Below are 72089 nucleotides of genomic sequence, written 5' to 3' on the forward strand. Positions count from 1 at the left end.
CATCTCTGTATTTCCAGGGAACAAATCGAAGAAATAGATTTGGCGTCTCTGTAGTAGACGGGGGGCAGATCAAAGATAGCAGATATCGCCTTCCTGAGTTACAGTGAAGTAGATCAAAGATTTCAGCATGGCATCCATGTGCTTATAGGGAACAGATCGAAGATAGCAGATCTGACATTCCTGTACTTAGAGTGAAGCAGATCGAAGATTTCGCATAGCATCCCCGTGCTTATAGGGAACAAGTTGAAAACAGCAGATTTGGCATCCCTGTGCTTATAGGGAACAGATCGAAGATAGCAGATCTGACATTCCTGTGCTTACAGTAAAGCAGATCGAAGATTTCAGCATGGCATCCCTGTGCTTATAGGGAACAAGTTGAAAAACAGTAGATTTGGCATCCCTGTGCTTATAGGGAACAGATCGAAGATAGCAGATCTGACATTCCTGTGCCTACAGTGAAGCAGATCGAAGATTTCAGCATGGCATCCCTATGTTTATAGGGAACAAGTTGAGGATAGCAGATTTGGCATCCCTGTGTTTATAGGGAACAAGTTGAAAACAACAGATTTGGCATCCCTGTGTTTATAGGGAACAGATCAAATAAGCAGATCGAAGAACTCAAAACTCGACAAGCTCGAGCAAAATTGGGTCTTTTTAGTCTTTGCTCTATTCCTGTTAACACAACAATGAGCAAAGAGGGGCAGCTGTAGAACCCATATTTTGCCCGGGCCTTAAAATAAATAAACCAAATTTTGAAAAAAAAATAAAAAAAAAAAATCAAAATGCCCATTAAAAGTTCATTTACAAACAAAGCTACCAACCCAATTACAACCCAAAAATTAAAACCTAAAAGAAGCCCAAAAGCTTAGAAACCCTAGCCCACAACCTATTTTCGGAAATTAGAAACTCTAGCCGCAAGCCTCAACCACCCACTTCCAACCACTACCAAGTGGCACATGCCTCCACCACCGTTTGCCTGCCATACAAGTAGAAGAAAAGATAAAAAATATATATAATAAAGTTTGTAAATGGCTATAAAGGCCATACTAGAATCGATTGTAAGTGGGGGGATCGATGGTATTTTGAGGAAGAATCGATTGTATTTTGGGGATAGAAGAGATTGTATTAGAGGGGGTTGTATTATAGAGACTTTTGAGAGAAATCAAAAGGAGAAAACAAGTTCAAAAGGTGTTTGTCCTTATTTTTATTTTTTGATCTTCTTTCTATTCGTTCGTTTTATCTATTTTACAAATATTTTTAACAAAGAAAAAAACTTGTAAAAAATATAAAAAAAAAAGGGAAAGAGGGAAGGATCTTACTGGTGTTCAGTTTTCCAACATCGTGGACGATCGAGGAAGCCACCGTCGAGGATCGGTGGCCGGAAACCGAATGGATTCTTGAGTTCTAGGGTGCTTTTCATTAATTTTTGAAGGTTTTTGGGTCATTTTAACCCTAAATCCGGGCTCTACTCGAGAAGAGAAGCGAAAAAGGGCCTCGGAAGATTTTCCGGTCACCGTGGACGGCGACGCCGCCGTCGGTGGCCGGTGACCGGCGTGACGGTTGATGGCCGATCCGATGACCGGATGAGGGGAAGGGTTGAGAGAGTTGAGAGCCTCCTCTCTATTTTGAAAAATGAATGTAGGGTGGTAAGGTGGTGTTTTAACTCTTTTTTTTGTTGTTTTTTCTTAAAAAAAAGTTTTTTTTATGATAAAAAAAAAGAGAAAATAAAGTATGGTTTTAATTAATAATAAAAACAAAATAGTATGGGGGAATGGTTTTAATTAATAATAAAAACAAAATAGTATGGGGGAATAGTTTTAATTAATAATAAAACAAAATAGTATGGGGAGTAGTTTTAATTAATAATAAAACAAAGTAGCATTGGGGGAGTGGAATCAACTTCTTTGCTTGGGACCATGCATGTTACCTTTAATTGGGTAATTTACGCAATTGGTCCCCTCCTTTGTGCTAGCCTTCAATCGGGCCATATTTAAGTTTTATATTATTTTAAATTGGCCCTGCAGTCTGTGTGCTATTTCAATTTGCCCCCTTTGCGCGGTATTTTAAGATTTGGGGCATTTTTAATTTTAGATCTCGGACATTTATACGCAATTAATTTTAGCCCAAAATTCTGTTTCAATAATTTGTTTTACTTGTAAGTTATCTCTTGGATTTTGTTTCTTCTCTCAATTAAGTTTCAGTTATTCTTTTTAGAATAAACATGTTTCTACATATTATTTTGATTTTATACTTTTGTAATTATTATTTTTCTCTTTTCTTTTTTTTTCACGTGTATACCTGTTTATATGAAATACCTTTATATTATTATTACTACTATATGTATATATTTATAATATTACTAATAGTTTATTTTTTACATTATTATGTATATACCATGTAAATATTTTAATATTATATTATGTATACATTATATATATATATCTTTTAATATTGTATTTTTATTGTTTTGCATATGCCCTAATATTATATCGTTTATATATTTTTTTTATTTCCCATATTATCTTTATATATTTTTAACTATATCATGTATATGCTACTACTATATATCTATTTATGTAGTATTATTAATAGTTGTTTCTAATAGTATGATTATTTCTAATATGTATATATTATGTATTTACCTTCAATATTATATATCGTATATTTCTAATACTATTTCGTTATTACTACTATTACACTATTATTATATTTTTACCAATTACTCTTTAAATACACTTGTTTTACCTTTTACTCTTCACTCACTATATATATTGTTTACTTATCTATATATTCACATACATATATATAATTTCACACATCATTCCAAAATTTTTATTTGTATTATTACTATTAATATTATTATTATCTTCACTATACTATCATTCTTTAGTCTTACATAATGATTGTTTATTTATTACTAGTTTTTTTTAATCTCGAATATTTCCTAGCTTATTTGTTATTATCTTTTTATTCGTTTTATTGATTTATTTGTTACCTCGAAATAAGATTTTTTGCAAATAAGGCAATGCTTGGTGTTTGGAAATTTCGAGAAAGCAGTGCCCTAACTTATTGGGTTGCCACTTTTCTTGTTGAATTCGAATAATTAAGTACCCTTCTAAGTTTTTAGAGGTTTTCTAAATGCAAGCCACTATCTTGGAATTTCAAAGCAATATGTCCTAACTTATTGGATATAGCGTTTTGCTGTTTCGAGATAGGAATTTCAAAAAAGGGATAACTTAATGTCAATACTTTGACGCTAGTGAATCCCAATTTTCAAAGTTAAAATATTTTAAAGAGGACTACATCTTAATTTTTTTTTCTTTCGACATTTAAGACATTTGATAATCAATTAGGTACCAATTTTTGGGCGTTACGAGGGTGCTAATCCTTCCTCGTACGTAACCGACTCCCGAACCCGTTCTTTTATTTCGTGGACCAAAACTAATGATTTTAAAACAAAATGTTTTAAAGGTGATCCAATCACACCCAAAAAGATTGGTGGCGACTCCCGTTTTCGTTTTTAAAATCGATTCCTATTTTTAAAACTCGATCTAATAATGGTTTCGACAATTCCTATTTTATATTTATGGACTTGGTTTACAAAAATGGGGTTTTGAAACTGCATTTTCTAGTACCACTAAAAATCCGATCATTGTAATGACAACACCCAAGACTCAATTCTTGACTCAACAAAGTTTGTATAGTTTTTGAAATATTTTGTAGCAAGTGGCGTGTACCTAGCATCATAGTTTGCTTTGATTTCATGTTGAATATTTTGGTCACTTAATGTGTTAATAGTATGAAATATGAACATGCCTATATATGCTTGTGTATATATATGTGTTGGATATAGGGATATGTGGTTATTCTTGTCTAATATGTTATGTTTAGATCATATTTGATATGATGTTTGCTTTCCAAAAAAGTTAAATTGATGCTTGATGGTAGTAATGATGTGATCACACTTGTGAATAGGTGATTTAAGGTATTAAACATGCTTAAAATGGTGTTTAGAACTTGATAAACATATATTATAATGTTTGGATATGATATGGTATTGTTTTAGGTCAAAATAGGTGTGTTTTGGGGTCATTTTTTAGTCCTAACAAACTTCTATAGTTATAAGTGGTCAGATGTATCAGTACAAGTAAGTAGCCAAAATAAGAATAGTAGTAGGGACTTCAACTGATAGAAGTTTACCAATACAAGCATGTCAGTACATGGTTCCTCCCCTGATTTGACTTGTTTTAACCCTCAAAGACCCGATTAGGTTTGGATCATCTCTGAACACCTAGAACTTAAATTAAAATGATTTAAAAGTGTTTTAAATGACTTGAAGTCAACTCTAATCAATATGAATGTTTTGTAAAGTGTGATAAAAGTATGATATTGCGTTGATGTTGAATGAGAAGCAGATCTAGTTGTTTTAATTAATATCCTTAAACTTGTTTATGATTGAAATGAATAGTTTCTATAATATGTTAAATGTATGATGTTTTGAATTGATTATAAAAGAAAAGCTATTCCATGTTGCTTTGGTAATGAATGTGGTGCTTCACATTCAGACTCGATGATTGAGTCGGGTGAAGGATGCTACAGAAGGAGTACAAGGTTACTAGGTCTCAATGATCTTAAGTGGTCCCCTCATGGTGAGCGCACATTTTTTAGGTCGGTTGGAAGGAGCGAAGCTAGAGTCACCTGTGGGTATTTTTTGGGTTGTTCCGCATGTATCCACATGTTCAAGCCAAAATAAAGGTATAACAATACTAAAAATAACTTTAAAATAATAAACACAAATAAAATAAAAACTAAAAAACTAAAATAAGTCAAAATTAAAAGAAAAAATTGAAATTAAAACCAAGCCCTAAAATCTGAAATAAGATTCAACTTTAATTTTTTTTTTATAAAAAATGAACCTATGAGAAATCAAAATAATCACAATATAAACTCTGAACTAGAGCTCAGCCCGAAGAAAAATGAATTAAACACTACTTGTAGGAAATAAAAAAGTAATGAATTTTTATTGCAAACAAACTAGCTATCAAAAGAGAGAATTACATTAACTTGTGTATGACAGTTATAACTAGTCATTGTTGTTCATAAGAGCTTGATGATGTGCATGAATCTTTTAACAAACATTCACATGTCCAAAGCTCATAAAGCGGCTCAACTCATATGATTGAAACTCATTTCTGTACTTTGTATGTTTTTTTGTTAGAGTCATTTTGTTTTGATAGTCTTGTTTTTATGAGGAAGAACTGGGCTTTGTTGACATGCCTTGTAATTAGGCCAACCTTTTGACATGTAACTGACTAAGCTCTCTAACTTATCTTAGACGATAAGTTTACCAGTTCCTAAACTTTCTGGAATAGAAGTTTCAACAACATCTTGAAAACTAAATGAAGGATCAAATGGACTGATGTTGAATTCTTGATTTTTTAAGAGGCTTTCACTAGTTTTCTGTTGTTGATCAATCATCATCTTAAGTTGCCTTCCTTGCTCTTCTATTCGAAGTTGTAGATTTCGTTGAATCTGACCATGAAAATGAAACAAAAGCTTAATTGTAAGGTTATGACACGAAGCCACCAAATAGTTTATAGAATTAAAGTGCAATTTCACTAGGTATTAACTTATAGTTTTATAAAAAAAATTTATAACTAAACATGCAATTTTCTATTTTAAGGGGGTTAGGCCCACTGTTAGCCTCCGGGCGCCACCCCTGGTTATACAATGCTTAATCTTTGGACAAACATAGACCTAACTTGAATATAAAATCGACAAACAATATAAAATTTAACCAAGGTGGGAATGGGTTAACTCACTATTTAATCAGTATAAGTAAACACTACTTTAAGTTATGCTAGTTTGCTATCCCCACTTTGCTTTGGCTAAATATATAATCACTTACCAATTAAATTAAAAATAAGTTTTTTTCGAATATCAATTTTTTTTATTAAATCAAATGACAAATGATTGTGGTAGTGAGGGAGTGTTTTAGATCAAATTTTACATAATCCCTCTATTATGTTTAAATTTAGGATTTAATATTTATACCTTAATTTTACATAATACCATTAGTTAATTGAAATAGTTGATACTCTTGATTACTCCAGTTAAAATGTTTAGGTCAAATTTTTTCTTAAAAATACTCATTCCAACTTCATGCAAAAATATATATTATTTGTATTATAAATGTGTTTTTTTTACGAAAATCTACATCATCATTTAATCAGAATAATTAAGAATGTTAATTATTTTGATTAACTAATGCCATTGTAAAAGTATATGATCAAATTATGTAGAATTAAAATATAAAAACTAAATCTCAAATGTAAACATAGTAGCTACAATCTTATTAATATCTTATAATGACTAAATAAAAGGAGGGGAAATGAGTTGTGACCATATTCCTATAATGTATATAAAAGAAAAAGAATAAGGGCACACGTCAAATTATAAAGTAAAATTTTGATGGTTGAAATATGCTCTAAATCCCTATACCTTTTATACATTTAGAATTTAATCCCCTATTTTTATCTTCAAGAATTTAGTCGCTCTACTTTTTTGGATTTAAAAATTTAAGTCCAATTGTTACCATAGTTAAAATTCTTCTATTGACTTCACTAGTGTGACATTTTGAAATTAATAAAATATTCACTTGATAGTTATATAACAATAAAAATAATATTGAAAATAATTATATGAATTTTTAAGAAACACTCATTCAAACTCGCCATGATAAAATAATTTTTTGTGATAATAATGTTCTTAAGAAAAATTGGCTTTGGCATATTAATTGAAATAGTTAATAATATTAATTAATTACACTGAGAGCCAAAATTGAAATTTTACTATTGTTAAAAGAATAAGGTAAGACAAAACAAAAAAAAAATGAGAAGCTATGCCACCAAGACCCTTGGAGTATTAAAATATATATCATCATGTAATATTTTAATTGAAAAGTTAAGGATATTAACTATTTGGATTAATTAATAACATTATAAAAAAATATAGAAACCAAATTACGTTAAAAATATCAAATTTAAGCATAACAGAGGGACCAAAGTTGAAATTTAACCAAAAGAGATATAGTATAAAAATTGAGATAAAATAAAAAGAACAATTGCTATTACCTCTAATTGTTCATGAAGACGTCTTTGAACATCCAACTGAAGCTGCAATGCCTCTGTGAGGTGCAAACCACTGCCATATACATCACAATCTGTGATTAAATTGCAGCATCTAATAACATAATAGCACTACACTAAGAATAGAAGTTTACGTTTTGACATCAATCTGAGTTAAATCGTTTCTTTTCTCTGATTTTCCTGCAACAATAAAAGGATATGAACTTTTGGTCTTTGCAGAAGCATATATAATCAGTATGTATTTATGCAAATTATACCTTGAGCAGAGTCTGGCATGTATTTTGCAATTCGATATTTCTGTAAGAAAACCATAGGGAAACGTCTGATATTAGAATTTTAGCAAGGAGATCTTCATATCTTCACCAACATAATATAATCAACACAACATCAAATACCTGCAAATGGCTTTTCACATGGAAGATGGTCAATCCTTCAGTATCCATTAGTTTCAGAATTGCCTTTGGAGTTGCTTCTGTTAGGTCCAAAGCAATAAATCATTTGAGAAAAAAAAGTTGAAAATCATGGTGTTGCAGTATTGACTTACTCTCAGCACCCCCAAGGCGTTTAACACAGTCCACGAACTTGTCATGGAGATCTTGTGTCCACCTTATTCGAGTTTTACTAGTGAGCACCGTGCCGGTTGAACTAGGAGAAACCGAAAAGCTCCCGGAACTTGACTGCTTCTCTTGTAGAAAGAAACTTAGCTTTGCAGGCGAAGAACCATGTGAATTACAATAAGCCTGCAGAGGAAAACAGCTAAGAACAAACTTGTTTCATTTCACCTATGAGATTAACTAGAATTCATAGTAATGAAAAAGAAATTTACCCCTTGATCTTGATTTCCTCGGAAAGGAACTGAAAAGTGATTGGGAAGGGTGGCAGCATTGGTTCCAAGCAAGTTACTTAGATCATGTGAGGGATCTTCTGTGGTTGTGCAGGACTTATCCGAAGATTTCTGGTATTGATTGCAAAAAATCTGGGATTTCATTAGTGATTGGAGGGAAAAGTTGTCCCCGGAGGCATGGAATGAAGGAAGCTGAGAATTGCACAGCTTGTTGTATTGAGAACAAAAAGAAGTGGCAGCTCCTTGAGACGATGACCCGTACTGTGGAAACCCCATACATCTTTCAGTTGCATAAAAGGCAGCACCTGGTGTCTGGAAACCACCCATAATTGTACTGGAAGATGATGATTTTGGGTGATGCGAAACAGTTCCATCAACCATGGGAGTAGCCATGTTCCATGGCTGTTGAAAACCAACATATTCAAAATTGCAGTCCCTATTGAACCCAAGGTTCTGTCCTACATTTTCTTGGCAATCAAGCTTCTGAGTGTTCATTTACAAATCAAAAGTAATCAAAGATGGCACCAGCAAGTGAGTGTAGTATTGAATGAATTATAAGATGAAAACGCCACGCAGAATACGCGCAAAAACCAAAGAAAAGGAGATGCAGATAAGATGAAGGAGAACCATGGCAGTGTGATGAAGAATTCAGATTTATGGTAGAAAAATTCTGATTTATATTCCTCAATGACTTGAAGTTTAAGATATGATGAATACAACAAAAAATATATATAATATTTATTACTATATTTATTATTATACATTTAATGGATTGGAATGAACATTCATCTATTGCCAATTTGACACGACCGAAGCCATTACATTTATATATTCCAGATAATAATAAATTAAAATAAAGGTATTGTCCTTGTTTGAGAAAACTGATTCACAATATAAAATTTACGTTTCCAACTTTTCAATAATCAAAAGAAGAAATAAGACAAAAAAGCCAAGTCTATAAAACATCAAAACCAAAGGATTTATGGGGGTTTCCTCCTGGGCATCTTATAGCCTTCATAATTCAAAAAAGATACCAGCATAAATTCCAATTTTAGCAGAGACACCTCAACAAATATGTGTATAAATTAAATAGCATTATTCTTTTGTTTTATCATTTTTCCCATATCAAATGGGGTATCTGAAATTACCAGAGAAAAAGGGAAAGTTGATGGAGTACTATTATACCAATATATCTTAAAAGTGGGAGTGGATTCTCAACTGTAAGATTCGAAAACATGTTGAAAATCCCATCTCCATTTAAGATAATCCAATTACTTTGGATGATACCAACTTCATTAATTAACCTCTTCATTTTTTTTTATTTTTTTTTTCATCTCTAAAGTTAAAACTATGGAATCTTGCCGATGTATTATCGTATATATACTTACATAGAATCTTTCTCTAAATGTGTATACAATCAACTTCATGCCAATGAATGTTTGGCTATAATTGTTAAATAAATTTACCTCTCAGGTTGGATTAAGGCTTCCTTTCCATTCTCACTGCCTTTCAGTGTAGTGAGTTTCCGCAAATTTATCATTTTGTTGATTTTGGATAAGAATGGGTTAGTTCGATAATCAAATCAATTTGATCTGTTCAAATAATTTATCGGTTTTAATTGAATAAATTAAAAAAAATTGATTCAATTAATCTAGACACATGGTTGAATCGATCAATTTCTGATCCGATTAGTGTTTGAAGCCCTTTTGACTACACTGGAGTAGGGATGTTCAAACTTCGGTTAAAACCGAATTAATTAATCGAATTGATCTAATTCGATTAATTGATCTAATTCGGTCGGAGGTTAACTAATTTTTTTTATAAGTTCGGTTATCAGTTAATTTAGTTTGAAATTAGATAATAAACTGAATTAATCAAACTTAATAATTAATAATACAAATTATACGTAGTTTTAAATCGGTCAAATAATACAAATATTTCGGTTCAGTTAAATTTTTTTTGAAAAAAGATTTAGTTCAGTTAACGGTTAAATAAATAAAAATTCGATTAATTCAGTTAATACTAGTTCAGTTCAGTTAACCGTTTATTTGGATTGAACTATTGGTGAATAAATTACTCTCCCATTAAAACAATTAATAATTGTAAAAATTATAAAAATAATAAATTAGTGAATAATTTTTACACCCAATCAATAAATAAATAACATAGTGAAATGATTTTAAATTTATATGATTAATAATTTTATTACATTATAATTCAATAAAAATATAGTCTGTTATTATAATTAATATGATCAATTAAAATACAATAATCTTAAAAAATATAAATTAAAATAATAATCTCATAAATAATAAAAAATACAAAATAATGTTTCATTTGTTTTAATTTTTATGTTATTAATTTATAATTGGGTGAACTCTACAAATTGTCACTCAACTATGCTCACGTTCTTTTTTTGGTCACCCATCTTTAAAAGTTTTCAATTTATGTACTAACGTTTGTATTTATTATTGTTTTAGTCACCCGCGGTTAAATTGATAACAGAACTAATGAGGTGACCTTTTTCTAACTAGTATAATAACACATTTAGTCCTCAATACTTATATATTCTATTAATTTGATCCTAATTCTAAATAATTCAATAAATTTAACCCTTCACATTTAAATTTTTTATCAATTTGATCCTCAAACTTCCTAACCGAAGCTTTCAACTTTTAAAATAGATGCATTCCACGTCTATAAATTTGTAAAACCCTAAACAAATTTTTTTTTATCTATGGTTCTATATGTTTTCTTGGATACTTGCACCAGTAGCTCAAAATTAAGAAATCTAGTTAATTGTATCTACTTACCAAATGTTTAAAACGATGAAATCAATCCACTTTTTGCTTTGGTTTTTATATTTCAATTGACTATAGGTACAATATTTCTAAGGTTTTAATTAATATTGCTCTATTATGTTATAAATCCCACTTCGAGGTTTACTCCTTTCAAAGGAGTACTTTTGCTAGCATCTCATTTAGTAAAATGATAGGTCCATAAGTATTTTAGTTTTTAAAAATTAGTGTTTGCCTCTACTTGTCAAGGATCAATAAGTGAATCTGCAAAAGATAATACAGTTCTATAACTCCACCCTCGAACAAAGAACACTCTCACAACTTTGTCTAGCCAACAGGAATGGGTTATTCATCATCAAATTCCCCGGATCACCGCCTAATGTAATGTAACAGCCCGCCCGGCGAAGTCTTTGTACCTAATTACTTTTGGCATATAGTTTGTAAAATAAAGGTAGATAAGAATAAGTAAGTGATTGTTTTGGTTAAGTATAGAGTTGTGAGTGTTACGCCAATTGGCGAACTCTTAGTTTTGGTGAGATATCTAGTTTGGCAGACTCTTCTGTTAAGTATACACTATCTCAGATACTTTTGCGAACTAGTCAAGTTCGCAATTGATTAGATTTATTTATATTTTAGTAAGGTAACCAGTTAGTTAAGTTGAAATTTAGTTAGAATGAAATTAAGCTACTATAGATGAAAAGAATTAGATTATGATAAGTGTACTTAATCACGAGAATCAAGAGTGTTAGTGGAATTATCTGATTCTTCCATTAAACCTTGTCACCGTACTTACGTATATAAGAATAGCGGTGACTTCTCTGAAAATCTTTGCGTCTTTTTTTCTTCTTCTTTCTTCTTGATTTTCTTTGAACTCTCTAAAAGCTTAAGTCCAAAAAACTTCTCCAAAATTGGGTTTGTTGTATTCAACTAAGTTATATGTTTGTACCATTTCACTAGTAATTATTGATGAACCCTAGGTTATCTTCAAAGTTATTTACGTATTTTTAGTTCTGCGTGCATAAATGTTAGAATGGTGTGTAATGAAGGAAACATTCTGATTTTGGATTAAGTGTTGATTATTCTTTCATGCATGTTTAGATTTGATAGATCAGTGATCTGATATGTATAATTATCCTCATTTTTAGCTCAAGAAGCTACTAAAGGTCCAAGTGGTAAAGGCAAAGGATCTGTTTTATAAACTTTGCTATTATTTCTGGTGAGTTCCTTCTTATTTCCATGTTTTGTGGCCTTTTTTGTTTTATAATTGTATAAGGTAAGTATCCTTTCTTTGTAAAGGATGAAAAGTGTATGTGTGTGAATAATGGTTGTCTAGAGTCATGAGTTCAATATGTCTGTGATATGAAGTACAAGTCATTTTTCATGTTTAACCCACTACGAACTACTTCTGATATATGGAGATGGAGATGAGGAGATATGTTTGTGTAGCCTCCAGTAGGGTAGGTATATTGTAAACCGGATTGATAAAACACCATAAAACATCCTATACTGAGTGAAAATGATATAAGGAGTTATGGTGAAGAATGTATATGAATGAGATTGTAAGTTATATATTTGACTCTAAAATCTGGGTACGTGGCTGGCATGAGAAAGAATTGTCTAAGTTATGTTAAGTTGGCATATAGAATTCACCTATGTGATACACCATTGGCGTATTGATTCTATCTGAGTTCTGTATACGTCGTTGGGCATCCTCTATGTTAATGTGTGAATTCCTTTTTAAAGATGTAGTTATGCAGTTAACTTTCTTACTTAAGATCTCTTTAGAACTCACTAAGTTCATATGAACTTACTCGATAACTTTTTCCTTCTCAAGCTTACTGACCGAAAGAAACCTTATCTGAAGGACTAGGCCAAAGCGCTGCTGCTATGTGAGGTAGATGCTTTGTTTTTATTATCCATGAAGCGTGGGGGTGACATCTAAATGTATATTTTAGAAGAACTTGTATAACAAACTTTTGTTTGTTAAAACTTTGTTTCTATGAAATCTTAGTGAAATTTCATGCTTTGGATTTTAAGTATTATATGTTGTTTAACAATGTTACTATAATGTACTTGAGTTTACATGCCATTAGATTTAAACATTATATTTAATCCAATAATGGTTTAATTCAAACATTGAAGTTTTACAAAGATTTTTCCAGAACTGGTTTCAAATTTAAGATTATTTCTAAGTAATGACACGTCATACTCGAATTCTTTTAAAGGATCGGGTTTGGCATGTTACATGCAATCTTGCCAATCTTACGACTCAACCGTTCTTGCATCAACACCCAAACTCTCCAGCATTAATGGAGCCAAGACTGATAACAATCTCAAAAAACAACTCGTTAGTAATTTTATATATGTGGAATGTCTCTATTTTAAAAATGAAAAACTTTGATTAGGAAATTTGAGGATCAAATTGATAAAATTTATAAATGTGAAGGGTTAAATTTATTGAATTATTTAGAATTAGGATCAAATTGATAGAATATATAAGTATTGAGAACTGAATGTATTATTATACCAATTAGAAAAAAAAGCCATCTCATTATTTCCATTATCAATTTAACGACATGTGATCAAAACAGAAACATATATAAATGTTAGTGCCTAAATTGAAAATTTTTAAAGTTAGATGACCATTTGTATAGTTTACCCTTTATAATTTAATATAAATATAATATTATTTATCTATGATATATAAATATTTCATTTCTAGTCCAACTTCACCATTGTAGCTACGCATGAACCCAAACACACATCTCAACCACTAATTTTAATCTCATAGCTACATTATTAATCTTACCATCACAACAATTAATCTCACCACCAATACTATTTTTAAATTGATTGAAACTTCAATTTATCTTTTTGAAAAACCCTTTGTTAAAGATTGTGTGACCTGAATTCCGCACTTATTGAAGAAATAAATACAGTAGCAAAATAAGAGAATTTGTAGGGCGAAAGGCCGAGGGCATTACAACACAAGTTGAATCCGTATAGAATTGTTCTTCTTCTATTTGACTTTGATTAGAACAGGATTTTTTAACCCTTAAATAAAAGTAGGCGAAATTGCTATTGTATCATTCATTTTTCGACATTAGTGAATTTCTTCTCCTCTACCCGTATTTTTTTTTTCGAAAGAATTTCCATACAAATCTATGTGTTCTTTTTTTTTTCTTATTATTTTACAATTGTTCTACCGCCATTATCAATGTTTATTATAACACCCTTATCTAAAAACTTATCTAGATGAATAAGTTCGACATTGGAGATATTTTAGGCATCATATAATCATGTCATATAGCTTAAAGATTGATTATATACCAAAAAAATAAAAAATAAAAAAGAGATTTTTAAGTTATATAATTTAGTCGTTACACATAATGCCATCTCATAATTGATGTTGAAATTTTGTTGGATTTCACATATTTAATTAGGGTTTGAATTTTGGAATAGTAAGTGACAAAATAATACAACTAATTCCTAATCAAAGTTGTGATAAATTCACAAATCACATATGAATAAAGAAGAAAGAAACAAAAAGTGAAAACAAGAAAAAGGTGAGGTGGCATTTTCAATGGGGTGCATCCAAAGCAGCAATGCACTATAAACGATGATAATTTTATAATTAATTAATTTCTGCATGGGAAGCTCCGGAAAACTCATTTGGCTTTTTTCTGGATTAGGATACTGAATTATTAATAAATCACAATCATCTCATATTTATTACTTATACAAAAAGGTGTTCAGGTTTAACTTCTGACGGCAAATAAATCTACATTCTTTACTGTTTAAATACTAATTGATTGAGTTTTAGTTTGATTGATATGAATATTGTTATTAATATAAGAATATGTAGATTTGAGTAAGTTGAAGTGCATTATTCTCTTTATTAATGGGTTGGAGAGAAGCTATAGATAATTTTAGTACGGTGATTTCTGCCTCCATAATATACACTTTTTTTTTACATTTTTACCCTCATACCATTTTACAAATCCCTTCCCTTGAAGATATTGAAGCATATCACACTAGGGGCGAAACTAGAAATTTTTTTTAGGATAATCAAAATTAAGTTGTAATTTCTTTTTATAATAAAAATATAATTTTATTGTTTTAATAGTCTACATTTTTATAATTTTTAAAAGATTAAATAAAAATTTATAATTTTCAGAAGAGTTAAAGTACATTTTTACTTTTAGTTAAATAGAAAATTTTCTATTTTAGGTATATAGTTATCCCTGTATCACACATAAAGCATCCAAAATATAAATTCATAAAAGAGAGAATAAATGGTTTTTTTTCTTGTAAGGAGAGAAAAGAGAGTTTGGAGTCTTTGTAAAGGGTTTTGAGATTTCAATTTCATGAGGAAGAACTTGTCCGAAAATACTTATAAAAAAATTGTGCTCTCCGGAACAGTAGATAATAAAGAAAACAAGAGTAAAAGTACTAAATTGTAAAAAAAGGAAAAAAAAACCTTAAATATCAAATTTAAAAAAAATAAATGTCAAGTTCAAATACGACTTTGTAATAAGTTAGTCTCAACAATTTGTTATATTGCTTTATTATGAATGGTTGTAAAGAGGGATGGGCATCTATCCTATTCCTATTTGTGTTATGCGGGGAGTAAATTTTATATGTGAATGTAAAATTTTAGATATGTTTTTAAGTTTAGGTTCGATTCGAAAAATAGTTCTAAAATTTTATCTAAATTTAATTCATAATAAAAATATTAAACTCGAGTTTAACTTAGTCCATTCGTATTAATTTTTTTAAATTATTTTTTAAATAAAAATAAATTTAAAAATATAATACATCAAATATATTAAAACATTAGAATAAATGTCTCCTAACAAATTCAAAATACAATAAAAAAGTCTTTATACTTAAATATAATAAGATAATTGCAACTTAACAAACAAATGCTTCTAAAATTATATTAAAATTAACAAAAAAAATAAAAAATAAAAATTATACAACATCCAAACAATAACAATTAAATAGTAATAATATAATAATAAAATGATAGTAAAATAGCAGCAAACCAACAAAATAGCTTCTTCGAGCTCAGACTAAAAAATCCTACTCGAGCCCTAATCTATTTAGAAAATGAGCCTTACTTTTATTTAACTCTATTTTTCTTCAGACCTATATTTTTATTCAAAACTCCTTATTTTTCGAATAGACTTTTTAGTTGGGTGTCTAAGCTAGCATGCAAGTCCATGTCTTAACTGAGTTAGGATTACTGTCCATGTCTTAATCTTTTTGAATTTGAAGAGTACCTTCATTCAATTCATCAACGTGTAAACATTGACAATGAAAATCATTATCTTTCAAAAAAAAAAATCTAAAACTTTTACACATTAATCATTTATTTTGAGATTATCTAGGAAGTTACTCCCTTACTCTGTGAACTCACGCCATCTCATCAAGATTAATTTAGGTGTCTTCATCATCTTGAATCATTTTTGGGATGTTCCACTTTTACTCATCGGCTTCTCTCTGCTCTTGAGCACCATTGCTTTTAGTGTTGTGGTTCGAAAACATTTCCATCATTAATAGTTTTAAACCTAATTTCATAATAATGTTGGTAAAATATGGATATCATATATATAATAAGCATAATTATATATTATTATTTATTATTATAAAATATTAGTCTAAATTAAAAGTGATTTAATTTGACTTCAATTAATAAATAAAATATAGGTCAAATATGTATAGATACTCTCGTAATTAATTTCTAATTAATGATAGACTGATTAGAAATTAAGGTTAATGTGCAAAAATTATATATTAGGGCTATGGTCTTCACATGATATATACGTAACTTTTTTAATATATCATATTTAGAAAAATGAGTCACTTTCTCTAAGTTACTTGTATGTTAATTTAGAAGATCAAAACTGTAAGACTCGAAGATTTCAAGATATCAATGGATTCAAGTATGCTTTTGCATTTAATTTTGTTCTTGATGATTTAACATGACAGATCCTAATTTATTAAGGTTTATATCCAATTTTTTTACTCTAACAAATAAATCATGACAATAACAAAAATTGTTGATGATTAAATTGTAAAAAGTTCAAAGCTAAATGTCTAAAATAAAAATTCTAAAAAAATAATAAATTTATTCGTCTAATAAAAAGATTAGCATTAGAAAAAAAAAAGCATTGTAATGGATAAAACCAAAAGAGGTTTCTTTATTTTAGCTTATTTTATTTTATTTTTAAATGCACATTAGCTACTAAAGATGGAAAATTGCCCCTTAAAGCTTCGGAGGGACGCTGTACCGATTTAGCGACCCTCTCCCCATTGGCTCCTTTTCCATTTTCCTTCTGTCAATTTCCTTAATTCACATCTGGTTATGGATACGACCTTTCCCACCCCTTTCAAAAATTTTGGCCAAAGATTCTTTGTCCAAATTGTTCACTCATTCATGTGTCTACAACATTTTCTTATATTTATTTATTTTTAATATTAAATTTTCAAAATTCTAAACAAATCGAATTTAACTTTTATTTAATTGGTATTATTGTTGTTGTAGTAATTTCGAGAATACAAGTTTAAGTGCATTTAAACATATTCTTTTTACGTTTTAAAAATTAAAAAAAGGCTATAGATAAACGTAGAGATTATATAAATTTTTTTTAAAGAAAACATGCATAATTAAAATAAAATGAAATTTAAATATATAATTTTTTTTTAAATAATCTTGGCATTAAATGAAAACCTCATTGGCATGATAATTTTTTGTTTTTATAAACTGGAAAATTTAACTCATGCATTCACACAAACACCCATTTAATCAATCATATAGACAAAACCTGCAAATCAATCCCATTAACCTTAAAAATATCATGTTGATTTTTTACTTCTTATCGAACATTGATTGCTTTTTGGAATAGTGCTTAATGCAAATAATAACATAAGACCTAATTTTTAAAAAATAAAAAAAATTACATAGGACTTATAGATAAATATTAATAATTTTATTTAAATACAATTAAAGATTAATTAATTAAGGTTTAAGATTTTAAGTTCATATATTAATATTTTTATATTTATTTATAATTAATATGTTTTAATAAATTTATTTATAAGTCCATTTTTTTTGTTTATTCAATGATTATATGTAAATTATTATTTGCTCATAATAATTGAAATCATGAAATACATCAAATATTATTCTTGATTTTAGGAGTAATAATTTTTATTGCTTTTTCTAATTGAAGTAATATAATGTAGTAACAAATCAACAATAAAAATAAGTTATCTCTTTTTTTTGGTTCAAAAAGGAATTATATTTATAAATTAGCAAAAGAGTCAAGCTCGATACACAACACAACCATGATTGTTCGCTAATAATAAAGGCTCCAAGCAACTAAGAGTATTACTACATGTATTAAACAACGTAATGGAGAAGTAGATTGGAAGTTACTTCCTAAATGGGCAAAGGTATCAACACATTTGTTTCCTTCTCGAAATACATGAGACAACAGTCTAGGAGTCAAAGATCCTTGAAGCATTCTGCATTCATCAACCAAAGGTTAGAGAATCACATTAGTAGAGATATTGTTAGTCATAAGATAAATAATAGTGGTAACCTCAACTTTAATCTCCAAGCCTTTGATATTTAATGAGGGCCGCTAATTGTAGCCCATATCTAAGAGCCTACAACTCAACTTGAACACTATGTACACAAGGGATATGTCTATAAGATCTGATCACTCAATTGCCTTAGTCATCCTAGATGAGGGCACGCGCTCCTTCCATTCTCGGGTTTCCAAGAGCTGAATCACCCATATGGAGTTAAAACAAGTTCCTACTAAGAGGTTTTCAAGAAACTGGGGTAAATGTGGGGAGGGGAATGTGTCTTACCACATTTGAGGAAGCAACAAATTCCCTAGTTATAGAAATGAATCTATTAACCAAACTTTTGATGGGGCGATGGTTTCCAAAGATAACAACATTTCTAAATAACCATAGTTTTCAAAGGCCAAAGCAAAAACCGCGTACCAATGGAGGCTAAGGGAGGTTGTCCATTTTTTTTTATGACAAATTATTCATGAAACAGTCTATCCATGACGAAAGAGGGTGCGGTCTACACTGAACCTTAGTAGCCAAGGATTCTTAGAGGCCCTAAGAGATAGCACAATAGCAAAGGATATGAAAAACATCTTCAGGGGTCGAGGAACACCAAGGGTGGGGGTCCCTCGAGATGATATATTTTCCTCTAAGCAACGTTCACGTAGCAATAGCATTATGCCCACACTTTCATAAGAAAAAATTGAACTTTGAGGGAAGTTTGGTTTTCTATATGATTTTCCAAAGTGATGCATTAGGACAAGGGGACTTGGAATCGAATTCAGCCGCAAGGGCATACGCATTAGCCAAAAGAAATTTCCATCATTAGAATAACTCCAACATAAAGTGTTTGACTCATTGGGGATATTAGGGACAGGTGTACTAGGGAAGGTATCAATAAAAAACTGAGGTAACCTTAAAAATATGCTAAGAGGCTCTTGAGCCTCCCATCTATCACAAATTTGTTTGAATGACAAGAGCTCTTCACACCTTAATAGGGCTCTTTCAAAGGCCCCAAGCCAGACCAATTATTAAACCAAAACTTGATAGATTAGCCATCCTTTATCACCCATCTAAATCTAGAATCCAAAAGTGAACTAATCTTATGAAAGGAACTCCATGATGAGGAAACATTGACAATCACTAGAGGGTTTCTTAGATCTTGGGCATATTTGGAGAAAAGCAATTTGGCCCATAGATTATCGATCTCATGGATTAACTTCATTCCCACTTCATATGGAGAGATTACTTCTTATGTTTCACGATAGGGATACCTAATCTTCAGGAGGTGATATACCATACCAACTAATTGGGTAGAGTTTCCTTACCCCTTTCATACCAGCCCATAAGAAGTCTTTATTAAGTTTATCCAATTGAATAAGAACACTGACAAGCAAGAGCCTAATCTACATAAATTAACTTGGGATGAAAGAAATTATAGATTGAATGAGGACCAATCTACCAACAGGAGAGAGAAGATTAGTCTTCCAAGCTTTTAATTTGCTACGGATCTTTTCCACAATATAATTAAAATCCCTTCGAAAAGAGCGACTGGTCATAGTCAAAAAGCCAAAGTTCCTTCCTATATCCTGAGTATCTTTTCCACAATCCATGATTTGATACTTTCATGAAAATTAGGGGAAAATGATCTTGGATTTGCTAAAGTTAATACATTGGCTAAATTCCTTCATAAACATCTTCAAAACTTGCCCAATGGAATCCACAATCATAGTATCCATCTTACTAAAGAGAATAATATCATCAACAAATAAAAGGTGCGAGTAGTTAAAACCACTCCTCAAAGCTCGAACCAGTTTCCACTTATTATGCTAAACTGCCAAATAGATATAGAGATTAAGGAATTTTATACATAAGACAAACAGGTAGAGGGCAATGGGTCTCCCTATCTAATTCCTTGAGAAAGGCAAAAAGAATTAAGCTTAGAGTCATTCAACAAGATTGTGGTGGAAATAGAAGAGACACAACTCATGATAAGATTGACCCAATGAGCTAGAAACCCAAAGAAGTATAGTACTTTCCGAATAAAGCTTCATTCCAGATTATCTTATGCTTTTTTTCCAAATCAAGTTTAATAACAATAACCCTTTTTTTTCCTTTCATCTTCTTAAGAGAATGCATGAGTTCTTGGACAAGTATGGCATTATCTATAAAATGTCTACAAGAAACAAAGCTAACTTAAAACGGGGAGATAATTCTGTGCAGTATAGGTATAAGTTTCATGATTAGAACTTTGGTAATGATATTATAAATCGTGTTGCATAGACTTATCGGATGAAATTGGGAAATAGAAGTAGCTTCTTTCAATTTGGGGATAAGGGTGATAAGAGTTTCATTTAGTGATGGAGGGATAGAAGCCTTAGCAAAAACCTCAAATGTAGTTTGAATTGCTTTTTATTCCACATCAAGCCAACAACGTTGGTAGAAAAATAGGTGTAGGTCATCCAGACCCAGAGCCTTTAGAGGTTTAAGAGACTAAATTGCCTTAGTAATGTCCAAGTGGGAAATCTATGCAATAAGAGATTGGATTTTTGGATTGGAAAGATGAGGTCAAACAAGCAAATTGCCCTAAAAAACAAATGACACTACTTTCTCAAAGGTGGTAAAGAGTTGACCAAAATGATTCTGAACCAAATTCTCAATTCTTGTTTGCTCAGTAATCCACCTACCATTATTATCAAAAAGCCCAACAATACGATTGAAGTTTTTGTAAACTAAAGTGGATAAGTGGAAAAACTTGATATTTCATTTTCCATTGATAATCCAATTAACTCTGAATTTAAGAGCCCAAATAAGTTCTTCCCACTACAAGGTCTCATTAAGGTCACTAGACAAAAATTTATGTAGGTTAATTAAGAAGTCATTATGCAACACCCTGAATTTTGGGCCTAGAAGTAATGGGCCTTGAGTTTGGGATCGGTTAGAAGGCGGCTTAAATAACTTAAATATGTTTAAATATTTTATAATTGCATGTTTAGTTTAATTTTTAAGTGATTTAGGAAGGGTTGGTAGTATGGAAAAAGTCCTGGGTTCGAACCAGGGCTTTAGCAAAATTTTGCATTTTTTTTTCTAAAAGACCCTGAGCATTAGGTGGAAGGCTTATTAATAAGGCCTGGTAAAATTTGACACAAGGAAACGATTGGCCTAGTGGAAAAAGGCATTGGTAGCAAGCAAGAAGTTTAAGGTTCAAGTCCTGGCCTTGGCGAAAATTTTATTGCGCATATGATTAGTAGGGAAGCTAGCGTTTAGGCTTTATAAATATGTTTGGTGGAAATATGGCACAAGACCGCTTGAGGGGCAGTGGCGTGAAGCATGCTATGGATCTGAGAGGTTGCAGGTTTGAATCCTAGGCCTGGTAAAGCTTTAAATTTTTATTCTTTAAGGAAACTGAGACTTAGGCATATAAGCCTTATAGTTAATTGTGATCGAATGGTAGCACAAGATAAGTGGCGGTGCAGTGGGCAACAGTGTGTTGGGAAGTTGGAGGGTTGGAGTTCGAGTGGTTTCATGTGCAAAAGGGAATTCAATTTTGCTGTGCAACGCAATGAAGGATTGTCATTTAGTGGAAGCAATTTGAATGCAATTGTTGGATAAAATCAAGGTTATGGTGGAGATAAGGATAATGATTAAGTGTGGATATAATGGTGATAAAATTGAAGAAATTGAAGGGAATTTAACCGGACGAGTTTAAGTCGATTAGAGAGTGTAGGTTTGTATTTTTTTTAAGTATATATATGTGTGTCATATGGGCAAGTAAGGGCATTTGTTGTTTTTGTGTGATTCAGTCGCATATTCTTAGGGGAAATTTCTTCCAACCTCTTGACTCTTTTGTTTTGCAAATACCTGAGTAATCTCAAACCCTTCTCTCCTCTTTTCTTTAAGCCAAACTCTTGATCTTTTCTTTCCTATTTTAATCGAATTAACCTCTTCCCTCTTTAACTTAGCCGGTTGCTTCATTGTTCATTTAAAAGCCGATTTATACACTTTGGGGGTTGATTTCTTGTTGGCAAGTGATCTCGCGATTGGTAAGTGAATTAGATCTTCTTCGGCTTTTGTTAAATATTTCTAAGTTCTTTCGTTTCTACACTCTTAAAAGCCAATTTTTCTTTATCCTTCCCAATACCATTACTTTCGTTAACCTATATTTTCTTCATTTATTTCTCTTTCTCCCTCTCATTCAAGAGTGTGATCGCTGGCTAAGTATTAGTTGATGGAAAAAGAGGGTTTTAGCAAAAAGGTTGGGATAGAAGCTCTCAAGTTTAAGCGACGTAAGGTGTCAGCCGTTAGGGACTTTCTGCCTAGATGCGGAAGGAAGACTACATCATATTTTGAGTTACGTAGGCAGATCGCAGCCGATCAATCTAGTCAAGGCAAGTATAGGTTGTTCTTTGGTAAGTAGTGGATTTATTTTGAATTAATGGGATGTGACTAATGGAGTATAATGTTAAATATAGGTTCGAACGATTATGAATACTTAGTACTCCAGGTGATAAGGTGTGTACTTCTACCCTATGATAGCTTGATATAAAGCCGAAGGTGTGTACATACACTGCACACACGTTAGATCGGCAAATCCCGAAATGTCGAAAAGTCGAAATGCCGAAAAGCCGAAAGTCTGGCTATGATAGTCTTGCGAGTGCACGAACACTCGAATGGGGAAATCAATACGTTATCAGAGGCCCCATCAGAGATTTCATGGATCTGGGCCATACTTAGGCCATCTGGGCCAGAATGGGCTAAATGGGCCCGACGGGCCGTAGGCCCAAAATAAGCGAATTTGTTGATTTGGTAATAAGTGATGAACTAGTCATGTTGGTTACATGGCTTGGAATTGATTCAGGCCGGATGGGCCATATGAATGTGATTTGGGCCTAATGGGCCATATGAATGAGATTGAGCCTAGTGGGCCATATGCATGTAAGTAGACTTGTTTGGGCTTTGTAAGGGGTTTTGGGCCTAGTATCTGATAACTGCTTAAACAGACATAAAACTTAATTAATTAATTAATCGTGACTGTCGACAAGTCATAAGGTTAAAGTGTAGCAATAGGTATATGCATGTCTAGGATTGGATTTAGGAGAGCTTGGTACTTAAGCGGTCTTAATGACTCACCTCCTCTTCGCTAGAATCCTATCTGGCGCATAGTAGCTGTTCACTTTAGCCAACGGGGACTTGTTAACGGGCCGAGATAGGTAATAAACTTATAATAAAGAAAAATTATCAAAATGCCCCTAAGGGTAAAAAAATGACTAAAATACCCCTATGTGTTGAATGTAAGAATTATGGATGTTATATGTATACCTACTGCATTCATATGATATTTTGTTTAGGTTGCATATGGGTTGGGAATTATGGAACGGAGGAAGTATATGAGAATCGCATGGTTACTTGACGACTGTGGATCCACCGATGGCTATTAAGCCCATTATTTGATTAGCAGCTTGCTGCAATGAAGGTAGTACCGCAACCGGGCTACCATTGATGTGTATCGGATGGGTGGGTCGATATTTATATCCCCACATAATGTGTACCGAAGGACGGAGTTGGTGTGTAGCGGTTGGATTGTTAGGGTGGGTTGCACAGCATTGCTTGTATGATATTATTGTGATATTATTACGATGTGGGTTTCGACCAACTGAGGCTAATATGGACTAAGGCCCAAAGGCCACTGTTATTGAATTGGGCTCAGGCCCAGAATGACTGATGATTGCTTTATACTCATTGAGGGTTGTGCACACTGAGTTTTCGAAACTCACCCCCTTCCTTTTAAATTTTTCAAGTGATCCTCAGTAGGCGGTTCGACGGATTGAGGGACTCGGAGGTGGCCAACTAGCAAAAAATTTAGACTTAGTCTTTTATGTAATTTTTAATATTTTGATTTTAAATTATTTTTTATTTGGGGTGTAATAATGCCTTTTTTTCAAATTAGGATTATTACTATTTTTATGCTTTATATTTGTTAGAAGTAGAACATGGTTTTTCCTAAACCATAACTTTTTTTTAAATACACCTCGCTTTGAAAGCAACAAATATAAGCTGGGATTTTACTCAAGGTTTTTATTTTAAAGAAGGGCTTTTAATGAAAACAAGGTTTTTGAAAAACATTTCAATGTGACACCCCAAGTTCGGCCATAACGTCTAGGTCGGGTTTAGGGTGTTACACATTAAGATCATCAGCTAGGGCTCATTCAATTCTCGAAATTCTAGCTAAAAGATATTTCTTGAATCAAAAGGCATTACGAAAAGTAGACATATTCCAACCCGATAAATAAGAAGTAAAATAAAAAATGGTTGACGGGAAAGAGCTATTTGAATCCAACAAAAAATGGTGAAGCATGTATTTAAACTCAAGGTGATCAACCCACATTTTATGGAAACGAAATGGAAATCTTCTAGATTTCTTAAAATCAGTTATCTCTATTGAATATAAAAATGTAAAATTTTCAAATTTGATGTTGTTGTTGGTATGCTATTATTAATAGAATTTCAGTTAAATATCTTATTATGGAATTTAAATCATATAAGAGTATCCACTACCTTCTTTATCAATTATTATTATTATTATGATTTATGTTTAGATTTGTGGTTTTCTCCTTTAACAATATAATTTTCAAAGTTCGAACCTACATTTACTATTGAAAATACACTATGCTTGATCATTGCACTCAACACTTACTAATAAAATTAACCATTATCTTAATTTGATGAACCTTTAAGATGATAAATTTAAAATATTCTCATATATTTTTAATATGTCTAACTTGTTTTAAATTCTACAATAAACAAACAAATATGTTACCTTTACATAGAATTATAATATCAAACTATCAGGCCTATGTTTTGGGCAAAGTTTTCAAAAGGTCAATTAATTTGATTGGCTCGATTTAAAATTAATGTATAACATAATAAGTTCATCCAAGCATAACTTTGTACTCGATTATATTTTAGGAAAATCTTGCATTTTATCGTCTTAATTAGATAACATATTATAGTTATGAATATTAGAAAATTAACTATCTTTTGGCTAATTTTGTCAACTATAGTGTTTACAATAAAATTTGTACAATATATTTTTATGAATTAAATAATATATACACATCTTCAGTCTACTTATCTACAATTGACTATAAGTCATGTAGAAATTCAATTCCGAATATAGTAACACTTGAGATGGAAACTGTTAAAAAATTGAGAAACTTGAAAAATTCATCTGATTTTTCATTCATATATCTTACAAGATGATTTACAAAAATATATACAGTTGTCAAACCATCACCCAAGAAAAAGAAAAAACTATATCATCTGCTCACTAACTCTAACTAATTGAAACTAACAAACTAACTATTTGTTTCAACACTCCTCCTCAAGTTGGTGGTTGAAATACATCTTTAAACCTTAACTTGGATGCTAAATGCTCATGTTATTGTACCCCCAAAGTCTTTGTAAAGATGTATGCCATCTGCTCTGTGGAGGATACATGCTCAGTCTTTATAAGACCATTCTGAATCTTCTCTCTGATGATATGGCAGTCCACTTCTATGTGCTTAGTTTGTTCACGGTAAACTAGATTTGTTGTTATCTGTAAAGCAACCTTACTATCACAGAAAAGGTTTATTGATTGCTTTCTCCTGATTCCAATCTCAGTCAGTAAACCATCTAGCCAAACCACCTCTGCTGCTGTGACTACTGTACTTTTGTACTCTACTTCTACTAAAAACCTGGCTATAGTGGATTGTTTCTTTGATTTCTAATAAATCAGTGACTTGCCAAGTTTCACACAAAAACCTGATATAGACTTTCTTGTCATTGGGCAGAATCCCAGTCAGAGTCACAATTTGCAACCAACTCACACTCACTTAAGGCATCAAGAAATATTCATTGTCTTGGATTTTTCTTGAAGTATCTCACCACTCTTAATCTTATATCCAAGTATGACTTTTGGGTTATTGCATGAATTGGCTCAAATGATGAACTGAGAAGGTTATATCTAGTCTGGTATAAGTTAAGTAAATAAGTCTTTCCTCAAGCCTTTAAAAAATTGAGTTGTCATTCGGCAACTTATCACCATTCCTTTTCACCATTCTCTTGCTGTAGATTTTCATCATATTCTACTGAGGTCAACTTATTATTCAGTTCTAGAGGAGTTGCAGCTGGCTTTACTTCTCTACCCCAATTTCTTCAATCAATTCTATTGTATACTTCCTTTGGTTGATTAAAATTTCTTCCTTTGTCCTTAGTATTTCAAGACCAAGGAAATATTTTAACTCTCTCAAATCCTTTCTTCTGAAGTTCTGATGCAGAATTTCCTTCAGCTCTTCAATCATACTTTTACTACTCCTAGTAATCAGTAAATCATCCATATAAATGAGCATGATTACTATCTTATTCCTTTTTTTCTTGGTAAATAAAGGATAATCATTGCATACTCTATTCATATCCAGCTGCTATAAGAGTCTCTGTCAGTTTTAAATTCCATTAACTTGATGCCTGCTTCAGGCCGCATAATGATTTTTACAGTCTACATACTTTACCCTCCCTCTAGCTACAAAAACCAGTAAGCAAATCCATGTAGACTTCTTCCACCAAATCACCTTGAAGGAAAGCATTGTAAACATCGAACTGAAATAGTGGCCAACTGAAATAAATGCCAATGCAAGTAAAAGTCTCACAGTAACCATTTTGGCAATAAGGGAGAAAGTGTCAACATGATTTAACCCGTCTTTTTTATTGTAACCCTTAGCCACCAGCCAAGCTTTGAATCTCTCAACTCCACTCGATGCTTTGTACTTAATCTTGTAAACCCATTTACAACCAATAGGGACCTTTCCAGTAGGAAGAAAGACAACAGACCAAGTCTTATTGGACTCAAGAGCTTGAAGTTCCTCATTCATAGCATGGATCTAATGAGGATATTGAATAGCTTCATTATACGTGGTAGGGTCAATCAAGGAAGAAGTTAAGGAAATATAGTGTTGAGTATGAGAAGGTAAATAGACATAAGAAATGGCATTTGAAATAGGATACTGAAAAGTAAATGAGGTAGATTAATTGATTACTACAAATGAAAACATTCAACTACTAAGGTGGGTTTGAACATGAGAAGACTTAGGAACTAGAGCTTCTGGACTAAGAGGACTTAAAGATGACTGTACTGGATTACTTGTTTTAACACCCCTCACCCGTATACGATGCTAGGATAGGGTTCGTGGTGCTACCTGACTCAAACTCAACCAACTGTATAAAACTGGGCCGTGAAATTTCAAACAATTTAAAAACTTCTCTTTTCACCAGAAACTATCTCGTATATCGGCTTACGAGGCCCAATCATAAATCCAGGGTTGTTTGCAACCCAACCGAGACCTCATGAAAACTTAGAAAATTTTTATGCATCAAGACTCCACACGCCCGTGTTCCAAGGACACGCTCATGTCCCGAACCCGTGTCTGAAATCATAAGCATCTTGCCAAAACCACACAGCCCACGAACACACCCGTGCCCTATAACCGTGTCCTTCACACGGCCAATACACATAGCCGTGTCTCTTGTCTGTGTGCTACAAGCATGCATACTGACTTTATGACATAGCCTGGGCACACGCCTGTGTGGCCTACCCGTGTGGACAAACTAGGCTATTTCCCAAGCCCTTTTGTCACACATTTTGCACAACCTACACAAGATCATTTCAATATATAAATCTCATCATAATGGGCACTAATTCATCCATAGAAAGAACATTATATGCATTCATCAAAATGAATAATAGCCATTATTCCAGGCTTGATTACAAAATGAAGGGCCTTTGACTTAAGCCAAAATACATGAATCATTCTCTTAATACAACATCCTAGTCTAGCCCTATACATGCTACCATCAAAAAAATATAAATCCAACTATACCGGGTATTGCGGCCGATAGTGTGATCGATATCTCTAACTTTAAGGGATCTTTAAGTTAGCTTGATAACACTGAAAGAAGAGGGAAAGGAAAGAGAGTAAGCATAAAGCTTAGTAAGTTGCATATAAATAATTATACAACAACAATCTCACCATTAGTCATCATACTTATAGCTCGAAGGTAAACATAATTTCACTTACTCATTATCATCTACTCGAGTCACATTCTCTAAATTAAGCTCATTACTCATGCTTACCATATAGGTACCTATACCACTCACAACATGATTATTCTTTCTTTATCAAAATTGATCTATAACTCTCATCATTGAAACGTTTGGAATACTACTGGATATTCTATGAACCTTCAACATAGGATATATTGCCGATAGGATATATTGCCGATGCCATGTCTCAGACATGGTCTTACACTAGCTCTCATATACGCGTACTGGTGCATGTCCCAGACATGTCTTACACTAGCATAACTTTTAGCCGATGCGTGTCCCAGACACGTCTTACACTGGCTATCTCTGTCGAGGCCGATGCATGTCCCAAACATGTCTTACTCTGGCACTCATCTCTGTGCCGATGCCATGTCCCAAACATGGTCTTACGCTGGCTCTCATAATGTGGCCGAAGCATGTCTTAGACATGTCTTACACTGGCGTACAAATCACCCAATGCCTTGGCACGAATATCCAGTTCGTATCCTAATGTTTCAACGAGATATTTCTATTATCTCAAATATTACTAGACATTCTCAATTCATAACTTGAAAACTCATATAATATAAATTCAATGGCGATATGAATACAAGTATTAATAGTGTAGTTGTATCATTTACATACAACTTACCTCGGTTTACAAAAAGTACTTAGTTATTCGGTTTAGTCGGTTTGCTTGGCCTTCCCCCGATCTAGGTTTGGATTTGGTAATTCTTGATATATAATGACAAATGCACTCATTTATTCATTAATTAGGATTAAGCAATCATAAATTTACATCTTTGGTAAAATGACCATTTTGCCCCTAGATTTTGGCAAAATGACCATTTTACCCCTATGCCTGAAAATCGATTTTCATCGAATTTCGTTGTATCTTAGGCCTAACCGAACTATTTTTGCTATTATAGAAACTTCAAATTATCAGTATTTCACATACTTATTAACTATTTTACAACTTATGCAAAATAGCCCCTTTAGGTGTTTTCATGCTAACACCTTTTACAAGAGTTGTTTATAACACAACTAGGACTCATATTCCTCCATAAAAACTCAATAAAACTCACAAATCATTTCATGGCAACACTCTAAACTCTTGACCATTTTGCAAGATATCACCCTCATTTGAAAACTCATGCTTCAAGGGTCTCAAAAATGCAAAAATCATCAACAAAGGGTGTGGGAATCACTTACTTGTGAGGGCTTTTAGTTGCTGAAAATTTTCAGGGGATTTTTACTAAAATAATATGAAAAAAAAAACTAAAATGAGATGTCCTTAACATTATACACGAAAATGGGTCATTGCAACTGATTGAGGGTGGTGCATAGGCGGCACCACCCTCAAATCCAAACATAACTGACAGTTTTGCAGGTAAAAAAAAAGAATAGGATGAAAAATAATAATAAAATAGGGGTGGAGGGTACCCCACAGGCGGCACCGGTTTCTCCTCTGCATCGACGGGACTCCGCACTGCCACGGACGGGACTCCTCACTGCCATTGCTTTTGTTTTTTTATGTGTTGGGGACCTTAAAATGGTCCCCAATTTCTTTGTGTGCGTGAGTGAAGAAGAAGAAAGGGGGAAGGAGAAGAGAAAGAGAAGAGAAGAGAAGAAGAAGAAGAAGGAGGAGGAGGAGGAGGCGGCATTGGTGAGGGAAGAAAAAAGAAAAAGAAAAAGAAAAAGAAAAAGAGAAGGAGAAGAAGAATAAGAGAAAGAGAAGGAAAAAAAAAGGTAATATTTTTTAAGGAAATAATTATTAATTGTTAATTTAAGGGAATAAATGATTTATATTAATTGTTAATGTTATTATTGTTGATTGATTTTTATTTAATTTCTAAATATAATTTTTTGCAAGGTATATTTTGGATAAAAAGAGATATTAAGGTATGTTTGTATTTATTTTATTTTTTTATATATATTCATAATTTATTTTTAATTTTTATTGAAGTAAAAAATCTTATCTATGTTATGTACAAAAAATATTTTATTATTATTTTATTTAATTTATTTGGTAAGTGTGTTTTAGGTTAATTAAATATATTTTTTATTAATTTATTTTGGCATGTTATATTTTGATTTTTTATTTTTTATGTGATGAGTTTTTTTACAAAAATAGTATAAAAAATAGCTTAATAGTATATTTAAAAATATATATTTTAAAAAATCCGAAAATAAAATAAAAAAGGCCAAAATCAGAGGTTTTTTACTAAATTAATATAAATATACTAAAATAATATATATGAAATATTATGTACTAAAATAATAAAAAAATAAAATACGAAAATAGTATATTTTGAAAAATAAAATCCGAAAATCAAATAAAAAACAAACGGCTAAAATTAGAAATTTTTACTAAATTAATATAAAAAAACCAAAATAATACATTTGAAACATTATGTACTAAAATAATATAAAAAATAAAATACGAAAATAGTATATTTTTAAAAAAATCCGAAAACAAAATAAAAAAAAGCCAAAATCACAGATTTTTACTAAATTAATATAAAAACAAAAATAATACATGGAACATTATGTACTAAAATAATATAAAAAAATACGAAAATAATATATCTTAAAAAATAAAATCCAAAAATAAAAATAAAAAGGGCCAAAATCAGGGTTTTTTTCTAAATTAATATAAAAAAACTAAAATAATACATGAAACATTATGTACTAAAATAATATAAAAAATAAAATATAAAAAAATAAATTTTAAAAAATAAAATCCGAAAATAAAAATAAAAAAGGCCAAAATCAGAGTTTTTTTTCTAAATTAATATAAAAAACTAAAATAATACATTTGAAACATTATGTACTAAAATAATATAAAAGAATAAAATACGAAAATAGTATATTTTAAAAAATAAAATCCGAAAACAAAATAAATAAAACGGCCAAAATCACAAATTTTTACTAAATTAATATAAAAAACTAAAATAATACATGAAACATTATGTACTAAAATAATATAAAAATAAAATCTGAAAATAAAAAATAAAAACGGCCAAAATCAGAGTTTTTGTTCTAAATTAATATAAAAAAATAATACATTTGAAACATTATGTACTAAAATAATATAAAAAAATAAAATACGAAAATAGTATATTTTAAAAAATAAAATCTGAAAATAAAATAAAAAATAAACGGCCAAAATTAGAATTTTTTATTAAATTAATATAAAAAACTAAAATAATACATTTGGAACATTATGTACTAAAATAATATAAAAAATAAAATACGAAAATAGTATATTTTAAAAAATAAAATCCAAAAATAAAATAAAAAATAAACGGCCAAAATCAGAGTTTTTTATTAAATTAATAAAAAAAACTAAAATAATACAATTGGAACATTATGTACTAAAATAATATAAAAAATAAAATACGAAAATAGTATATTTTCAAAAATAAAATCCAAAAATAAAATAAAAATAAACGGCCAAAATAAGAGTTTTTCTGTTTTTTATTAAATTAATATAAAAAAACTAAAATAATACATTTGAAACATTATGCGCTAAAATAATATAAAAATAAAATACGAAAATAATATATTTTAAAAATTTAAAATCTGAAAATAAAATAAATACCAAAATATATTGAACTACATGCCGGGTATATTATATATATCATAATTTAAACCAAAATATTTTACTTATTATCATTTTAAAATAATAATAAAAATATTTGTATTTGAATTGGGTATATTTATTTTTTTAATGTAGTATGACAAAAAATATGTTGTCAGAAAAACGGTTTGGTATTTTTTGTAATTAAAAGTAATATATAAAATTTAGTTATTTTGACAAATATTTAAAATCCATCAAACATTGAAATTAATAACAGAAATTTATTTGAAATTGCAGGTATGGCAACGGCTTCATTGATTAAGGAAGATCCTCACATAGCTGACACAGTTAATAAAACGGTAATATATTGTTATTTGTTACTCACAGATTCCATTAAAAAAGATTTATGTAATTTACGAAAATAAATTATGTTATTATAACTTTTTTCTGCAATTTAACATTGTCAGGAATCGTACCGCGTATTAAGGGGCCGGGTGAATGGTTTAGAATATTCCCCGGATGCACGACTGATACCGTACTTAGTGCTAGCTGGATTCGAGTCAGCAGCATTAATCCGGATGTTTGATTTGCGGTACGATTTAATATCCGCATTGGTTGAGCGTTGGCGCCCGGAGACCCACACTTTTCATTTGCCGTGTGGGGAGTGCACTGTCACTCTGGAGGATGTTGCACTGCAACTTGGGCTCCCAATCGACGGGAGTCCGGTAACGGGCGTAAGTGCGATAGCTGAGCCGGTTGCACTTTGTTATAGCCTCCTAGGAGCCTCGCCCGGTGATGATGAGTCCAATTTATCGGGTTTGAAATTTACATGGTTGAAAGCAAATTTTCAGCATTTACCAGATAATGCCACTGAAGAAGAGTTGATGTGCACAGCTCGAGCGTACATTATGCATATTATAGGGGGTGTATTGATGCCCGATGCGAACAACAATATGGTTCATATCATGTATTTACCTCTATTAACTGATTTGCATAATGTTCGCTCGTATAGCTGGGGCTCCGCAGTTCTGGCTATGTTGTATCGTGAGCTTTGTCGGACGACAAAGCCTCATGCCACAGACATAGGCGGATGCCTTATATTGTTGCAGTCATGGGCTCTTTATCGGATGCCATTCTTGGCATCGGTTAGTCACCAGCCATACGTATATCCACTAGTTAACAGGTGATAAAATTTAACTTGTTATTAATTGATAGTTTCTTTATAATGATACTATTCTAACAATACTATATTTATTTGGAATTTGTTTTCGTAGATGCAGTATTTATCCGGGTATCGGGAGGTCGTATACTGTCCCGATATATCGTTTGTTGATTGAACAACATGCCGGAGAAGGGGTAAGTTATTCCAATATTTGCGACATGTAATTACTTTATATATCTTACTCAAACCGTGTGAAATTTTAACCATGGTATTAATCATGCAGTTTATTTGGATGCCATATCGTAGACCAGAAATTGTGGCCGTTATACCATCTTCTGCCTACGTTCATTCTCAATTGTGGTGCACTAACGCACCAATTATCAATTTCAATGTAGTCGAGTGGTACCATGGGGATCGAGTACTACAGCAGTTTGGTTGCATCCAGTATATCCCGGATCCGCCAAAGGAGGTGGGGAAGGTTCACGGCATCAATAAGAGAGGGAAACATGGAATACATTGGGGGTTGTACACCGGAGATATATTGCGGTGTGGGATAATCGGATGGGTCGAAGACCTCGGATGGATATGTCTTCTGATTTGCAACCATCGCCAGAGTACATGCAATGGTACTTTAGTATGGGAAAGCCATATTTACTTGGTGCCCAATCGACTGTAGTCCCCCCGCACGTGCAGCGACATGGGGCATACGAGCCAGTGGCTGATATAGAGCCCGAGCGAGAGGTGGAGCCCGAGGCACAGCCTGAGGCCGAGTCTGAGCAATTGCATTCACATTCTGCTGATACTTCTTATCATCCAGATTTTCCAGACAACGACTATTTCCCGGGCTCGTCAGGGGGTGGATACCATTACGGGTTTGATATCTTTGGGTCGTCTCCATCGCAGCACAGCACTTCTCTCGGCCTGTATCCCCCTCAGTACAGCACTAGCCTCGGCCCATATCCACCGCAGTACTCCACTCCTCTTGGGATGTATCCGCTGCAGCATGGCACTCCTCCCAGCTCAAGTTCATCGATGCCATTCGAGCCATATGATTTTTCTTCCATGTATCAGACACCCTCACCTGCGACTGAAGAGGATGTTGGTTTTCGTGATCACCCACAACGTGAACGTCGACCTCCGAATAGGTATACCCCTAGGACCACACCATCTAACCATCAACTTTAGGGGTTTATTGGGTTTTGATATTAAAAAAGTTTGTATTTCTTTCTATATATTTAATTAGATTAATTGGAACTTTGAAAATTGTAACAAAATTTGACCATAACGTAAATTGGATTAATTCAGACATTTTGAATATTAAAACACTAAAACTTAACAAACTTAGCATTGTAATATAAATTAATTACATTACAACATTAATCTAATTGGAACAAACTTTGCAATATAATTTTTTTTATATAAATTAAATACATTACAACATAGGCTCAATTCCTACCCGATCGTGACAATTGTCCAATATGATAGTTTCGCTGCGGGCATTTACTCCGATTATGTCCAGCTAACCTGCATAATCCACAACGCTTACCATCGGATTTCTCCCTAATGTCCATCTCATTACGAATTATGGATGATTGCGGATGACCTCTCGGATTCCTACGTAGCCCTCTGGATAATGAAGTGTTTGGAACCTCCTGCAATCACACCGTCTATTACGGAGATCAACTCTATAGGACCTAGGTGGTATACCGGGTCGACGACCGATGGTCTCTGTAACACGAAATGTTTCATGGCGTCGTGAATATATTTCTACATTCATCGACCTCGCCATCCGACGGTTTACAACCATTGCATCCCTGACATCTTCGACAAACACGTATCCCGCCTCTATCTGGTTGACTTGTTGCTGACCCATTCTTGGCATCAAGGTTGCCAATCTGTAAAATGTAACCGAAAAGACAGATGAAATTGGAAGATGTCGTGTTTTCAACAACACAGTGTTGACCCCCTCCACTAAGTTTGTGGTCATTTGACCATAACGAAAGCCCTCATCAAAATTTTGAGCCCATTGCCATGACTCCATAGTACCCAACCATTGTTGGAAAGATGTATTTGTTTGACCCTCCATGTCATTTTCAAGTCAAGCCATTCTTTGGCGAAAAATATGTGGCTCCAGCTCGTGCGCTGTATATGTATTAAGGAAAGATAAGTTACAGTATTGGCCTAAATCATTAAAACATATGTTGAAAAGATAAGGTAATTATTTACCCATTTTCACAACTTGTCTCTTCCAGTCTGCATTCTTATAGTCTCGATAAAAGTTAGCCGCGATGTGCCGGATACAGTAAACAGATCTCCATGCTACACCGGAACGCCTAATGGCGACAATTAATCCTTTCCCTCTGTCGGAGATGATGCAAATATTATCGTTGCTAATAACATACCTCCGCAAGTTGGTAAGGAAGAATTCTCACGATTCTATGTTCTCCTTATCTACGATGGCAAATGTTATCGGGAGCACGTTTCTGTTGCCGTCTTGAGCAACCGCAAGAAGTAAGATCTGTGTATATTTTCCATATAGCCACGTCCCATCTACTTGCACAAACGGCTTGCAGTTGGGAAATGCGCGCACACATGGATCAAACGTCCAGAATATCCGATGAAAAATTCTTTTTTCTGGCTGTAATTGGTCATCCGGGCCGTAATAAGGTCGTGTCTGTAACTCAATGATAGTCTCGGGTACGTACTCCCGCATAGCAGCTATCCATCCCTGTAACTCGTTATACGATGCATCGAAATCCCCATACAATTGCTCAATTGCCATTTGTTTAGCTATCCACGCCTTTCGATATGATACTCGATACTGAAACCGTGCCTGCATTTCGGCAATCAGTACTGAAACTTTAATGGACGGCATGTCCTTCACCATTGGCATGATAAACGTACAGATAGTTTTGGAATCAAGTTTTCCATGGTCTTCAGTCATACGTATTGATGTGCACGTGTGAGGCCCAACAAATTTGCGTATCTCCCACATCTGCGATTTTTGAATAAATGCAGCTCGTACACGCCAATTACAGCCTTCCACCGACTTCTAACACTTTCCAATATATAATGTCGGTTTAGACACTGCAACTTTGTAATCCACTGATATATTCATGCTATACCGCTTAATAGCAAATACACACTCTTCTTTGCTTTCGAATCTCTGGCCTACCAATAACTCCTCATGATCAGAATTTACGGCCAATCGGTGAGCAAGAAGTATTTCAGGGTACTCTGGGAACTCAGCTTCATGCGCTGCGTCGGGGTCTATGAGCGACATGTGTGGCCCAGGGTTATTATGTATCACAATACGTCGCATCTGGTTCCCCACTGAAGACGCGTTAATGTTTCCATCCTCATTCACATCTTCATCGTCAATATCATCGGCGACATCGTCCACATCGGGATCACTATTACTATCGACCTCTTCCTCACAATGATCACTATTATCGTATCCATCATCACCAACCACGTCAATATTGGGTGTAACATTAAGATCAATATCGATCCCACGTATAGTCGATTCACTATCAACGTACGATATTGGAGCCACCACGCACGGTTCTTCTGTTGCATGTTCTTCACCATATGCAGTGAGATCTTCATTCTGCTCCATATCGGCTAACTCAGCAAATAAGTGAATCGGTAAATTTTTGTCACTCCCATTCTCACAGTAAAGAGCTATCATTGTCTCCACGTCTTCGTCGTCTACAAGTTCCATTTCGGTGAATTTGATAAGATCTGTCGAAACTGGAAACTTGTAGAAAAGGTTTGAGATCCTTCTCCCACAACGTCTAACAATTTTTGCGTTAATTCTTCCCTTCATATCATCCAATGAGACATTTATATTAAATCTCATTGCTATTTGTTGCCGACATTCAAATATGCATCCAACGGTTGTTGTTAAGATGATTCCATCGAAATAAACGCATACGAAAAACTAATTATCCATCTTCAATACTCAATCTGTTAAAAAAATAAACAAAATTTCTCAAAATAATTTCGAACAATAAATAAATTACTTAAATACAAAATTAATTAATCAATATGCAATTTTTTTCATTCATAAGCCCATACTTTTTCAGTTCTAATTTTGTACATGAACAACATTTATTTTTACATTTAACCACTTATATTGAGTTCTACATTTTCTTCCATCTCCGATCCCATATCTTCATCTGGGAAATTCTCTACAATCCAATTTAGAAATTCTTGATTCTCCTCATATTCATCTTCTACAATCCAATTTGGAAATTCCTCGGGATCTTCTGCCTCTTCAATCTTTATAATTGTTATTGAATATAAAGTTCTCTTGGTAATTTCCTAACAACTAATTTATCCATCCATGGTTTGTCAAACACATTTTGCTTCCCAATTAACTTTCGTGAACCTATACTTTGTCTCGCTATTTTCCTTGCTCCACAAAATATTATAAACTTCACGAAGTTTATAACTAGATTCCAATAGGTTCGTGGTACTGATGCCTTCCAAAGTTCGTGCTAAACTTATTATCTCATCAGGCAATACCAAATATGTTGCCATTTCTAACAATATGTATAACAAAAATATTTTTAGTTGTTATCACTAATTAACAATTACTTTTTAATAGTTTTACTAACATAAAAACTTTCAAATATATTTAAAAAATTTAAAACATAAAATTCATAATAAACACATAATTAATGCTAAACACAAAACTTACTAACATTTCACAATAAACAAAATAAATTTTAAAACAAAACATAAAAGTAACACTAAACAAACTATATAATACTAACAAAATAAATTTTTTCTTATCATAATCTATTTTATTTAAAAAATAACAACAAATAAATTACCTTTTCTTTTTTTTTCTTCTTCTCCTTTCTTTCTTTCTATCTTCTTCTTCTGTAAATTTTTTTTTCCAATCTGGTAGTCGAATGGAGGGGGAGGGTGAATATATACTAGAGGGGGTCAAGGCTGTGAGAAAGGCACCACCGGTGCCGCCTGTGGGGTACCCTTCACCCCTATTTTATTATTTTTTTTTCATCCTATTCTTTTTTTTTACCTGCAAAACTGTCAGTTATATTTAGATTTGAGGGTGGTGCCGCCTATGCACCACCCTCCATCACTTGCAATGACCCATTTTCGTATATAATGTTAAAGACATCCCATTTTGGTTTTTTTTTTCATATTATTTTAGTAAAAATCCCAATTTTCAGCCTTCAAAACTCCATTGTTGCTGATATTTTCGGTGGAGAAAAGAGATGGAGAAGAAAGAAATGATAGCTAGGCTTTTAGGCATTATTTTTCACCAAATCATGACATCATCCACCTAATACTTTGACTATTTGCTTAAAACCCATCACATGGCCGGCCAACACTAATAAAAAGGGTGTAATTGCCCTTTAAAATCCCTCAATCTAAGTTCTTTAGCTATTTAACTCATTTGGGTACTAAAATGTAACTTTTACCTTTTATGCGATTTAGTCCTTTTTCGAAATTGAGATAGAAAACATTAAAATTAGCTCACCAAATTTTTGATGCACTAATAAAATCATACTATAGCCTCATAAAAATAATAAAATAATTTTTTTAACTTCAAATTTGTGGTCCCGAGACCACTATTTCGACTAGGCCCTAAATCGGGCTGTTACAATTGAGGGTGTAGAGCTTGAAATAATAGGTTGTAGTGAAAACATCTGTGGTGAGTGTGGGGTAGAAATAGTAGGCTGTGATGGATTTAAAACATGAAATTCTGAATTAGAGAAGGGAACTGAAGAAGGAAAAGAATGAGAAGATTTAACTAAGGAAAGGTGAAAAGGAAAAGAATGCTCATGAAAGATCACATCCATGTTAACAAAAAATTTATATGTTTCAAGATTGAACAAGATATAACCTTTCTATTAGTAGAGTATCCCATAAGCACATAAGGAACTACTTTTGAGGAAAGCTTATCATGATAATTAGACTGTGTAGCATAACAAAGACATCAAAAAAATCATAAGATGAGCTAGACTATGAGGTTTTTTTATAGAGACACTCATAAAGAGTCTTCCCTTGGCACTCTATTGATGAGGTAACAAGCAGTGGTGACATACTTACCCCAAAATTTAAGAGGTACTTTGGATTGAAAATGAATGGCTCGGGCTATTTCTAGAATGTATCTATGTTTACGTTCAGCCACCACATTTTGTTGAGGTATATGAACACATGAACTTTGATGCACTATACCAAGAGAGGAAAAAAGAGTTGAACATTCCATATTGAAAAATCCAGTTCCATTATCATTATGGATATTCTTATCTAAGACAGAAAACTGGGTTTTAACAAAGGAGAAGAAATGTCTAAGAAACAAAATTGTGTCACTCTTAACCCTCAAGAGATAAATCCAAGTCATGCGTGTACAATCATCTACAATAATAAGAAAGATCCTAGTCCACTATGTGTTGAAACACGATAGAGACCCCAAAGATCAACATGAATGAATTCAAAAGGTATGTCAGACCTTGAATGAATAAGAGGAAAAAGTAATCTATTCTGTTTGGCTAAAGGACATATACTACAATTATGCATAGTATCAGAATCAAATTTGTAAGAATTAAAAACAGGTAACTTTTGCATTATAGTAATAGAAGCATGTCCTAAACAAGCATGCCATACATGAGTATTTTTGTGCAAAACAGTAGATTGCTAATCAGCAGATATTGAATCATCATGAGAAACAACATTAGAAAAAGGAAAAACACTACATTGAACTGAAGATAACAAATTAGAAACTCCTTTAACTGACTCAAAAAGATACAGCCCTCTAGACTCTCTACCAATCCTCTTAATCATGTCATTTGAGAGATCCTGTAAGAGACAAAAGTCAAGATAAAACACGATGGAACAATTAAGTTCTTTGGAAAGTTTAGACACTGAAAGCAGATTGTGAGAAAAATTCAGAACAAGTAAGAAATTCGTAATGAGGTGATCATGGGTCAACCTATAAGAACCTATATAGGTAATAGTATATGTTTTACCATTTTGTAGATGAACATAACAAGGTGTAGCACATGAAACAAGAAATAACAAACTCTCAAAATCAGATAAGATATGACCTATAGCCCTTGTATCCAAAATCCAACAAAGAGATCCATTAGTAGCAGGTAAACATCTAGAAATCGTACTTGCAAGATTCACAATGGAACCCTTCAAAGGAGCCTTGTTGATGAGACTCATAATTTGGTAAAGACAAGGCAATAGAAGTAACCGATGAACCAAGGTCAGAAGTTGACTGATCAGTTACCTCTGAATTGATGGCCATAACTGCTTGTGGAATTTTCTTCTTTGTGAACTTAAAATCTGAGGGGAAACTAATCAGTTTGTAGTAATTATCATGACGATGGCCCTTAATTTTGTAGTAGTCACAAACCCCATTATATCGGTAGTGATCTAAACTTCTAAAGGCATTTGAAAACATTGTAGTCGTCTCCACAATAGGAACTCCAGACAAGTGAACACGTGTGCTTCCTCTTGTACTATCATCGAATATGCTTGATTTACTGAAGGAAGTGGTTGCATAAGCAAAATCTGACTCTACTGAACCAGATGTGCATGATTCAATTGAGAAACCTCACAACCGCATGATGCAAACGGGACCAAAACACTATACTCATCCCATAAAATTTTGAGACGTGTGAAGTAAATAGAAACAGTAGACTTACCTTGGTTAAGAGTTGCAATCGATCGAGAAGGAAGAAAATCCTTGACCCATTAACTTTGTCAAAGCGTTCCTTCAAATCTTGCCACGCTAACGCCACACTGGAAGCAAACACAATCCCAACCGAAAGTTCTTGATTCACGGTGTTGAGTATCTAGGATAACACGATTGCATTGCATCTCTTCCATTGTGGATGCAATGCCAGCTCATAATCGTCTTTGTGATAGTTTCATCAATGAATCCCAGCTTGTTTTTTTACAAGAAGGGCAATCCGCATCGATTTGCTCCATATATATAGTTTTTCAAATGCACAAGCTAATGAGAGACCAGATGCACTCTTGGCGTATCTAAGGGGTGCAGAAACAATGGATGATTGAAATCAACGATGCCTTCCATGCTTCACGCCTGAAACCTTAATTGAACTCAATGAAAAAAAACACAATTGAGGGAATCTGATTAGGAAATCTGAAGGAAAAAACTTGCTCTGATACCATGTTAAAAATTGAGAAACCTAAAAAATTCATTTGATTTTTGATTCATATATCTTACAAAATGATTTACAAAAATATATACAGTTTATCAAACTATCATCCAAGAAAAAGAAAAAATTGTCATCTGCTAACTAACTCTAACTAATTGGAACTAACAAACTAACTATTTGTTTCAACAGAAACTTGATTTATATTATGATTCACGCATGATCTCTTATCTCCTTATTCACTTTGATGTTTGATTTTAAGTATTGGGAAAACTCTCAAATTTGGCTGAGTAGAGAAACGGATCAAAGGCTCTATATATAGTACTTTTATAAGAAACAACTCATTATGGTGTCAATACACATGCCTTATTCTTCCTCCTCTTATATATAAATGTACAATTATATGAATCATTTTAATGTGATACAATTAAATTAGGAAGATTAACGTTAACTATACGTTAATCATTAAGGATACATAATTCGATTAATAGACCTGCAAAATTTTAATATATGTATTTTAATTTTACTTTCAACATAAAAAATACATAACTTTGGTCAATATATTTAAATAAATAATCATGAAAGCCACAAATTCCAACAAGAAAATGATATGAAAAATGTTTTATTTTTGGGAGACTACATTTAGATGGCAATTTATCCATATATAGCATGATTTCCATGCTTCATGGGAGAACAATTCTCATGATAATACTTTTCTATTGTAATGAGTTTTTCCTGTTGATAATCCTAGTGGCAGTGGTTCATAATTAAAGGAAAAAAGAAAAGGAGAAGGAGAAATCAAAGCGGGGTTTAATTATATAATTAAAAGGACGAAGGGAAATACAAGTGATAGGACTGCTTGGATGCCAATTTGGTGGCAATGTTGGACTACCTTACCTATACCTCCAGCAAAGAATGTTTTAACGGAGATTTTAATTTATTTTGTTTCGTAAACTTCACATTCCATCTAAAAATGTGAGAAATATGAGCCAACCTGTTGCTTGGAAGAAAAAGGGTCTAACAACTGGAATTTACATCCTAGATTCCAAAATAAAATAATTATTTTAAACAATGAAAATCTCAAAATCAGAAATAAATAAAATAATAATTTAACCTCTATCCATAGCACTTAATTGATGTTCAACCTATATACTCAAAGAGCTACCCATAAATCATAACTACCATATAGATGAAATTGATTGATGGATTGTATCTAATAAGGCTTATGAAAAACTCTCCGCTAATATAGGTAAAAAGAATTTTGAGAAAGTAAAAGACATAAGGTAGGGTAGTTACTAGACCTGATTATGGGTCGGGTTGATACATAATTTTAAATCCGCTTTTTAGGTTTTAGTCGAAAATTTGGCCTAAAATTTTCTTGAAACCCGACCCATATTAAAAATGTTAAACTTGAGCCTGATCTGACCCGACCTTAATAAATTTTTTATATAAAAATAAATTTAAAAATTATAATTCATCAAATACATTGAAAAATTAAAATTAATGTTTCCCAACAAATTAAAAAATTTTTAAAAATAGTATAGGCATGTAATTTGGACCAAGCTCGGATAAAAAAAATTCCCAAGACTCGGTCCATTTAAAAAATATGATTTTTGTCTAAACTCATTTTTTGAACCTCTATTTTTACCCACTCTCTCACTTTTTGAACAGGTGAGCCAACCTATGATCAAGTCTAGTAACTACCATCAAACTCTCCCTCTCATTGTATTTAATCTCAGTAAAATATGATACTTACCCAAGTCAAAACTTTTACTTAATGGTAATTACTATAAATATATAAAACTATTTAATTTGTATTATAAAATTAAGCATCACTTGTATATGTTAAAATTTTTTATTTAATAAATAAATATTCTAACATTCTTTCACTTTGTCTGAACTTTATAACAATATCTTTAAGAGATAAATATTAAAAAGAGATAAATATTAAAATTATACATTAACTTTGGTATAATATATAATTGTATATATAAATTTTAATTTAGTATAATTATGTACGTGAAACTTTAATTGTGGTTCAAATGTATACTTAATAATTTAATTTTGATTTAATCATATACATTTAAAGAAATAAATCCATTAATTTATTTTTATATTGGATAAATATAATTATTTATATATATAATTACATATTAAACTATAATTAATATATAATTTTAGTATTTATCACTATCTTTATTAATATTTTTATACATCATATATTTAAGTAGCAGAATATATTTAAACTAGTCATGATAGTAAATGTATATAGTTAAAACAGAGGTATCATGATAAGTCCTATCAAAATTTTTACTCAGCCCGAAAAATTAACTTAGATTTTGATTCAAGAAAAACCAATAATATTCAAGAATTAGAATTCTTAAATAACAAAAGCCATAATATGGCTTCATAGAATTGTTGAAGGATGCAACAAACAATACACTCTAGAAAGGAGTTAATCCCAAACAAAAATAAAACAATTTTTCTAGAATTTCATAGGGAAAGATGAAAAAATCCAAGAGATACCCACAAAAGGTAATCAATCCCGAAAATCATAACAACAGAAAGATACATTAAAAGAACTTAATTGTTTTAGAGCATAATAAAATTCAAATCAGAACAACCCATAAACAAATTAGATCTGAAGATAAGATAATACATCTGAAACTCCCACTTAGAAATCGCAACTATAGTGGAGAGAGTATCAGTAGGCACTAAAGGGGAAGCTTAGAGACGAAATCCATGGCTGGTGAATCCATATTTATGGGCAAAAATCAAGGTGAATAGTTTCTATCTCTGTGGGTATATATATCTCAAGCATAAACATTAAACAATTGCAACTAACACAAGATTTCATCTTTTTAGTTCAATTTTTAGGAGGGAAAAGAGAACCCCCTTTTTTTTTTTAGATTCTCCTCCTATAAATCAAAGGCAGAGCTTTAAAAAAAAAATTAAGAGAGTTGAAAGAAAAAAGTTCAAAAATGGTGGAAATGTTTGTGACTGAGAATGGACTTAAAGAGACCTAAGGCTTCAAGCTATATCAATCGCCATAAGGGTTGTTACCTTCGGTTTCTTAGTCAAGAAGCCATAGTGGTGATTGGTGAACGATGATGAACCAGTGGGTGTGTGGTGGATCGGTGGTGATCGGAGTGGTTAACGACGATGGTGGTGGCCGGTGGGTGTTGGAGTGGAGAAGGGATTTAAAGGTGTTAATATTAGGGATTATTGGGAGGGCCGGTTGAGGATATCAGGGAAAGAAAAGGGTAGCCCGTTAAGCCATGCTAGTTTCTCTATTTTTTTGAGGTTATATTTTTACCTAAATTCTCACCTTTTAGAACGAATTTTGAATTTTAAACCAAATTGAGAAAAAAAACTAAATAAAACATTAGTGACAGTTGTAGGGATAGTTTCATTTCAACCACGTAATCCTGAACAAGTTTGATGGCATGTCTTTTTTAGAGGATCAACAATCATCAATTTTGTATATGTGTTTCAATGAGCATTTCGAAGGATAAGTACTTAAAGTTGATGTTTTTACTTGCACTTTCACTTTTGTTGTTCTTGGTAAAGAACATAATTGTCACTGTAATGCCTCAAAATTTTTGACATTTATAATTTTCACCATTTTAGGATATAATTAATTAAATTCCCAAGAACATGCATTTCATTATTCATATTATATTGTCAGATTAAATTAGACACTGATAAATATCGTTAATCGAATTTAAACATGAAATATTGAATCGGGATATAGACTAACTTGTAAAAAGTTTAAAGCATAAGGTATGAATGTGAGATATAGAGAATTTTCATTAAAGTGGAATGAAGAGGACTAATATTAAGATTTTTCCAAGGACTAAAGTTGTAATAAGACCATGGGTAAGCCATTATTGGAGGAACTCCATCTAGACCGTTAATCTCCACCAAATTTAAGCTTGAATGAATCTTGTACATGGTTTATGTTAGTGGAATGTGATGAGAAACCACTAAGGAAATATTTAGAACCTTCCTTAAGACATTTTCTCACCATCTTTATTCGGCTAAGACTAAGGAAATAGAGGAAAAGAAGGGAGAACCTAGCCAAACTAAGTCCATCTCTTCATTCTTATGAATTTCAGTGTTATTTTGATTAAAAGGATGATGCTAAGTTTAAGTAGCTTTATTACCCATGTCAAGAGAGGTTAATTTGGAGTCTTGATTGTCGTCAAGGTGGGGTCTTGGAAGGAGAAAGGTAAGAAGTTGTGCCATTCATACATTCATAAACCTTGAATTGAAAATTTGGAATTTGGAATTTGTCATTGTGTTGTCTTATAGTGATTAAGGTCTTAATGTTGTATATGTGTATATTTTGAAGCTAAGGAAACTCTTGGAGAAGGAGCAAGTAAAGGAAAGACTAAAGTGGTAGATTGATAGCTTGAAAGGTGGGAATTGGTATTTTGGAAGCTTAATCAAGGTTAGCGCTCCATGATTTCTAGTGTGTTTATTATTGATTATTAATGTGGCTAAAATGTGAGGTAATAGTTAACTTTAGGCTTAATGGTAAAATAAGTAGTGGATTTTTTTAAAAATCAAGTATGCTCTTTCAATTGAACCCTTAACTAACTAAACTAGTTAAATAGACCTTTTGATTAACGTTGTCCGCTAATATTTAATGGCAATGTTAACATGGCTGTTAACATACGCCATGTTAACATGGCTGTTAACATACGCCATGTTAACATCGATTTGTTGACGTAACTGTTAACAAATGCCATGTTAGCATTGATTGTTGACTTGACATTATCACATCAACAAAAAATAAAAAGATAAAAAGATTTTAAAAATAAGTACACAATAAATCTATTGTCCAGAAGGTTCATTTGATTAAGACACCCATTTGTCTAGATTCATTCTATAATTATAAAAGAAACATAATTTTTTTATAAAATTATTAAAATTTATAAAATATATTAGATATTGGTTAAAAATTTTAATTTTTTTATAAAATTTATAGAAATAATTTATTAAAAACCATAAAAAATTTGAAAAAAAATAATTTTCTCATTTTGATCAAATTATTTGACTAATATAACTTGCTCAAATTGAAAAATGAGGGGTAAAAATATAACAAAAAAATTATTAATCTTGATTTTATGGTATAAGTTGGTGATGCTTGTTTTCAGATTTAAAATATAAAAAAATAAACTATTTTTATAAATTTTATAAAATATTATTTTTTAATTAATTTATAATAATTTTTATTTTTTTATAATTTCAGATTGTATTTGGATAAAATGGTGTCCAAATTCAAATGAATTTGTACAAAAATTTATTTAGATTCATTGTGTACTTATTTCTAATGGTCAACATTAGTCAAAGGGCTTATCGGCCAGTTTTTTTAGTTCAAAAGTTCAATTGGGTGCAAAAAATTTAAAGGGATTTAATTGATTTTTTTTAAAAAAAAGTTGGAGTACTTACCATTAACCCTTAACTTTAGTATGGAATAAATTGATAAGATGTGATATCTACATGAAGAAGAGAGTACTGTTTAAAGAGCTTAATAGTTGTTCAAAAGAGCTTTTAAAATTATGTGATTGATGAATAAGGATGCGAAAAGAATTATTAAATGATGAACTAAAGAACTTCTGAACTATCTTGAATATAGAATTTATATATATATGTAAAGTGAATTTATATAATGGTGTTATTGTTGTTTGATTGAAGAGATAGCAAACAAGCATGGCTTTATAGTGATCATAAACATGTTAAATAGTGAGTTAAAGGTATGGTTAACTTCATTTTAGCGATGTTAATAGCTTATTATGTGATTATAATTTTGTACGAATAAAGAACATTGATTATAGCCTTTGTAAATTAAGTGTGAAACTAGTTAGGTATAAATGACATGTCATAATATATAGATAATAATACTGCATAATTATGACATATGTATTGTGTATGTTACATTTTACATCTGAGAATATCATTTGCACTTCACGTATTGTATTTTGAATGATTATCGTTATCACTTTGCAACCCGTAAGTACCATTAGCCCTATTATTGATGTAACCGGTTAGATTTTTGTTAGTGTTTATTCTCAATGGAATAAGCATTTCCAAATTAATAAGAGATGTTACTTTAAAAAAATTATTAAAAGAAGTGTCATCTTTCTGGGTATTTTCCCACAAGAATCCGATCGATTTCCCTTTTGTTTAAATTTCAAACATAATTTCAAAGTATATTGATGAAGGTTTAAAGAAATAATTAACTTTTCTGCACCTGTAAAAATGGCATGGGAGCAATCTATTATATATAATAATTTTGGACCCTTTCTTTTTGGGGGGCCAGAATTTTTGTACCCCTTGGATTATATATGTGTAACATGTATGTATATATATATATGTGCATTTGCATGTACATATATTTGTTACAAAAGATGTTTTATTCCGGAAATAGAAAAAAAATATTTCAAAGATTGATATCATATGTATAAATCAATTTAACTAATTTTAGATTTAACTAACATCTATTTTAGACTTATAGTCATCGTTTGCCATCTAATCATGTTACTCGAAAGTGAGTAAACTATAATATTTCGTAATTATATATTCTAAAGAATCAAGCATATGAAATTATTAAGAGTTGAATGGAATTACGAGTAGAAATAAGATTTATATATATATCTATATATATATATAAAGCTTTCTTTAATTTAATGTATGTTATTCCGAAATCATATTAACTTTGCATAAAGAAGTTTCATGTTTTTAATCTTAAGAGGTTAGAATAAAACTTTGCATAAAGAAAAGAACAGAGAAAAGTAAAAGATATTGGCATGATATTCCGGGCCCCATTGGGTCATAGTACAGGAAAAAGTTTTTTTTATTTATTGTTTATGTTCAGATTTCATTACTACTTCTCTTAATGATGTGGTTTCTAAAATTTAAATTCGGATGAAAAACTTGTGGTTTAAAGTACCATTATTGAAACTAAGAAAAGGGCACTAAAATCTCTCATTCAAGCCCAAAACTTAATTAAAATTATTAGAATTTTAATATTTATAACTAGTTTTTTTATTCATAGAAATCGACCTCGTTTGAAATAAAAACAGTTACCAGAAATCCATGGCACTAGTGAAAGTGCAAGTGTCAGAAGACTGATAAAGTGAGGAAGAGATGACAATCACTGCAGGTTGCAGAAGCTGAAAGTTGAGTGCATCTTTGGGAACTGGCAAAGACTTGCTGTTGTTTGAAGCCCCCCACTGATTTTAAAATGTACCAACCAAAAGTGAAAACAAAGGATGAATAGTTTTAAAATCTGTCAATGCTGGAGATTAGCTCTATTGTTTTTTTTTTCTTTTCCAATCTATTTCTGCAATTTTCTTTTCTTTCCTTTGATGTTCTATTGCTTCTGCCTAGATTTTGGCATGTTGGTAGCAAATTTTCCCTACTTTTAATATATGTCCTTGTACCATAGTGTGAAGTGCAGGTTGGTCCTAGATTTTGTAAAAAATGGGAAAAAATCTGTTAATTTTACTAGGTGGAGTAGCATTTTTAAGTGAGGGATATGGCATATTCAGTCAACTAATTATAAGATAACCCGAACCCTTGTAGTTAACCTATACTTATGAAATAAAGTCGAGTTAAATGCAATGATTTTAAGGTACATGAGGTGGAAAGAAGATGACAGACACACATAAAATTAACAAAAATGTAGATGGACCAAAAATGAATTCCGTACTATAGACCTTCTTTACCCATATTTTCATGCTTCTTTTAAAGGCAGTGTTGATCCAAAACCAAACAGAACAGAAAACTGAAAACAGAAGAGGACCAAGACAAGGTAGGGCAGGGGGTGGAAAGTTGAAAGTTGAAATGTTGAATTACAAGGGACATTTTATGGTTACCACAAGTTATTCTGAGGGAATCAAATAAAGAAAAGATGATGCATTGTAATCTTCCAATGTCATTGATTTTATCTTTATCTAACATATTAAAGTTGGTTTGGTTTTTTTTTTTCCCCTCACCTGTCACCAAGCAAAACCCTTTGCTTTATTTCACTGTGTTCCATAGATTCTCTTGAAACATCCCTGGTAATGTCAGGAGAGAAAAAAAAATACAAAATCTTATATTGTAATAACTTTACAATTCATTGACAGATCTTGGTTTAACGAACTTGTGATCGTTTTTTATATGGGTTTAGCTGTTCATGTTTTGTGAGGAGTTTTTATCTTGAAAATCTGTTGTTATTTGAGATACAAATCTTGATTATTTGCCCAAGATTATGTTTGACGTGACAGCTTAGTTGAAATGTTCCAAAGGATGCCTTTCTCATGGCAATGGGCATCTCATTTTGTTATTTGTGGATTAGATTCCTCACATTCAACAATGGATCCTGACATTACAGGATTTGAACTGATGAATTGTTAAAATCCCAGCACCTTCAATGGAAATTAAAGAAAACATGATCTTTTGTCTGTCAGAAAAAATGACTTTTTCAATATTTAACTTTGATACAACCACACCATAATATAGTTTTTCTTTAGATCCAATTAATTTAACTAATCAGCTATTAATACCGTATTTTAGATAAAATTACAAGTTAAGATTTAAGTTCATTTCACTCACTAAATCTAAACCGTTTCTTCTCAAAAATAGTATAAATTGATTGATTCAATTTTATTTAGATACAATTATACAGTAATAAAAAAAGTTCCTATTTAAACAATTAACGTACTCTTCAATCCATTTAAATAACCTAACCGAGTTGTCAATGTATAAGGGTAAAAAGACTTGTTGAATTCACTTATTCCACTAAAATAGTCACTTAAAAAGATTTTCTGATAATCAACACGGTGATAAAGATGTTCTCGATATCAAAACTCTTTGAAGATAAAATTTTCTATTTAAGGGAACTTTGATTATATTAAAAATATTAATTAAGGAACCAAAACAATTTAATTAAAATATGTCAATCAAGTATGGCAAGTTATACCAATTTTTCTCAGTTATATATAGCACTAACAATCTCTTCTTTCGACATTTTTCGACAAAACCTTTAATAGTATATCAAAAAAGATGAGGAATCATCAAGTAATATATTGGCGACATTTCACCACCAAGTACATATCGAAATATTATTAGTATCATTATCAAAAAAATTCTCCAAAAAAAAAAACTTCAAGTTCATCGACATCAAAAAAGAACTTCAATTTTTTTAAAAACAATTCTTTAAAAAGAACCGGCAATCACCTAGCTAGCAACCAAAACTCTCACTATCTTCATTTGGAATTATCTCCTCAAAATCTACTACAACATGTTTTCCTGCCACTTGAAAGAATACTTCAATTTAGGAAGCATAGGCTTCTTCTATGTCAACTCTCTCCGACCTTTGCTTCATAAGAATCTAGAATGTGAGGGAGGAGAAAGGCGATGCCAGCCTTGTATTCTTGGTCTCTACGTGCTTAATAATTTCATTAAATATCATCTGGCCAAGCTCAGCTTGAGCAGAAGAAACAACCTTTCGAAGGAACACAACCAGCTTCTTAATAACGAATTCCTTGTTGCTATGGCTTGGAGTGTTGCATATATAAGCTCAAGCTCAAAAGCTTTAGTTTTCACATTGTTGGTTAACTAGGTTTCAAGATCATCATAGTCTACCTCTGATGGATCATCATCCATTGTTGGTCAAAGAAGGATTTTCCTTGCATCTTTCATCCCTCCTCAAAGGAAATTTCTGTTTATTTTATCGAACTTTGTCAAGATATTTATAAGAAGCAATCGACATGGCATAAAATAGGAAGGAATGACCGTTTTGGTAGATTAGAACACTGTAAGTCTATTAGCTTGAGAGAGGCAATTTCTTTTCCAAGCAATAATAAGCTTGTTTTTATTATACTTGAACAGATATAGAAACTCATTCTTCATTTTTGCATGCACAAACGGCATTAGGTGCATCCTTTTCATACCGTAGAAAGTAGTTTTTCAAAGGTGATCATTGCTTGAAATGTCTTTTTTTTCTTTAATTATTATGTGTACATTAATGTATGTGTTGATACTAACTTTTGAGGTTCTTTGTAAATATTAATGGTTCACTTCAGCTAATAATTTTCATTTACAAGGCATTTACGGATCATAGTAAAAAGAAAAAAATAAATAAGGATTGAGGAAAATAACTTTTCCTATAATTTTTTTATTAATTAATAAATATTACTTTACCAAAATAAATAAATAAAAATTCATTCCATTTATTCATTCATTCATATATAATCAATAATACCATTAAAAAGTATATTTTTAGTCCTAATATATTATTTTATTTAATTCCAAGAGACGAAAACTCATATTTAACAAATCTTAAATATCATTTTAATATCAAGTCATGCACCCTTACAATTAATATATTACAACTCATCACGTTTGATAATCTTAATACTTAGATAAATTAACTTTATTTTATTTTAATTTAACTTGGACCCAACACTAAAATATCGATATCACATTCCAAGTAAATCTTTTAACTTTTTTATTTTATGGTAGAATTCAAGCCCAGTAACATCTGTTTTTAAAATCATTATATTTAACCTTCATTTGCTATAATGGGTCTCAATCAAGCTGTTTTTACCATAATAATAGTAAGTTTGGATGGGCGGTATATTTACATGTAATTAATATAAAAATAACAGTGATGGTGAGATTAGATATTATAATATACTGTAGCGTAAAACAAAAAATAAGCTAAACATACTATATTGCACCCAATTGCCCATCCAAACCCATCCTCTAAGTCTACCAAACTCTCACTATTGCTCTTCTTTTCCTTTTCAAGATCTTGGAAGAAAGTGACAAGTTTGGATTTTGTTTCTCAATTATTAGCAAAGTCAAAACCCCTATCATCTTCAACTGTATATAGTCAATCTAGTTTTTCCCCAAAGTCTACAACAACTCCCCAATATTATACATAATTTACTTCCTATAGCTACAACAATAAGAGCAAGACTGTCCAATATAGCTAAATAAGTGCTCGCAAGTTGGTGAACATGACTAATCTCAAATTGTAAAGTGGATAAGATGCATGTAAGTATGATACTTTCAAGGTTTGAGTGCAAACAAATAACCCAATATGTTATTCCTTGGAGTGGTAATTTTGGCTGATAATAAGCCTTAAACATAGCCGATGTTGAGTTTCTTGTACACTGTTTTTAAAGATTTTTAGATGCTAAAACCTACGATAGATGATAGACCTCGTCCAAGTTACTTTACCAGTCTTGGGTTAATGCCCGAATGGCCCCAGTTACACTTTTTAAACAGTGAAAAAAAGTGACAATTTCAAACTATGTAAGCGGGTCTTGTGAGGGATTAAAAAAGAAAAGCCTTGAGATTTGCTTGCTACCAAAATCCAAAAATTTCCCGGCCATGGCCTAAGATTCCAAGATATATGTGCTTATGAAGCAAATTGATAAAGAAATTACTGAGCTGATTGATGTTAAGCAGCAATTAAACACAATATAATTTAATAGTAGACTGTAACACAGGCTAAGGGTATTCAAGAAAGAGAATATAGGATTACTTATCAATCACATATGGTTGCTGGAACCAAACAATGTCTTATCAAATTCTAAAATCCATAGAAAAAAGGCAAAAGTAGGCAAAGAGTATTCCTAAATCTGCAAAGTCGATGGCAGTGTTTTAAATAACTCAAAAGTTGAGTGTAAATTACTAATCAACACCCTTTATAAACTCCATTTGAGAACATGGTTCTGGATTCCCCTTATACAATAAAAATGGTGGTTGGTCCTTCTTGCCTAAAAACCTTGCACCCCCTTCAAGCCTTTTCATTGAAATCACCATCTTCAACCTTAGGCTCCATGAAAATCAAAACTCTAATTCACACCCTTGTCTATGCTCAGTTTTGTCGTCTAATTCGAGCATTTTCCAAAGCAAAATCTACTTTCATTCTAATTTGTAAACAAAGCAAGCCTATTCAATATTTGATTTCCAACTCAAAGACCACAAGAAAGAAGTACAAGCACAAGAAACTTTTCTTTGGTTCATTCAGGCTACACTATAATTGGTGCTCTTCTCATGTAACACCAGTTCCAGCTCCAGTTCTAGAAGCAACTCATTCAACCTGGAATTCAGTGGTTTCAACTGATCAGCAATGTGATGAGGACACTGTGGAGTCTGAGCTTTCAGGTTACCTTCAATGGCTAGAAGAAAAGAAGGGTAATGGTAATTCTACTGTTGAGATAGATATCAATGAGATTGATAAGCTAGCAGAAATGTTTATAGCTAATTGCCATGAAAAGTTCAGGTTGGAGAAGCAAGAGTCTTATAGGAGATTCCAGGAAATGTTGGCTAGAAGCATGTGAAGGGTTTTCTTAATTATTAGCTAATAATCCTTTTTTTTTTGTTAATTTTATATCCTAGTAAAACTTTTCACCTCTTATATATTTTGTGTTTGGAGAATTGTATACATGATAAGAGTGTGGGGTGCTTACTCCTATTCTTCCCTTAAATTTGTGATGACAATCCCTCCTTTGTTGGAATAGAAGAAAAAAATCCAGTGCAAATTTCCAGAATTGTATGATCACTTTCATTGAGACAGCTGGTAGATGAATGCTTATCCACTTTGATTAATATATTAGGTTAATTTGGGATCAGTAACTTCATCATTTATTAAAGTTATATATAGAGTTGTTACACTTCTACCAATGTAATTAAGCCAACTTTTTCAACCAACTTGTGTAAGAAACATGAACTTCTGAAATTAATTATTAGTTCACTGATTTTGTCATGGGAAGTGTACTAGATTCAATGTCTAAATGACATATAATGTTCCTTGTTCTAATTCCTTTATACCTAATTTTTTACGAAGTCAAAGCAATTGGGGGATCTTCTTATGTAATCAAAACAATGATATGAAGCCCCACAAAGAAAGGCAAACTAAAGGAAAAACATTTTGTTGAACCTACTCCAAATCCTAAAAAAGGAATGATGATCTTGATGAATCTCATATATGATGAAAGGCACATGTATATCGCCATGGCGTGAAGCTCTTGTGACATAAGGTACCCATTGACATAATCAAAGTCACATCCTAGTTAGCTTTAACTTTGATGAATAAATTAGTTCAATTGATTGAATGGTAAAGAGTTTGATATTTTTTAAATAAGGTCTTGATTTTGAATATTGTGAATGGGAAAAATAGATATTAAAAGAATTTTTCTTTGTCCGACTCGATATAATTTTGAAATAGTCAATGCTAATATGACTATACTAAGAGATCTTTAACTAGATACAAAACTTTCGTAAAGTCAATGACGCGTTACACTCACCACTAAAATTTATGAGAAAATTTATATAAATATGAACCCCTATCTGTGATTTATTGATCAAATGTTAACCTTCCTAAAAAAAACTTAAATTCAAATCATTGTTATAAAAATTTATATAAATATTAAAATTGCATTATCATTTATTTTTCATTTTACATTGTGATGATTATTTTTAAACTTGTCAAATTAATTGATTTGTTGTAAATATTAATTTACAAATAAAATGATTATCTCTTAAGAGCATGTGATACATCTATATTGACCATGACAACTTCTTCATGAAAATTCGTTTGGGTCAAAGCAAGGGCATCAAAATTTCAAAGTGTTGTATGTTGATTACCATGAGCATAGATGCTCATTTGAATAGGCCTCAATTGTTGTTAGCTAGTTGATACTCGCATATGTCACTGATAGGGTTGATAGGGCACGGCTCGACTTTTTTAATTGTTGAAACTTCTCTTGCAAAATCTAACATATTTGTTGCAACTTATGCAAGAGCACGTGAGGGCCAAATAAATACTTATACTTGTGTTTAGAACGATGCCCACTAATCGTGCAATACATGAGTTTGAGAACTGTGGAGAATATCCAAATGGTTAAAAACTAATATTGAAGTTATGTTGAAAATTCGAAATAAATCTAGTAAGATTCCATAGTGCCAACTTTGATTGGACTTTCCAAAGTCTTTTTGACAATCTTTTGGTGTGATTCTAGCGTCCAATGAAGTATTATACGTCTTTTAATTTCATTACAAGTTCAAATCATATTTACTCTTTTTGATAGAATGTCTAGCACTATCCATAACCACTCTTTAGCTTATAAATAGGAGGATAATACGCTCCAACGCACTCGAACCCACGTCCTCTTGTATTAGCAACAATATCGTCCTCTTGTATTAGCAACAATGTCCATGCTAATTGATCTAAGATTCAATCGACTTATATAGAAGATTTCTAAAACCAAGTGTAAGATCCAACAATTTCAAAAATTGATAAGATATAAACACATTTGCATAAAACCAAGCATAGTCTAAGATTAATCATTTCACTAGAAAAGCACTTCATATTTATGTTTATATATATAAAAATAAGATTATCATGTATAGGAATTTATAAACAATTTAAAAAATCTTTTGATGCGAAACTTCATGGGTTATATAGACTATACCATTCCCAACATTAACCAAGGAAAAAAAGTATGCAAGTGAGAAAGCTAATGCAAAATGGCATAAACTTTGACATTTACAAAACAAATATAAGGGTGTCATTCGGCATTAAAATTGTTTCAGTTTCATTTGCTAAAACTTGAGATCATATAACTTGACAGGCAGCATGACTAAAGCTGAAATATACCACATCAAAAAATGGAAATCCTACAAAAAGAAAAACATTCTAGTACACAAGTTGTGGTTCAAATTCAGCAAAATCAACAGATCCAGATTCGATCGGCGGCATCAGATACGTAGCTAGGAGCTCTGAAGCCAATGCTGCAATTAATGGAATCCTCTTCAAGTTCTTCACCAATGGAATATCAGAGGTCTCCCCAACAGCAAGCAACTGTTCATTGATCTCAACCATTTTGTCCAACCTTCTCTTGAACTCTGGATTCTCCACATCCAGCACAGCAGGGAAAATCCTGGCTGTTGTGCGGTTTGTCTGTATGCAAGAAATTTCATTATTAACAAGTAAATGATGACCAAAACTCTAGAGTTCATCATATGTTATATGCCAAGGTCTTATAGAATGACAGTGGAACCAGAATCTAACCTCAATGATGACATGCATGTCAAATTCTTTGGTGTCGAGTCCAATGCCCTCATAGAAAGCAGTGCGCTGACAGTCGTTGAGGTACATAGTAACATACACCTGCAGGACAAATTTGTTAAATTTGAAGGCTATGTAGGATTGATATAAGTAACAAAAGAGCTGTACGCGATCAAAGATGATATGGAAACAAATGGATTACCGAGAGGCAGAAAAATCTAGACCATAGCTTAGCCTTCCAATCATTAAGGAATTGAGGCTGTGCCTTGAGCAATGCAGAGAAGAAATCACCGTGACGGTTTTCATCCTGGCACCAGTTCTCAAAATACTTGAAAATAGGATAACATTGGTACTCTGGGTTTTCTTTGAGATGCCTGTAGATTGTAATGTATCTCCAGTACCCAATTTTCTCAGATAAATAAGTGGCATAGAAAATGAACTTTGGCTTGAAAAAAGTGTACTTCCTGGCTTTTGTCAAGAAGCCAAGGTCTAATGCCAAATTGAAATCGGATAAACCCTTGTTCAGAAACCTGTAGTCAATCAAATGGTAAACTTATTTGGGTTTTTTGTTAATGGATTGGCCATAAATAAAGGGAAAAGTATGACTGTGACTGTGCTTACCCGGCATGCCTGGCTTCATCCCTTGACATAAGAGAGAAAATCTCAGCCACAACTGGATTGGTTTTCTGTAGTATCAAATATTAGGGAAACAAATGAATATGAGGGGAGAAAAAGAGGGTTGTGAAAGACTAAAATGAATATTACCTTCAGCCTCCTTCCAAGTTCTTTGTAGAGGAGAAAACCAGAGAACTCAGCAGTACAAGACCTCTCCAAGAACTCAACGAAGATTTGTCTCAAAGGACCATCAATCTTATCAGCAGCTTCTTTGAACTCCTTGTTCCTTACAAAGTGAGTCTGATTGTAATCAGTCTTGAACTCTTGCAGCAGTGCCTCAAATTCGGACTGGTTAAGGTTCTTGTTAATCTCAGTGTTGAAAAGCGCCTCCATTTCATCAAAGTCGGTTGTGTAAAACCTTGGTGTCAAAAGGGTCTCTTTGATGGCGGTTTTGGCAGCTTTCTTGCCACCCTTCGCGGCGGCCTTTGTTGTTGACTGGGAAGTAGATGACATTCTGACGGTGGTGAACTTCCCATATCGGGAGTTGCTAAAAATTGGACTGCTTGTACTGAATTTGGAGATAGGCTTCACAAGGGCCATCTCCGTTGCCATTTTTTCTTTGTTTTCAGTGGTAGAGACAGAAGAAACAGAGCAGAGGACAGTGGGTTAAGCTATTTTGTTTTATAGTGGACTAACAGTTGATTGAATCTCATCCAACGAAATCTGTGTCTGTGAATCGAAACCTGACACGTGTGATATCCTATAGCAGTTCTTAATTACTCTGTTTGTTTCTGATTATGGGCTGTATGGCTAAGGATTTGTGGTCTACCTTTCATGCCGCTTGATTTTAGTCCATAACCCAAATATCTCTCCCCATCCTTCCTCTTCTTCTCAATCCCCACCACTCTCGCAACGAGGAGCGAGTAAAATTTATTTGATTAAACTATTAAAATAGTTACTTTTTTATTTTAGATTATATTTTGATTATTTATATTTGAAATGTTACGTTTTAGTCACTTATGTTATAATGTTATAATATTAGTGTTAATTTTCATTAACACTATAACGGTAAACTAATGTGGCACGTTAAATCATCATTTTAAACGAAAATTTTAGGTTAAATTTTAGCTCTAAATGAAAAAATATAGGGACCAATTATATAATTTAACTTAAAATTTTTATTTAAAATAATGATTTAACATGTCTTGTTAGCTTATCGTTACACCTTTAACGATAATTGACTAAAATGTTACAATACGCTAACATAAGTGATGAAAATGTAATATTTCAAACATAAGTGACTAAAATATAACATGAGATAAACAAAAGTGACTATTTTAATAGTTTATCCAAATTCTTAAACCCATTAAATAAATCAATTTAATCTTAATTAATTTATTCCATCGATTTTCAATTTTAATCGAATAAATTAAAATTAAATTTTAATTATTAAATCCTAAATCTCTATTCATAACAAAGCCCAGAATAAAATAAATATTTAATACTCAATATCTTAACACCCAACAATACTCGTATAAAGTCAAACCTTACTTCAAAGTTAGCTTAATTTCTGAAATAAATAAATAGATCTAATTACTCCAACATATATAAAAATTACAATTAATTTAAATTAAATGAGATAAATATCAAATTTATATATAAATTTTTATTCAATTTGTAATTTGATATATGATTTTTATTTCTAATGAGAAACACACTTTAGGAAACAAGAATGAGTAATTCTTCCATATATCATTTAACAAAGCAATATCCAACGATATATATACAAGCCATAGTTAATAGTTGAATAACAACAACTGATCAGTAACAGACTAACGAACTGCTAACTATACAAACAAACTAACTGCTAACAGCCACAACCATTAATTCCTTAATATGCCTCCAGCTTTCTCATGACTGATGACGGACCAGGTTTAACAATAAGCTTGAGACATGACCTGAACTTTGTAAACAAAGGCGCAGACAAAGGCTTAGTGAATACATCAGCTATTTGCTCTTGAGCGGGAACATGTCCTACTTGCAATCGCCCAGCAGCAACTCTTTCTCTGACAAAGAAGAGATCTAATTCCACATGTTTGAATTTCGAATGAAGAACGGGATTAGCAGAAACAGCAACAGCTCTAGAGTTATTGCACCAAACAGCAGCTTTGCGAGTAGGAAAGATATGCAGCTCAGAGAGGAGAGACTCGAGCCAAACCATTTCAGTGACAGTGTGAGCAAGACCACGATATTTTGCTTCAGCAGTGGACCTGGAGACTACTTTTTGTTTCTTGGATCCCCAGGCAACCGGATTCCCTCCGAGAAATACACAGAACCCGATAGTAGATCGTCTATCATCCACATCAGTTCCCCAATTAGCATCCAAGTAACCTACTAAATCTAGATTGGCAGCTTGAGTAAAATGCAAACCATAATCCATGGTGTTTTAAAGGTACCGAAAAATATGTTTCACAGCCTTAAAGTGCTGATCTAAAGGTTGATGCATGAATTGGCAAACCTTGTTGACAGCAAAAGCGATATCAGGCCTGGTGATGACCACGTACTGTAATGCACCCACAATACTTCTGTAATCCGATGCATTCTCCACTGCACTGCCAACATGGCAAGACAAAGCACAGGAGGTGACCATGGGCGTAGGTGAACCTGTTGCTTGATCCATCTTGGCTCTCCATAGAAGATCAAGCACATATTTCTGCTGACTTAAAAATAGCCCTTCAGTAGTAGGAAGAACTTCAATTCCAAGGAAATAAGAAAGATGCCCCAAGTCTTTCAAGGAAAATGTTGTATTCAAAATTGTGACAAACTCATCAATGCTACCTTTGTCATTCCCAGCAACAATGATGTCGTCCACATAAACAAGGACATAGAGACAAATATCCTTAGTTTTCCGAACAAACAAAAAGCTGTCAGATTTTGTCAAAACAAACTAGGACATGAGTAGGAAGTCTCTCAACTTGGAAAACCAAGCTCGGGGAACCTGCTTAAGACCATATAGAGCCTTCTTGAGTTTGCAGACCAAAGTTTGATTATCATGTTTTTGTTCAAAACCAGGAGGTTGAACCATGTAAATTTTTTCGGACAAATCACCATTAAGGAAGGCATTGTCGATGTCGAGCTGCCGGAGATGCCAACCAAACTTTACAACAAGCGTTAGGAAAACACGAATGGTTGTTGGCTTGACAACAGGACTGAAAGTTTCATGGAAGTCAATGCCAGCTTCCTGAAGATACCCTTTGACCACCAAACGTCCTTTGTATCGGGCTATGGAGCCATCAGCATGTCTTTTAAGCTTAAACACCCATTTGCACCCCACATCTCTCCGGTTGGCAGGTAAGGGAACCAAGTCCCATGTTTGATTTCTAATCAACGCATCAAACTCCTGTTGAGCGGCCAGAGCCCATTCCTTAGATGACAAAGCCTCCTCAATTGTAGTGGTTCAGAAACACCAACCTCTGTTGAGAAGACACGGGGTTTGAAAATTCCACTCTTGGACCGGGTCTGCATGGGGTGGGTGTTGACAGGATGAGCAAGTATCGACTCAACAACTGGAACACTACTGGACACCATTTGAGAGGCTTGTGGAGAGACCTCAGCAGGAGAAGGAGAAAGCCGAGTACTGCTAGCTGGAATGGGAGACAACATAGTAGCAGTTGGACGAGGCTGAACGGTAGCAGACCCTGAAGAGTGAAGATCAGACGGGTAGCGTACTACTGGAACTGAATATTCGTGACGTTGGAACTGAGATGAAGCAATAGCAGACACAGAACTATCTGGAGAACCAGGAGCAGCAAATAGAAAAATAGCCTCATCAAATACTACATGGCAAGATACAAACAACTTGCCAGTGTCATCTAGGCATTTATACCCTTTGTGAATGGGACTGTAGCCAAGAAACACGCAAGGTCGAGAGCGATACTGTAGCTTATGAGTATTAAACGGCCTGAGATAAGGGTAACAGCGACAACCAAAAATTCGTAGATGCATGTATGGAGGAGGGGCTTTACGTAAGACTTCATAAGGAGACTTGCCATCAAGAACGGAGGTGAGAAGCCTATTAATAAGGTAGAAGGCACTGATAAATGCATGCGCCCAAAAACGAAGAGGAACCTGAGCTTGAGCCAACAAAGTCAAACCAACATCAACAATATGTCTATGTTTTCTTTCCACCAACCCATTCTGTTCTGAAGTGTGAGGACAGGAGAGGCGATGATGAATCCCAACCTGAGCAAGAACCTTAGGAAAGGACCAAAACTCTCCTCCTCAATCAGACTGGATGACCTTTATAGGACAGCCAAATTGAACAGCAACTAACTTCTGTAAATGAAGAAACTTCTCAAGAGTTTCAGACTTGTGTTTGATGAGATACATCCAGGTATATCGTGAGTAAGCATCAACAAAAGACACATAATAAGACTGGCCTTCAGAAGAGACAGAAGTCGGCCCCCAAAGGTCTGATACAATAAGCTCAAAGGGAGCTGAAAACTTGGTAGTGGATGGAGAAAAAGGAAGTTTGTGAGATTTTCTGAGTTGACATGCAGAACATACTAATGACAGCTTACAATTATTAAAAGCTATTATTCTTATTTAGAACTGCAATGACAGTCTTAGTACAAGGGTGGCCAAGTCTCTTGTGCCACAAATCAAAAACACAACTACTAGCACTGGAGGACTTCAAACGAGCAGTATAAGCCATGGCTGAAGAATCATCATGGTTGACTTGGCTGGAATAGAAAGAATCAGTACAAGCAGTAGCTACTGAAAAATCATTATTCTGAAGTCGCTTAGAGTTGCACAAATCAAACTGGTACAAACCATTATGTATGCAGCCTTCCAACAATACGATCCTTGTCTTGATATCTTTCACAAAACAATGGTGAGGATAAAATTCAAAGTAGACTTGGTTATCACCAGTAAACTGGGCAATAGACAATAAGTTTTTGCAAATATGAGGAACATGCAAAACATTTTTCAAGTGAAAAACTCGATTGCCAGAAGTAAAACGACTGGAACCAGTGTGAGCCACAGATACTGGCACACCGTTTCCCATAAAGAGCCTGTTGGTACCTGGATATGGTGCTGACTCCTGCAAGTTGTCTAGATCATTGGTTACATGATTAGACACACCTGAATTCGGATATCAGACCTTGCCATTTGTGGAACATAGCCCTTGTTTGGAGGAAACATTTGCTTGCAAACTTGATCCTTGAACCGGGCTAGAGTGAGAACAACAATGCGAACCATCACAAGACAAAGTAGAGGGACCTTGAAACTGATTATAGTGCACCTGCATAGGTTGATCAGAGACACCTTCAAAGGATTCATCGAAGCGATAATAACACTTCTGAACCGTATGACCAATCCGGCCACAGAGCTGACTCTGAGGTTTGTTGTGGAAAAATTTCCTACCACGGTCTCTACCACGAGAAAACCGACCACGGCCCCTATAAGAAGGTCCAAAATCTTTAGCAGACTGATCAATGCTGCTAATAGTGGAACCACTCTGCTGAGCAACATTCGCTTGTAACGACATACTGGGCACCAAATCCTGTTGTCGAGTCTCACAATCCAACAACATTTCACCAAAAAGATCAAGAGAAATATTCATCGCAGAAGCAACAATACGGATGGACTCAAACTCCACTGGAAGACCAGCAAGAACGATGCTAACCTGTTCTTACTCAGAAATGAGAGTTCCTGCAGCCATGAGAGTGTCACATAGACTTTGGACCTTAGCCAAGTATTCTTTGACTGTTAAGGAACCTTTCTTCTGAGAATAAAGAGAATGGTGCAGAGTAGAGATCACTAAAGTAGATTTCGAAGCAAACCTATGTGACACACTGTCCCATACTTCAAAACTCGTTCGAGCACCATTGAGATGAACCAAAATATCATCACTGATAGTGGATAAAAGCCATGAAGCTAACAACTTGTCATGTTGCATGTGAAACAAGAACGCAGGATTGGGAACAAGAACCCCATTAGTATCAACAACAGACTGTGGAGGAGCAGCAACAGTACCAAGAACAAAGTTATGCAAACCATATCCTTCAAGAATGAGCATCACCTGTTGTTTCCACAGAAGAAAATTACGATCACCGAGTTTCACCGTACCATGTTTAGGAAACTAATGAACTGTGTGCAAAGAACCAAGGCCAGGATCAGGAGACGAGCCATCACCGGGAGCAGTAGTGTTGAACGACTGATGAGTGTTGTCGTCATTTCCGGAAACAGCGCCAGTAGCCATAAAAAAAAGAAACGTGACTAAAAAAAATTATGGCTAACGAATGAGTAATTCTTCCATATATCATTTAACAAATCAATATCCGACGATATATATACAAGCCATAGTTAATAGTCGAATAACAACAACTGATCAGTAACAGACTAACGAACTGCTAACATACAAGCAAACTAACTGCTAACAGCCACAACCATTAATTCCCTTAATAATTTCGTACAATTATATATATATAATTTGAATTGCGATTTATAAGCATACATGAAATTTTGATTATGGTTCAATTGTACACATTTAAATAACTGAATATATACATTTTTTTGTTCAAAACAAAGAATACATATATTTATTTTCATATTTATTAATATAATTGTTTGTGTATGTCATATGGTAATGTAAAATAGTACTAATTCGATAATATTGTCAATAATTTATAAAATTTGAATCAAATCAAATTTTCATATATAAAATTGCAAAAAATCAAAGTTTTTATATAATATTTATCTCAAATTAAATTGATTGCAAAAACCTATATCATTGGCTTTAATTTAAGCTTAAGGGGCAGATATTAAATGAAGAGTAGTTTTTATAAAATAAAATAAGGGTAGAAGGTGACTCTAAAATACAGTTGGTTTTATTTTGATTATTTTAAAATATTTTTTTCAATTTAGTTATTTCAATTAAAATAATTGTGTGAATTAATTATTGTTATTAAAAATTCTGTTTATCATTAATAGACTGATGACATGGCACATTAGTGACCGACATGTGACAATTTTTTTTACTAAAGCTTAGGTACTTTTTTATAATTAATTAAAATATTTTTCTTTTTTTAAAATATATTTAGTTATTTTAATTAAAATAATTGTGTGAATTAATCACAAATTGCTATCATTAAAAATGTCATGTGCCAATATATTGAACTAATGTATGACATCAATAATCCATGACTAATTTGTACAATTGTTTTAATTAAAATAATTAAATTTAAAAATATTTAAAAAAACTAAAATAGGACGAATTTATTATAGAAAAATTAATAAAACAATAAATAAAAGAGGATGAAAATACGAGAGAATTTCATTATTTTACTTACAAGGTGCTATTTATAAGCTCCTTTACATTCAATTAATAAATGTATTACATTTAATGAATTAAAGTTTCTTAATTACTCTATTTAATAATCTCCTGATTATAAATTAAGTAAAGAGTTTTATCTCATTACTTTAATATGCTTAAAGGGGGTTATGACATCCATTTAATTTACAACACTCCCCCTTAGATGTCTTTTAAATAAGAATGTGCCTCATTAAAACCTTTATTAGAAAAAACCCTGTGGGATAAAAATCTAATGAAGGAAAAAGAATACACAATCTCCTATTACAAGTTGCCTCGTTAAAAACCTTTACCAGGAAAACCCAGTGCACTACAGGAAAATAGGGCTTTAGCGGCGTTTTTAGTGGCGTTTGAACAAAAAACGCCCCAAATATTTTACATTCGCGGCGTTTTCAATAAAACACCGCAAAAAACAAAGCAATAGCGGCGTTTTTGATCAAAACGCCGCTAAAAACTGAAGAATAGCGGCGCTTCTGGAAAAACGCCGCTATAGGTCGAGGTTTTAACGGCGCTTCTGGGAAAACGCTGCTATAGGTAGAGGTTTTAGCGGCGCCTTTGTAAAAACGCCGCTATAGATCGAGGTTTTAGCGGCGCTTCTGGAAAAACGCTGCTATATGTAGAGGTTTTAGCGGCGCTTTTGTAAAAACGCCGCTATAGGTAGAGGTTTTAGCGGCGCTTTTGTAAAAACGCCGCTATAGGCCGATGTTTTAGCGGCGCTTTTGGAAAAACGCCGTTATAGGTAGAGGTTTTAGCGGCGCTTTTGTAAAAACGCCGCTATAGGCCGATGTTTTAGCGGTGCTTTTGGAAAAACGCCGCAAAAAAGTAATTTAGTTTATGGGTTATGGTTTAGTGTTTAGGGCCTAGAGTTTAGGATTTGAGATTTGGGATTTGGAATTTAGAGGTAAATATGGTAAACTACTTAACTTGTGTATCTTGAATTTTTTTATAATATAAATCTAAATAAGATAAATATAAATTATTATTTTAAATAATAGGTACATATATATGTTTTAGGGGTTATGCTATTAGGGATTAGAGGTTATGATTAATGATAAAAAAATTAATTTATTTTAGAGTTTTGGTAAGCATTAAGATTCTATTTGAATTACTTTTGTCCCTTGTTATATATATATATTAAACTTCTAATATATATTAAGATTATAATATATATTTAGGGTGTAAGTTTAGGTTAAGGGTTTAAGGAAATGATACTATTAGCTAGCTAGAAATTAACTGAAGAACATTTGGATTTTACTAAGATTCAAGCTATTTTGTATATACTCATATTATTTAATATAAGAATATAAACATATATACATGTGTGTTTTAATTTGTACTACACTAACATTGGCCACACGAATTCCAAAAAATATGTCTACGAATATTATGGTTTAGGGTTAACAGTTTTTAAAGTACACTTTATAGTTTGGGCTTTATGGTCTAGGAGTTATGGTTGGTTTAGGGGATACCGAATGGTTTTGGGGTTTAACGTTTGGGGTTAGGGGTTTTGTGTTTGTGGTCCAAGGTTTAGGGTTTAGAGTCTAAAGTTTAGGGTTTTAAATTTAGAGTATAATTTTGGATTTTAATGTATAAGATAAATGTATATAAGATAAATATATATAAATTATTATTTTAAAAAATATATAAATATATATATGAAAAGTGGTTTAGTGTGCAATTGTGTACATGAACTGTAATTTGATCTAGATCTTGTAAAATATTTAATTAATTTTGATATAATAAATAGCATCATGTTTTTATTTAATTAATTTATATGCATACATAATATGTATTTTAAAATTTGTATTAAATCAAAAATAAAATTTTAACTATAGTTAGGGTTTAATTAGAGTGTAAGTTTATAGTTTGAGGTTTAAAGTTTAAGGTATATTATTATTGAAGACTGAACCAATATTTAGAATTTTATGATATTCTTGTGAATTTGTACTAAACCTAATATATTGAAATATTGAAATATATATTTTGTACATCACAGTAACATTATTTAGATATAATTTAAAAGAAATTCTAAATATATATAGTTTTAAATTTTGATCAATTTTTATAAAATATTCACGTATTAGCGGCGTTTATACATAAAACGCCGCAAAAGATAGGAAATAGCGGCGTTTTTTTAAAAAACGCCATAAAACTTCAATATACATTAGAGTAAAACGGCATCGTTTCCTATGAATAGTAGCGGCTTTAGCGGCGTTTCTAATATAAATGCCACAACTCGTATTAGAACGGCGTCGTTTTGTAGTGTAGATAAAAGGGCGTTAGTGGCGCTTTACTGAAAACGCCGCAAAAGGGCTCATTAGCGGCGCGTTTCTGAAAACGCCACAAAATTTCCTTATTTGAAACGGCGTCGCTTTTTCTCTCTTGTGGTTTAAGCCCTTTACCCAAAATCAGTTTCGATTTTTGCTAAGTAATTTTCCCCCATTTCGTCTCTTCCTTCCCTAAATCCCTAAAACAGAAAACCCCTCTTTCTTTAGGTAATAAGAGCTTACTCAAATTATCACTTGCTTATTTGTTGCATATTCAGGATGTGAAACTATTGGCTGATGATATTGGGGAGCTACAGTCAATATCTTCTGTGCGGTTCCTCGTGTGTTAGAGTCCATTCAAGTAAACTTTCTTATATTCCTCAATGTGCTGATGAGACTGATTTCCAGCTTTTTTTTTCTAATCATTTATAAAGGTGAAAAAGTTTTATGAATCTGGAATAGGTAATGTCTTTTTGGGTTATCTGTGAAGTTTAGAGTGCAATACAGTATCTGTTCTGAGTCTGTCATAACTTCCGTACATCATCAGGTTTACTACAAAAGGTTTCTGGGGGAAGCTAATTGTCTAAGACGCTGTTTGATGTGGCATACTCAGTTACATTCATTTTTTAGTTTGCTGTGAAGAAGATCATTGTATCTGTTGAATTCCAATAAAAAATAAAGGCTAAAAGTAACAAGGAAGTTAATTTTATCACCATAGACCCACCAAGTATCAAGAACAAAGGATATTGGCTTCAATAAAAATAGAATTATCTCAATCATTTCAGCATTAAGCTTCATAATGGAGCTTTTGATTACGGTTGTTGGCTTTTTTTTTACATAATTCCGTTTATGGAAAGTGGTTTCCAAATTTTTCTTTGTTGTTATTTGATTCTAATATCTATGATAACCCTGACAGCAAATTCGGTAACATGAAGAAGGGCACTAAACATGAAGATGCATCTTTTATCTGTGACAGAGTTGTATTAAGGTGATTAAAGACTTCATTGTTATATCATCCACACAGGTCATTGCATCTCGATCACCTAAACGAACATCTGTCAACTACTTGAATCTCATTCATATATGTAATCTTCTCAGGTAAATAGCGGATTGGGAGGTAAACTGAAATATATTTGGTGCTACTCTTATAATCTTACATCTGTTCTAGGTACTTATCTTTTATTTGCAAGAAACGGATTTAGGTAATGGAAGATGTATGCCTGTGTGTTTGTGTCTCTATATATGTATGTATTTGGTACTAGATGAAATCTTTACTCCAGTTTTGAAATATAGACCAGGTTTTGCATACATTGATCATTTTCTGGCTCTTTTTCTTCGAATACATGGTTCTCTTGAAATTAAATGCTCAGGTACTTTCTGCATATTCTGTGATTCTTATTAGATAAGTTATAAATCAACAGTTATGTTAGTTTTGATCAAGGCCTCTGCAAACATAAAGTTGGTATTCTGGTTAGGAGAAGTTAATGTTTATGAGTTTTGTGGAGTATGATTCTGCACATGCAAAGTTGGTTTGTTTAAAGCTGTGCATTTTCATGTTTACATACTAATGGTGATTCCATTTTTGTTTTTTAGATGTTCTTTTGGTCTGTTTTCATGTTTCTATCCAACTTCTGTGTTTACTGTGCAGTTTTGCCATATTTTGCTAAGGTGTATAGCTTCATTGGCAGTGTCTTTGATCTTGGTACAAGTGGGCACTTGCAAAACTGATATAGGTAAAGTTTCTATATTTCCTTAAACTGAAATATATTTGGTGCTACTCTTATAATCTTACATCTGTTCTAGGTACTATCGAGCACCTGAATTAATATTTGGTGCAACTAAATACACCACAGCCATTGGCATTTGTTCTAGGTACGTACAAGTTTCGTTGCTAAAATTTTTCCTTATTTCTATGCATTTTCACTTTAAATTACTTAACAAATATTACTTTTTTGACTCCAGCCTCTGTTTGCTGGTGAGAGTGGAGTAGACCAGGTACGTTTTATTAAGGTAGGCTTTATTTCAAAATTCTAATCAATAATAGTTTTATCATGATGATTTTAGAAAAATTAATATTTTGGGGTTGCGATTTTGTAAAGATTTAATTGCTAGTTCTGTTTGGAGTAGAACTATTTTGTTTCCAAATTAATTTTAAATATTTGGTTCAACTTAATTATTATTTGATTCAACTTAAGTATGAATAGGTATGAATTAATTTTATTACCGTGTAGCTTGCTTGTCCATTAAAATTACAACAATAGCTGACTTTCTCTCCAACCTTATTTTAAATATTTTAAAGATTAAAGTATATAGGCTGGAAACCTGACGGGTTGCCTTATATCGAGCTGCAAGATATAATGGATCCTCCCTAGGTGTAACAACGCCACGTATGATGAATCTTAAAAAATTCAAAAAGACTTGAAAAAAGTTCTATCGAGCTCATTTACTATTGAATATTTATATAACCTTAATTTATTTCCAATTTACTTATAGAAATTAAACTACGATTCTTTTTTGATATTATTATATTCAAAATACTATTTTTTATATTAATAATGTTTTATTTTAATATTTAATATTTTTAAATTTCTACAAAAGTTATAACTACTTTTTATCAAAATTACAACAATAGCTGATCTTTTCTCCAACCTTATTTTAAATATTTTAAAGATTCAAAGTATATAGGCTGGAAACCTGACGGGTTGCCTTATATCGAGCTGCAAGATATAATGGATCCTCTCTAGGTGTAACAACGCCACGTATGATGAATCTTAAAAAATTCAAATGTTCCAATTTAATATGTCCCATCTAATATACAAATATTTAATAAAATATTTTATATAGTTTTTAACTTAAATTTAAATTATTATTGAAATATTCTCATCCGTTTTATCACAAATATTATTCTCCGTTTTATTACAAATATTATCGTCCGTTTTACCATTTAAGTTAAACTTTTTATTCAAACTAAATCATAGCTTTTAAGCTAAATACGGATGTCCACACAGTGCTTTAATATGTACTTAAGAAAAGATGACTTGTAAAACATAAATTAAATTAAGTGTGGACTATTTTAACTGCACATGTGATTTGTCAAATAAAAACGAACGACATGTATATTATTTAATTAAAATAATTTTTATAAATATTATTTAATTAAATATTATTTAATCCCGCTACTTACATGTAGATACTTGATATTTGATATGTATTATCCATGTGATTTTCCACATCGTGAAATAAAAAACTTACATAATACATAAATATATTTGATATCATAATTTACATAACTTATATAACATATATAACTTACATAACTTATATAACATACATAACTTATATAACTTAGATAAATATATAACTTACATAACTTACATAATATTTAAATATATTTTATATCATAATTTACATAACTTACATAACTTATATAACTTAGATAAATATATAATTTACATAAATATATATCATATCATAAATTACATAACTTACATAATACTTAAATATATATCATATCATACATAACTAGTTTACGAAATTTACTTAACTTACATAATACATAAATCTATAGTCGAAAATCCTGCAACTTGCCTAAATTAGTTTATACCCATTAGAGACTTGATATTTAGTATAATGATATGATTTAAATCAATTGAGAACATTTAAGTAACTGTAATATGTTGTCAACTTTAGATTTCAAGAACTACAAAATGGATAGGAGTTGGATGAAATTGTCAAGGGTAAGCAATGCTTATCAAAATGGAGTACAAACTTTTTTAAATTTTGCATTTCAAAATGCAAGCCAAGAGAATATGATTCTTTGCCCGTGTAAGAAGTGTGGCAACATCTACTGGCATTTTCGTGAAGTTGTCTACGAACATCTAATTGTTGATGGCTTTATTCGGGGGTATAAAAAATGGATTTTCCATGGAGAGTGTACATCTAGTGGAACTTCTTCAACGATTAATCTGACTTATCCTGATACTGATTACCATCAGTATGTTAGACAAGATGACATGGAAGATATGTTGCGGGATGCATTTAATATGCGTAGTCATGGTGAGCAATCGTTTCCACCTGACTTTATTATATCTGAGGATTGTAATATTGGTGGAAATGTTTTTTTGCGAAACGGGAACAAGTGCACCTAATGAGGAGCCAAATGAAGAAGCGGCTAAGTTCTACAATTTACTTAATGAAATGAATGAAGAACTTTACGAGGGATCAAAATATTCGAAATTATCCTTCTGCATTCGTCTATTTCATTTAAAATGTTTGGGAGGGTGGACCGGAAACTCTTTTACAATGCTGCTGAGTTTCTAAGAGAGATGTTTCCGTTTGCAAAAATTCCCCAGTCTTGTCAAGACATGAAGAGACTAATAAAAGATTTGGGCCTTGGGTACGATAAAATTCATAGTTGCCCAAATGACTGCATGTTGTACTGGGGTGATCAAAAAAACCAACAATCTTGTCATGTTTGTGGTAAGTCTCGTTGGATGAATAGTAATACAGAAGATGTGAATACGGATGAAGGTGGGGCACAGTTAAGAAAGAAGCCAGTCAAGGTCTTGCGATATTTTCCCCTGATACCAAGACTTCAAAGGCTTTTCATGTCCTCAAAGACAGCCGAATCTATGACGTGGCATAATGATCAACGGACCGATGATGGATTATTAAGACATCCTGCGGATTCTTTAGCTCGGAAATCATTTGACAGTAAATTTCCAAGCTTTACAAGCGATCCTCGGAATGTGAGGCTCGGGCTAGCAGTTGATGGCTTTAATCCATTTAAAATCATGAGTACTTCGTACAGTGCTTGGCCTGTAGTGTTTGTTCCTTACAATTTGCCTCCATGGATTTGCATGAAGCAATCTTCATTTATTTTATCAATGATTATCCCTGGAGAGAAAGGTCCCGGAAATGATATTGACATCTATTTGCAGCCACTTATTGAAGAGTTAAAACAATTATAGTCGGGTGTTGAGACATATGATGTATTGAGAAAGGAGAACTTTAATTTACGTGCAGCTTTATTGTGGACAATTAATGATTTCCCAGCTTATGCTAATTTATCGGGTTGGAGTACTAAAGGACGTTATGCATGTCCTTGTTGTGCTGCGCAAACTTGTTCGAAGTGGTTGTATAATGGGAAGAAGTTCTCTTACATGGGCCATCGTCGGTGGTTAGATGAAAATCATAAATTTAGATTTCAGAGGACTTTATTTGAAGGTACTGAAGAGTACAGAGGAGCTCCTGAGCAGACCGTTGGATCTGAAATCTTGTTTATGTTAAAAGATATCAACTTTAGTTACGGGAAGATGAATCAACCACATATCACGCAAACAAGGA

General features: G+C 32.3%; 6 protein-coding genes and 3 long non-coding RNA genes across 10 annotated transcripts; 4 read left to right on the forward strand and 5 right to left on the reverse strand.

Moving 5' to 3' along the window:
* Positions 1-769: 769 nt before the first annotated feature.
* LOC121229484 (uncharacterized) lies at positions 770-1359 on the reverse strand. The gene is made up of 2 exons (XR_005927254.1): positions 1320-1359; positions 770-976 (listed from the first exon to the last, which is right to left on the reverse strand). It is a non-coding gene; the product is annotated as an uncharacterized lncRNA (long non-coding RNA).
* Positions 1360-4872: 3513 nt separating this feature from the next.
* Positions 4873-8778, reverse strand: LOC107921399 (myb family transcription factor PHL5). Its single transcript, XM_016851253.2, has 7 exons — positions 7975-8778; positions 7693-7888; positions 7544-7620; positions 7406-7445; positions 7283-7328; positions 7134-7203; positions 4873-5532 (listed from the first exon to the last, which is right to left on the reverse strand). Exons 1-7 carry the CDS (start codon positions 8485-8487, stop codon positions 5332-5334), a joined length of 1143 nt encoding a protein of 380 aa, XP_016706742.1. The 5' UTR covers positions 8488-8778; the 3' UTR covers positions 4873-5331.
* A 23601-nt stretch (positions 8779-32379) lies between these two features.
* Positions 32380-33799, forward strand: LOC121218153 (protein MAIN-LIKE 2-like). Its single transcript, XM_041094921.1, has 4 exons — positions 32380-32439; positions 32548-33263; positions 33355-33436; positions 33638-33799. The coding sequence occupies exons 1-4, from the start codon at positions 32380-32382 to the stop codon at positions 33797-33799; spliced, it is 1020 nt and encodes a 339-aa protein (XP_040950855.1).
* A 4-nt stretch (positions 33800-33803) lies between these two features.
* Positions 33804-34427, forward strand: LOC121218174 (calcium-binding protein P-like). The gene has a single exon (XM_041094971.1). The coding sequence runs from the start codon at positions 33804-33806 to the stop codon at positions 34425-34427; it is 624 nt and encodes a 207-aa protein (XP_040950905.1).
* A 253-nt stretch (positions 34428-34680) lies between these two features.
* On the reverse strand, positions 34681-37207 carry LOC121229485 (uncharacterized). The gene is made up of 2 exons (XM_041113972.1): positions 35469-37207; positions 34681-35384 (listed from the first exon to the last, which is right to left on the reverse strand). Exon 1 carries the CDS (start codon positions 37102-37104, stop codon positions 36295-36297), a length of 810 nt encoding a protein of 269 aa, XP_040969906.1. The 5' UTR covers positions 37105-37207; the 3' UTR covers positions 34681-35384; positions 35469-36294.
* A 2618-nt stretch (positions 37208-39825) lies between these two features.
* LOC107922650 (uncharacterized) lies at positions 39826-44944 on the reverse strand. Of its 2 annotated transcripts, XR_005927264.1 has the most exons (3): positions 44471-44738; positions 40397-41341; positions 39826-40079 (listed from the first exon to the last, which is right to left on the reverse strand). It is a non-coding gene; the product is annotated as an uncharacterized lncRNA (long non-coding RNA). The 2 variants fall into 2 exon arrangements; XR_001691395.2 differs by having other exon boundaries at positions 39826-41341; positions 44471-44944.
* Positions 44945-45459: 515 nt separating this feature from the next.
* On the forward strand, positions 45460-48774 carry LOC121229486 (uncharacterized). The gene is made up of 3 exons (XR_005927266.1): positions 45460-45638; positions 45762-45860; positions 48499-48774. It is a non-coding gene; the product is annotated as an uncharacterized lncRNA (long non-coding RNA).
* Positions 48775-53029: 4255 nt separating this feature from the next.
* On the forward strand, positions 53030-53958 carry LOC107921824 (uncharacterized). Its single transcript, XM_016851665.2, has one exon. It carries the CDS (start codon positions 53140-53142, stop codon positions 53755-53757), a length of 618 nt encoding a protein of 205 aa, XP_016707154.1. The 5' UTR covers positions 53030-53139; the 3' UTR covers positions 53758-53958.
* A 2031-nt stretch (positions 53959-55989) lies between these two features.
* Positions 55990-58001, reverse strand: LOC107922564 (magnesium-protoporphyrin IX monomethyl ester [oxidative] cyclase, chloroplastic). The gene is made up of 5 exons (XM_016852651.2): positions 57252-58001; positions 57108-57172; positions 56689-57016; positions 56490-56588; positions 55990-56378 (listed from the first exon to the last, which is right to left on the reverse strand). The coding sequence occupies exons 1-5, from the start codon at positions 57711-57713 to the stop codon at positions 56115-56117; spliced, it is 1218 nt and encodes a 405-aa protein (XP_016708140.1). The 5' UTR covers positions 57714-58001; the 3' UTR covers positions 55990-56114.
* Positions 58002-72089: the final 14088 nt, after the last annotated feature.

The sequence above is a fragment of the Gossypium hirsutum genome, chromosome A01 (genome assembly GCF_007990345.1).
Source record: "Gossypium hirsutum isolate 1008001.06 chromosome A01, Gossypium_hirsutum_v2.1, whole genome shotgun sequence".
NCBI classification, from domain to species: Eukaryota; Viridiplantae; Streptophyta; class Magnoliopsida; order Malvales; family Malvaceae; genus Gossypium; species Gossypium hirsutum.

Bases quoted from the DNA above. Each gene is read 5' to 3' on its own strand.
- LOC107921824 (XM_016851665.2), top strand. From the start codon at position 53,140: ATGGTTCTGGATTCCCCTTATACAATAAAAATGGTGGTTGGTCCTTCT.
- LOC121218174 (XM_041094971.1), top strand. From the start codon at position 33,804: ATGGGTCGAAGACCTCGGATGGATATGTCTTCTGATTTGCAACCATCG.
- LOC107922564 (XM_016852651.2), bottom strand. From the start codon at position 57,713: ATGGCAACGGAGATGGCCCTTGTGAAGCCTATCTCCAAATTCAGTACA. The intron at 56,589-56,688 runs GTAATCCATTTG...TTTGTCCTGCAG, and splicing joins CTAGATTTTTCTGCCTCTCG to GTGTATGTTACTATGTACCT. The intron at 56,379-56,489 runs GTTAGATTCTGG...TCTTGCATACAG, and splicing joins ACATGCATGTCATCATTGAG to ACAAACCGCACAACAGCCAG.
- LOC107921399 (XM_016851253.2), bottom strand. From the start codon at position 8,487: ATGAACACTCAGAAGCTTGATTGCCAAGAAAATGTAGGACAGAACCTT. The intron at 7,889-7,974 runs GTAAATTTCTTT...TTTCCTCTGCAG, and splicing joins GAGGAAATCAAGATCAAGGG to GCTTATTGTAATTCACATGG. The intron at 7,204-7,282 runs GTAAACTTCTAT...TGTATATGGCAG, and splicing joins ACTCAGATTGATGTCAAAAC to TGGTTTGCACCTCACAGAGG.
- LOC121229485 (XM_041113972.1), bottom strand. From the start codon at position 37,104: ATGAGATTTAATATAAATGTCTCATTGGATGATATGAAGGGAAGAATT.
- LOC121218153 (XM_041094921.1), top strand. From the start codon at position 32,380: ATGGCAACGGCTTCATTGATTAAGGAAGATCCTCACATAGCTGACACA. The intron at 32,440-32,547 runs GTAATATATTGT...TAACATTGTCAG, and splicing joins CTGACACAGTTAATAAAACG to GAATCGTACCGCGTATTAAG. The intron at 33,264-33,354 runs GTGATAAAATTT...TTGTTTTCGTAG, and splicing joins GTATATCCACTAGTTAACAG to ATGCAGTATTTATCCGGGTA.